The sequence below is a fragment of the Microtus oregoni genome, unplaced genomic scaffold, assembly GCF_018167655.1.
Source record: "Microtus oregoni isolate MIOR12 unplaced genomic scaffold, Mior012 000126F_ref0000101, whole genome shotgun sequence".
NCBI lineage: Eukaryota > Metazoa > Chordata > Mammalia > Rodentia > Cricetidae > Microtus > Microtus oregoni.
The window spans coordinates 167,218-239,306 of NW_024544769.1; the positions used below are offsets into that span (position 1 = coordinate 167,218).

At 38.7% G+C, this 72,089-nt stretch overlaps 2 pseudogenes; one reads left to right on the forward strand and one right to left on the reverse strand.

Moving 5' to 3' along the window:
- Positions 1-6,573: 6,573 nt before the first annotated feature.
- On the reverse strand, positions 6,574-6,957 carry LOC121444446 (annotated as a pseudogene).
- A 23,045-nt stretch (positions 6,958-30,002) lies between these two features.
- LOC121444449 lies at positions 30,003-54,476 on the forward strand (annotated as a pseudogene).
- Positions 54,477-72,089: the final 17,613 nt, after the last annotated feature.

Below are 72,089 nucleotides of genomic sequence, written 5' to 3' on the forward strand. Positions count from 1 at the left end.
TTTCAACCTCAGGGTCAGAGTCAATTCCTGTATTCTCAAAAGAGGACAGTGCAGAGAGGGCGCAGTCATAGCCAATAAATTCTGATACTGTAGAAAGAGACAGCAGTGCTTGCTTCTGTTTCTCAAAGCACACAGCTGTATGGTAAGTTGGAGGTTAGTTTGGGCTATGTTCAACCCCATCTCAAACCAAACCAGGCTAAACACAAAACAGCAATGAAGGGTCTAGGAATAGAAATACAAAAGTATAAAATTATAAACTTAAAAGAATTGGGAACAGACCTTCATTAGCTTTGTTAGCAGCAAAGGATTGACTTTTAACAATGGCTTTTTGGCTTACAGTTAGCACCTCTGTCAACAGCCAGGGGATATCTTTTGATGGCAACCCTCTTACCCCTTACATTTGACAGCTGTTGTGAACTGAAGTTAACTTTTAATAAAGGTTTGTGCAGAAACCCCTGTCCCATATACTTTAAACAAATGTTCCTATGTGACTTTTGACTTCACCTTATTCGTATCCTTCCCTGCTATGGGAAACCAGTTATGCCAGAAAAGTTGTAAAGTTCTTGCCGAATACTATTAGCTGGGAAGGAGATCTGCAGGCCTCTGTAAACATTTTAGCTAAAACCTTGTTATTGAAAATTGTTAATCTTAAACTGCAATATGTATCTAAGCTTTAACCTCGAAATTGTAAAAATTCTTTTGTCCATGTCTAATACTTACTTCTTGTTATAAAACGGGGCCAGAACCTGCTTCCATTGCCACAATTTCAGAAGTCCAAACTCTGGCTGTGATCTCAAGTAGCTGACAAGCATTTTGTGCCTCACATTGATTTTTTTTTATCCTAGAATAAAGCTTGATTCAGTTTTCATAGACTTTGGTGGTCTGTTCCCCATCATTGTATGACCCCAGACCCAACAAGCAACATCAAAAATCTCAAAAAAAGAAACAGCAAAAAATAAACAAAAAACAAAAACAGTGATAAATTCTGAAGTTGGCTTTCTGTGGCCCTGGATACAGGTCGGTCCTATGTCCAGTATGAAATTTCTTAGAGAAGCCTGAATTCTATAAGGTTCTTACTTCTTTATTGCGAGATGATCGGGGCCAATAAAAACAGTGAATCATTGTGTCGCGCTCTGTGCCTGCTCCTACTCTTCTGCTCTCAAATTCTGTGGAAAGGCCTCATTTTCACCACCAACGATTCACTGCTTATAAAATCTCAGACTCCAGGATTCAGTCTCTGATTATAACCTTCAGATTTTCAGCTTAAGCTTTCCTCAATTCTACTGTAGCCTTAGCATAGGTCGGTAATCATTGCTTTAACAGCTCTAATTTCTATGGTTCTTTGCCCACACTGGCCTCTCAAAAGTCACAGAACCTTTTTCTGAAGCCAGGCTCCTCCCATAAAACAGAGGCTCTCAGGTATTCAGAAGGTCCTTACTCCCCTGTTTCTCCACTCTCATTATTCTCCACCTTGCAGACCCAGCAGCCTTTTCAAATGCAAATCCTACCACTCTCCTGCTACCCCTCTTTTCCAGCGACTTGCTTAAGCTCTTAAATGGTTCCACATGGCTCTTAGGATAAAACCCCAACACTAAGGCGGCTTTCAGGATTAGCTGTAATTTGTGTCCAGGGTACATTTCTTCTCTCTCTCTCTTTGCAACCTATGCATCATCCACCCAGAGACACTCTTGTTGGCTTTTACGAGCACTCCTTTCTTTTTTATAAATGTGAGCTTTCCTACCTGGCCTGCTCTAAGCATCTTCTGCAAGCCTGCCTCCAACTCATCCCTTGGAGACTTGTCTCAGGAGGCACCTCTTCCATGATGACATTTCTAAAGTGATAGTTTCTAAACTCAAATTTTCTATGGATGCTATAACAAATGTGGTACCTAGACTCTAGATGATATTAAAAAAATTGAGCAATCAGATAGCAATACCTGATGGTTGTATACCAGCCCTGTTCAGCTTATAAAATACCTTAACATTTAAAAAGGTTTTCTCCTTTCCTGTCTCCTCTTCCCCTCATTAATTAGCTCCCCTTATCAGCAAAACTCTGAACAATTGACCAGGGCAGAATCAGTTGCTGATACCCAATAAATAGTCAATAGAAATCCATCCACAGGCTTTCTTCCTTGTGTTGGCATCGCAGTAAACAGGTTTCACCAGAGCACTTCCCCATTCCTACACAGTCCATTCTGGTCAGCAGTGCCCAATATACAAAGGTAATCCATGCTGTAGTATTCATTTCTTTTCAAGAACGATGACTGAGCAGAACAACTTAACGGGGACGTGTGTAAATAAATCAAAGCGCAAGGTCAACATGGCATACCATGATGAAAGTGGGGTTTGTGGGATTGAAATACAAATCTCAAGTGAGGAATGTGTTTTCTTTCTCTCTCTTTGGATATGACTGATTTCTTTCTATATATCCCTGTCATAACTAAAAGAACACATTTTTTTAGAGGGCTTATGGTATATTTTTCTCACTATCACAACCCTTACGATATTATCAGATACATAATGGATGTTTGATAAATGTTTGCTGAATGACTGTTGTGATGATTGGTAGCTCATTCTTTAACAGACAGAAACAATTCCTGTTTTGTGGAAGGAAAGAGAAAGTAAACAGCAACGTAGCTTCCTCTAAGCAAACTGCAGCAGTTGGGGAGAGCAATTTAAAGTTGAGCTGAAATTCTTTAGTATTGTTATCTCAAGTGTCACAATAAGGAATTCATTCTTTTGTACTGTGAAAACTCACTCATGTTATACCTAGCATGTAATCCTAAACCATTTGCATGCTGTTCAAAGAATTGTTCTGCATATAGATTGGTTTGTGTGCCCATATGTTTAAAAATTCAATTTAAAGGAACAGCTGAATTAGTCAATGAGATTGAAACTTTTCTTCACCATTCAGTTTAGGTGACAGAGAAGCAGCCCATATTCATTTGCACGTTTAAAGAGGGAAGCTGAGAGGGATATTCAAGGCTTGCCTGGCAGAGACTAAACTCAGTAAGACCATTTCCCCTTGTTTATCAGTTCTCTCCCTTGCTTGCCTTCTGTATTGCAGAGTCTGGGGCTATTTTTTTTAGTGGTTTTCAGGCTGCGGTTCATTAAGGTTACTGCAATTGGTGTCTCTGTCGATGGTTTCACTAGTATCTGCTGCTAGCAGGCAGGAAGAAGGTGCATATTCTTCTCAATCATATTTACTCTTGCTTCGAAATTATAACAGCTGGAGTAGCTGCCTCTGTACTGTCTCTCCTGCAAAATGAATAAATTAACTACCAAGCCTCTTGTGGTGCAAAGTCAAAAATCAGTGTTTCTGACTTTTTCAAGTAAAAATAGGATGACCTCCCCCAATGCCGCTGCCGCAAACCCTGGCTTTGTTTTCAGCAAAATGAAAATTTTGCATCTTATTAAAAAAAGGTGGATAAATATTTGACAGATTCAGCCATGAAACCCAGCCATTTTATGATTCCCCACAGTTGTCTTTTTCACATGCAAGGGAGGCCTCTCTTCATTGATCAGCCTTTTTTTATTACACAGTGTTCAGGGAGAAACAAAGCAATCTGCAACTCCACAAGGGTCAAAGAAACAGTGAACTTGTGGATTAAACTTGCAAAATTGGGGCATTGATGAGGACTGTTTGTCTTCCTTGGCTTCCAGCAAATCTCAATTTGCAAATTAAAACAGAACCTTTAAGGCCTTTCTGATATCAACTTGAATTCAAAATGGGTAACAATCTGCAGATTCCTTGATCTGACATTCGAACTCATAGCGGGGAGGCTCAAAGCTGCCAGAACATGTTTTTCTTTCTGTGTCAACGCAGCCCTTAATCCTCTTCAAATTGGTTAAATAAGTCAGTGTAGAAGTGGCGTCATGGGAACGAGTTTCATGGACTTGGAAGTAAGCAGATTTAGGGAGAATTAGTGAGTTTCTCCAGAGAAGGAAGGGCTGCTAGAGCTGGTCCCTCCTTTGGCATGACTGATAGAGGATGAGAAGCACACTGTCTCTGAACTTCTCAATCTAGATTTCTTTATGGAACTTAACTCTGAATTGGCTCATGCCCCTGCTCATCTCCATTACTAGAGCCAAAGAAGAATTTTCTATGTGTGTGTTTTCCTCCAGAATGAGACTTTGAAAGATAAGCCAATGAAGAGAGCTGTGCATTTACTTGAGGATAGCAGAGCAAAAGCGAAATAGAAATACAAGGCACACTTGGGCAAATTTGTCTTTCTTATTTTTAATATTGTTGTCAATATACATGTTTGGATTGTACTCATTGGCTTATATTGGACAAAGAAGAACAATATGGGTTCATGCATTGCAAAGAAGGCAAATCTATGTGAACTGGCTCAATCTTCATTCAGAAAAACTGAGAAGAGAAATCTTGGCTAACAGAAACTTCTACTTCATGGGTCACCAAATTATGATCTGCCTGTGTTGGTAAATAAAGTTTTATTGGAACACAGGAGCATCCCTTATGTCAACCATTTACATATTGTTCATGGCTGCTTCTAAGTGCTTGTGACAGTGCCTGCATGACCTGCAAAGCTGACATCTGTAGCTTTGACAGAAAAAGATTGGCAATCCTGTTTAACCCAGCAGAGATCAGAAAGTGTACAGCTTTCCTGAGAGGCACTCAATGGATTTGATAAGTTTCTAGCAACATTTATAGTTTATAACATAAAGTTTAAAGGGAAATTTTACTTGCATAATGCTATGGAGAAAGCACAGCAATATATCAGAAGTTCATTGATTAGAGATGATATCAAATACACTTTTAACAATGTAAATATTTTTTTTTACCGTAGATTTGTATTGCTATACAGCATGTATAGTCACTGGTGAGGTATAGAAACAAGACACTGTCTCAAATACTAACCATAATTGAAATCAGTCAATAGCATTGACTGGAATATCTATTTGAAACAAACTTCTATGGTAAGCCCAGTGAGAGAAGCAGACATCCAAAAACAGGAACTGGGCATGATAGCTCACACTTATATCCCAGCTCTTGGGAGGCTGAGTCAGGAGGAATTCTACAAGTTTAGGCCAGCCTTAGCTATGAATTGAGACTCTATCTAAAAAATAAATAAATTTTATAAAAGATCTCCAAAAAAGTAGACATTGTTCTAAGTAAGGATCTTACTAAGTAATCTATGTGGAAAGCTGGTGTCCATTCCTATAGTGATTTAAAAAAATCTCATGATAAGAAGTAAGCCCATGAGGGGCCAGAGTGGCAGGTCCGTGAGTTAGAACACCTGCTGCTCAGTCAGAGGACCTGATTTCCTTTTCCACCACCCATATGATGGCTCACAATCATCTGTAAGTCCAGTTCTAGGGGATGTGACACCTTCTTCTGATACAGGCACAGGGCATGCACATGGTGCCTAAAAATGGGAAAACACTCCTACACATTGAATAAATAATAGTAAGTCTACAACATCATATGCAAAGAGCTTAGAATATAGGACAGAAGAATGAAGAATGATTGGACTGTGTGCCACGCACATGGATGCTCTTGCTGGTTTTAGGTTGGTGTGCTTGCCTTGATTCTCTTGTAGGAGTTATCCAAATACAGAATTTCAACTTTGACTTTTGACTTGCATCTTGCTAATATTACCTATGACATATGTATGTGGAGATTATTTTGGAAAGTGTGACATATGCTTAAGGTAATCACATTTTATTGTGACATTTTATTTCCTGAAAAATATGGTATGAATGTTTTTGTCTTGGTTTACCCAAGTGACAGTAGCTTAGAATCTTAGAGGTAACTGTGACCCTGGTCATCACGAAGAGTGAGCAATTCTCAAATGTTAGTTTTTGTGTGAATATTGGGGGGGTCTCCTTTTCATTTTGAGGGTGGAGGATCTTCTAAGATGTAGATGCAGATTCAATAGCTCTGAATTCTGAGAAGTCTGTAGATGAGAGGTTGAAAAGTCAAATGCTCTAGGATCATGATGCTCTGTTCTTTGATATGTGGATTTTCATCTAGTTTCCATGTGAGCTCTCATAATTCACACAGAGTACTCACAGTCCCCCTGGCAACCTACTTCATCACTTAGAACTTTAATGTTGGGGACTAGAGAGATGGCTCAGTGGTTAAGAGCATTGCCTGCTCTTCCAAAGGTCCCGATTTCAATTCCCAGCAACCACATGGTGGCTCACAACCATCTGTAATAAGGTCTGGTGCCCTCTCCTGGCCTGCAGAAATACATGTAGACAAAATATTGTATACATAATAAATAAATAAATTAAAAAAGAGCTTTAATGTTTAGGAAATTTTTTAATATAGGTTTTAAAAAATAAAATGAAGTCTTTTTTATTGTAATGATCTGGCTTTATTTTACACTAGGTAGGAGGCACAAAGTAATCCTCTTTAATAAAGTTGACATTTGGCTTCACTCAGAACATTTTAATAATGCACATTTAAAAAAAAAAGTATTCGCCTTACAAGTTGTTCTGCAATCCAAACATACAACAGCTTGAAAACAACATTTAGAAAGCAAAAGCCAATGTAAAAAGACAGATTAAAACAACTACAACAGTACAGTTTGATATGGCTCAGATTTTATAGCTTTCTTACTGCATCTTCTATGTCAGAAATCTGTTGCTTCAGCTGGCTCCATTGCTCCATGATTAAAGGAATACCTTTTCTCCCTGGTTTCATTTCACCTTCTGAGTCCATCCAATATTCTCTAATATCAATTAGAATTTTTCCTTTAAAGTCCTGAACACTGGTGCATCTCATCTTCCCAATCTGAAACATGTTATCATCTCTGTTCCTGCTACTCTGTTTGGAAGATGCCAATGCTCTAGAAGTCTCACAAGGCTTTTGCTTCTTCATAGGCTTTACTGGAACCACTTGCTTTTTCCTCTTTCACTTTTTTCCAACCTCGCTGTCAGAATCATTTCCTGAAGAGCGTGAAGAAACAAGTTTCTTTGATTTAGGCATTGCTCTCTTCCTGCCGTCCAACAGCCTCTAACTCGCTCCCTTGCTCTCTCTGGACTGTAAAATGAAGTCTTTAAAGAGACAGTAAAAGTAATATAAAAGAATACAGACAGTCATAGATTAAAGGAGGGAGGAGGGAAAAATAAGCCACACAAAGATGGAATATATAAAGGGAGTAAAATATTCTGTGTTATTAGTCAGGTCTGGACAGCTGGGAAATGAATGAGCAATCTCAAAATACAAAATGGCCCCTACAATCTGGGGCATGAATCCACATAAGACCTACAAAAAAAGCTTAAGAAAAAAAGAGAGCTTCTAGATCCACAAAAACAGGAGCCAAGCCCAGCTTCTTGGTAGCTGCTTTTTTTGGGGGGTTGGGGGGGGGGGGTGGGGTGGGGTTCCCAGATAGGCTTTGTTTGCTGTCTGCAAGCAGAGAGAGGGCTCCTTTAAGAAGACTTCCTGGTTCATACTGGCAGCATGAACAACTCTGGCTCTTTTGGGAGGTCTGGTTATGGAACACTTAAATGGGGTTTGTGAGCAGAGTGCTACAAGTTGTTTAATGGAAACATAGACCAGCTGCGTCCCTGGAGCTGGGGCAGTGAGCATGGCTTGCAGAGGCGGTAAATGCACCTCCACCATATTAAAAGCTCAAGAGAGGCATCCAGGGATGCCGCAACCACACTACTTACCATTTTAAAAAGCCACTCGTCAAAAAAGTATTTCAGACACACAATAGACAGATTCAGACATATAAGACCTCTCAATGAGACATAGTGTGTTTTAAAAAATGTACATAGGCTTGAGAGAGAGAAGAAAAAAAGAGTACAGACAGTTAAAAAATAGTTTAAAAAAACAAAGTCTTTAAAGAGACAGTAAAATAATATAAAAGAGTACAGACAGTCATAGATTAAAGGAGAAAAGAGAAATAAGCCACATAAAGATGGAATATACACAGAGAGTCTGAATTATGTTTACAGTTTTTTAACTGCAGAGAGATATTTGATTCTGGGGGCTGCTAAGTTAAACCAACATAAAGATATTGTGACTTCAAAATTTGGGTCTAAGGATATGTTGCTTTGGAAAGAGGTTCTGCTTTTCTTTCCACAGAATATGAGAACCTGCAGATTCCTTGTAGGCTACTGTGATTTCATGGAACAAGACAACTTGAAAATTTTCCATGAGCCCTAAAAATACATTGCCCGACAAAAAACAGAAAAGCAGTTTGGAGAAAACACTGCCAAAATTCCAAAAATGATTGTTTGTAAATGTTTGTTTTCATTTAAAGAGGGTTCATTATAAGTGATTAATGATCACAGCCAACTTCTAAATAAAAATGAGCGAGATATAATATAGAGATGAATGTTTTGGTATGGATCTTGTTCTATTGACACAAATTTAAGGCCAATTTTGTTATATGTATTTCTGTTCTTGTGTAAGATACTATGATTAGACAGCTCATTTAAAAATGTAATGTATAATTAAAAATTGCAGATTAATTGTAGTCATTTATAATAGTCAAACTTGTCATGAGAGTTATGTTTTCTAGATGTACAGACATATATTTCAGATGGAAAGGTATTCTTCAAACCTTTAAAAGACTTACAGAACATGGCATTTAAAAGGTTTTAAGAAGTTAGTCTTTTCTCAACAGTGAGAAATGTCTGCTTCTGGTAGTACCAATTACTTCAAGAGAATGATAGGCATCGAAGAAGCTACTTATGGTGTTTGCTAGCCATTTGAACAAGAAACTGCTCTTCCCTGGACTGCTTGATAGTATGCTGTATAAGCTAGACATGCAGGACCCATAGAAAAAATGACTGCTGAACTTGCATTAAGAAGGTGAGACAGTCCTTCAGGGTTCCTGCTTCATGAAAGAGTCTGTCAAATGTTCTGGAGGACACAGAAAAAACCAACTTATGAACTTTGTCATTACAAGGCAGAACAGATCTTCAAATTTCCTGCTTCATGGGAAAGTCTGCCAGATACTATGGGCCTGTAGGCAGAAGATGAATGCTCCAACATTACAGAAGATCTTGGTGACTGTCCAGGCAGTGAGATGTCTCTGTCAATTCTAGAGCTTTGGAAGTTGCTTACAATTTACTTCTTGTTTACTTAGGTAATATTATACCCTTCTGGAGTCTTTGAAGAATTGAAGACAGATAGTTAGAGTTTTCTTAGTTATGATAAAGGATAAATTAGATATAAAGCTTTAGACTTGCAAATATAGGCTAGATGATAGAGTATTTTTCTTAATTTGCCAAATCCTAAATGGACTAAATATTGAACTATAATTCTTGCTTGATAACTGCTTTGTATATGTAATTTTACTATGTTAAATTAAAGCCTTTCTTTTTAATTAGACAGGAAGGGGAGAAGATGCGGCATGCCCTTCTGTATATGTGTTGCTTTATTGGTTGATGAATAAAGCTGTTTTGGACAATGGCTTAACAGAGTGAAGCCAGTTGGGAAATCTGAACAAAAATAAAGAGAGTAGGCAGAGTCAGAGAGACTCCATGTAGCTGCTGAAGGAGGTAGACCAGGAACCTTTCTGGTAAGCCACAATCTCATGGCAATGCACAGATTAATAGAAATGGGTTAATTAAAGATGTAAGAGCTAGCTAAAAATATGCCTCAGTCACTGGCCAAATAGTGTTGTAATTAATACAGTTTCTGTGTGATTTTTTAGGTCTGGGCAGCCAGGAAACAAACGAGCATTCTCCATCTACAGTGTCAATGTTATAGTGTGTGAAGTTTTTCTGATGAATTCAATTTTTTATAAATTCAATAGTAGTTGGTAATGAATTGTAGCTTTTGAGATCAATTTGAAGTATAATCTAGCCACCCTCCCCCAATATGGTCTCTTTTCTCTGTTAAAGTAAACACATATTATATATACACTTGATCATGCACATTTACACAATTAGAGGGATTTAAGTACTTTTAAGGTTTGACTCTTGACTGTATCTCATAGGCTCATGTGTTAAAGGCTAGGTTGCCAGATGGTACCATAAGTGAGGGGTGGTGAAACTGTCTCTAGCTTCTTCTGGTCTCTAACCCAGCAGTAGTTTTGGTTATCATGTTCCAGAAAGAAGAATTCAGATAGGACATGCTAGTAGATCAAACGGGGAAGTGTTTAATTGTAGCAAGTAAGAACCACGAATATACTCTTGAGAAAAAGAGTACACTGTGGACATGGTCTTAGAAGTGATAATTATGTAAGAAGGAAAAACTGGCTGCTGATGCCATGGCAACTGACCCAAATAAACTTGTTTATTCTCAAAAAAAACGTGGGCTGAGCAGTGCATGAATGGCCTGATTACAGCAAACATGGAGCTTATATTTCTTCTTTTAATGTTATCTCTCTTGAGTCTCCCCCATGGGGGCCACTTCTAAGAAAGGGGTGTTCTTTTCTTGGAAACTCATTTCATGCTACTCTGAATTCAACTGGTTAGTATATGTGTATGATGCAAAACATATGTAGAAGGGTTCAAATAACCATAAATTTGAAAAGTTTACTAGGACAAGGTTAGTCGCATTCTGTACATGCTCCCTAAAGTGGCAGTCTCTGAAACTCTGAGCTGAGCCAGCTTCAGTGGACTATAGCCCACTTATTTTTCTTTCTTTTTATTTTACATATTCAATCAACTGTTTGTTAAGTACACCATCAATACAGGGATACTGTTAATAAAGCGTTGTAAATCTTGACCAAGAGCCTTATATCAAAGGAAATGCTATAAATGAATAGTGATGGTGTGACTCTATACATGATTTGTGTAAAATACTAAGTAGAAACATAGCAATATGAAAAAAAAAAAACCTCTGTTCTGGGGCCAAGATTCCTCTGAAAACCTTTGTTCTTATCATTTCTCCAAGCTATCCTTCACTCTTTTTTTGTTTCTTGGTTTCTTATTGATTTTATTGAGCTCTAAATTTTTTTCTGCTCCCTTCCCTTCCTATCCCTTCTTCAATCCTCTCTCATGGTCTCCATGCTCCCAGTTTACTCAGGAGATCTTGTTTCTACTTCCCATGTATATTAGATCCATGTAAGTCTCTCTTGGGTTCCTCATTGTTGTCTAGGTTCTCTAGGATTTTGATTTGTATGATTTTTTTTTGCTTTATGTTTAAAAACCACTTATGAGTATGTACATATGATAATTCTCTTTCTGGGTCTGGGTTACCTCACTCAATATGATGTTTTCTAGCTCCATTCATTTACCTGAAATTTCAATATTTCTTTCTGCTTTGTAGTATTCCATCGTGTAAATGTACCACATTTTCCTTATCCATTCTTGGGTAGAGGGGCATTTAGGTAGTTTCCAGGTTCTGGCTATGACAAACATGCTGCTATAAACATAATTGAGCACATGTCCTGGTTGAATATATATATATATATATATATATATATATATATATATATATATATATATCCCCCAAAGTGGTATTGCTGTATCTTGAGAAAGGTTGTTTCCTAATTTTCTGAGAAATCACCACACTGACATCCAACTTGCACTCCCATCAGCAATGCAGTAGTGTTCCCTTTACCCCATAACCTCTCCAGCATAAATTGTCATCAATGTTTTTGATCTTGGCTATTCTTACAGGTGTAAGATGGAATCTCAGAGTAGTTTTGATTTGTAATTCTCTGATGACTAAGGATGTTGAGCATTTCCTTACATGTCTTTCATCCATTTTTTATTCCTCTGTTGAGAATTCTCCGTTTAGGTCTGTACTCCATTTTTTTTTATTGGATTGTTATTTTGATGTCCAATTTCTTGAGTTCTTTGTATATTTTGGAGATCAGATCTCTGTCTGATGTGGAGTTGGTGAAGATCTTTTCCCATTCTGTAGGCTGTCGTTTTGTCTTGTTGACTGTGTCCTTTGCTTTACAGAAGTATCTCAGTTTCAGGAGGTCCTGTTTATTAATTGTTTCTCTCAGTGTCTGTGCCACTGAGTTATATTTAGGAAGTGGTCTCTTGTGCCAGTGCATTCAAGTGTACATCCCACTATTTCTTCTATGAGGTTCAGTGTGACTGACTTTATGTTGAGGTCTTTGATCCATTTGGACTTGAGTTTTGTGCATAGTGATAGATATGGGTCTATTTTCATTCTTCTACATGTTGATATCCAGTTATGCCAGCATCATCTGTTAAATATGCTTTCTTTTTTCTATTTTATATTTTTTGCTTTTTTGTCAAAAATCAGGTGTTTGTAGGTGTGTGGATTAATATCCGGGTCTTTGATTCGGTTCCATTGGTCCTCCTGTCTATTTTTATTCCAATACCAGGCTGTTTTCAGTACTTTAGTTCTTTAGTAGAGTTTTGATTCAGGGATTGTTATGCCTCCAGAAGTTCTTTTATTGTACAGGATTGTTTTTGGCTATCCTGGGTTTTTTGCTTTTCCATATGAAGTTGAGTTACTCTGAGATATTTTATGTTATTTAACCATTGATTTTTCATTATGTTCTGTTTAGGACATGTGAGCTGGTCCATCTGGATAGAGCACTACTACTACTTATGGTCTAGTTGAACCACCTATACTAACTAGTCTTTACATCCTGCTTTTCAGGGCTTGTTGGTCAGTCCCTCCTTGAGGAAATATGTTCTCTAACAAAACAATTAAGAACTATTTGCTAGGGCCTAGTGTGAGGAAATTAAGAGAGTGTCACTTTTTGGTAGAGATATTGGGACCTCACCTTTCTCTTGTGTCTTTGCTTCCTGACTTTTGTAAAGTAAACAGAATTCTTTCATATGCTCTTCCCAAAGGGAAAAAGTCCAAGAGACTACAGAATAAAATATCTGTGTCTCTGAGGAAAAAAAAAAATCCTTCTTGCTTTAAAGAGATTTTTGTCCCAGCAATGAAAATCTGACTAACAGTAGCCCTAGGAAAGCATACTACCTGTGGGCTCTCAGCTATTTAATGATGGGCTCTAGGGTGTGGGTGCGAAACAATAATGTTTTCCAATTTTTCATGGTGCAAACACTCCAATCATGGCCTTGTGTTTAAACTACTAAAATTTATTTTGCTTTCAATGTTCCTAAACATGTAACAGCCAGTAGGAATCTGTAACATGATTCTACCAACCCCCATTATAATACACAGCACTTAACTGTTACAAGGAGAGTGGCCCCGCTGTTTGTCCCAGCTGCCCGGCTAGCTTACACGTGAAATAACCACACAGAAATTATATTAATTAAATTATTGCTGGGCCCATTATCTCTAGCCTGTTATTGGCTAACTCTCACATCTGGATTTAACCCATTTCTATTAATCTGTATCACCATGTGGCAGTGGCCTACCGGGAAAGAGTAGGCACGTCTGTCTCTGGTGGCTCCATGGTGTCTCTCTGACTCTGCTTCCTTACTCCCAGAATTCACTTCTGTCTTCTCTACCTACCTAAGTTCTGCCCTATCAGGCCAAGCAGTTTTTTTATTGATTAACCAATGAAAGCAACACATAAACAGAAGGACCTCCTTCACCACTTAACACTGACAGAACATTCACTATATAAAATTCAGTGGAACAGGGTTTACATATGGCTCCAAACAAAAATTAAAGGTGTTTGTGCATTCATTCAACAAGTTACCGAATTCCTTACATGGTAGGTGTCAGGGAAATAAAGATGAGGAGGAGACAATGTTTGCCCTCAAGTGGTCAGTGGAGTTTAGAGGAATGACATATATAAATAGATAAATTACAGTCCAGAGCAATAAATAACAGAACAGATGGTTGTGACAACTGATTCAGTATTCATTCTGGTCCCTGTTGGGGGTAAGGGTACCGAAAAGGTGACCCATTTTCTTGATTTCTTTGCATGAGCCCATACTTTTCATGTCTGAACAACTTTTATGGATGTATTATGTAGAGATTCCTTTTAGATTTTAGTAAAATGAAAGAGTATATCAGCTCCTTTGTGAAGGAAACTGGTGACATGTATGTTTCTTATTGTACCTAGAATTAGATTTTAATTATCTGCCATACTGATTCCTGAAACAAAAGAGTAGATGGGGTAGTGTCTTTTGAGAACTGAAGAGATATATACCTCAGGAATACTAGCCTTATGCAAATTATATCCCATTTTAGAAAACCTGAAGGCATCAGACAGTTGCAGGTATTTCTAAAAGAATAAAAAGGCCATTATTAATTGTTTGGGTTAGTGGTTAGTACTTCATTCAAGGTATTGAATCTAAGAAGTGTTTGCAAGACTCTGAATCTATTTTAAAACTAAAGATCAAGCAAAAAAGATTTTTTTAAAATGGGAGTAACCTAACGGGTTATTTCTCATCTGATTACTACTAAATGTAATTTATTCCAACCACTGATCATACATGTTATTACAAGTCCCTCATAGAGATAGGATGGATAGAAATAATGATTTTTTTTAAAAAAAATTCTTTAGTCTTCTTTGTTCTAGGACTCTGTTTGTCCATCACTTTTATATTGGCTCACACAAGCCAAAATTATATTTTAACATCATGGTCAGAGTGTGAAAAAAAGAGTTTGGGGTGCATCAAAAACCAATCTTGATGTGATAGAACAGTGTGCCAGAAAACAAAGTTGTTATGCTTCTTTCTCTTCTGCCTGCCCTATGTGGACCTATGAGTAAGGTGATGATTTAGTGCAGAATTCTTGATCGTTCACAAGGAGCCCTACTGAGCGAGCTTGCTTTGGTTTTTCATAGGATTATAGGAGACAGAATGAAGGATGACACTTTGAAAGGGGAACAGTCAGGGACCTAGCAACCAGCCACAACCTCCTAATTCCTTTCGAGGCCTAAGGGCACTCTGTTGGAATTTTCAGGCAGAGTGACAGGAAGGCTTTAAATTTTACACCCAGTCAGTACAAAATAGTAGAATCAGAAGAAAGTGAATAAAAAAGACTCAGTGATGATTTGGATTTATTCTTATGTTATTTAATGGTTTACTTTTCTGTTCATTTGTAGTTTTCCATTCTATTTTACTTTTCTATTGGCTTTCGAATACAAACAAATCTGAAATTTTTATTCCAAAATGGAGTTTATGAATATATTGACATGTCTTCTCTAGAAGAATATTCATGTGGAGATGTATCTGCTGGTTGGGGTAACCATCAAAATTGACTATCCATACTTACACTTTTGAGATGAGGAGGTGCTGCTATTTATATCCCATGGTCATGGATTTGGACACAAAGTCCCATCCCAAATCAGGAGCTACTGCGAATTTTAACTTCTGGGGGAGGAAGCATCAGCTCTATCTAAAAGTGTAGCTTCTAATGAGTTGACTGTATCCCACTTGAAAGTCACACACCCAAGAATACTTGGGCAGCACAAATTGGCCTTGGTGAAGGAAAAGAACACCGAAAGATACAAGGTTAGGTGGACAGGAAAGGAGGGTGGATCTGGAAAGAATTGGTGGTGGTGGGGGTGGGGGGGAGTATGGTGAATATGATAAAACCATTCATGAAATTCTGAAAGAACTAGTAAAAATATATAAAAAGTATCCTATAGTCATAATTATGCTCTGAGATCTGGAATCAATGACAACATAAAAGTAAAATGAGACATATGGCTATCCTAGATACGGGTCATTTAATCGGTTATCAGGTTGCCATTTGAATTTCATTGAAACCTCTGAAAAACATATGAAACTATGTCAGTATTTAAAAGATGGTGTGGGATTCATGTGTATTCATATCATGGAAATTTCAATAGGCCCCAAAAGTACTGATTCTCCCCCTTATGACTAAACCAAGAGAGTGCGAAGCCTTTCAAAGTTAAATGATCCTTTCCTAGGGTCATTACTTCCCCTCCAGCTCTCTTGAGCTTATGTACCTACACTCCACAGGCCTCAGAAACCTTCACCTACTCTATATTTCTGTGACAACTGTCTGAGCCTAAGCTTTCTGCATCTCATTTGGACGGTAGCAAAAATCTAACTGATCTCTCTGCCTTCACTCTTCCTACATGTCAAATCCTTTCTCAATTTCACAAGCAGAATGGCTTCTAGAAAATGTAAAGCTAGCCAGAGCAGTCTTCTTTTTCAAAATATATCAGTAGCTACCCCTCTCACCACCACCACGCAGAGCACAGAATAGGCCCCATAAATTCACCCATAGCTGAATCTTTAGCTTCCTGCTTAGCAGTCATAAATTGTTTCCATCTCTCCGCATAATCCATAGCATATTTTACTTTGCAATTATTTAACATTGAACTTATTATCATGTTTAGAAGGCTATGTAAATGGTCCTTTTCCAGGAAAAGTCTGATATTTGACTTCTGAATATCTGAGTCTATCATGTCTATCATTTAAAAAGCCATTCATAAACAGGAAAAACCACTCGTTTGGTGAATGTTTCATGACAAATATATTGCTATGTAACTACCACTGTGCTGGCTAGTATTGTGTCAATTTGACACATGCTATAGTCATTTGGGAAGAGAGAACCTCAGTAGACTCCCCTAGACTGGGCTGTAGTCAAGCCTGTAGGGCATTTTCTTAGTGATTGATAAGGGAGGGCCCAGCCCACCGTGTACTTTCCCTTGCTTGTGATCCTGGGCTCTCTGACAAAGTAGGTTGAGCAAACCATGAGCAGAAAGTCAGTAAGCAGCATCCCTCCAGGGCCTGTGCATCAGCTCTTGCTTCCAGATTCCTGTCCCGCTTGAGTTCCTGTCCTGACTTCCCTCTGTGATGAACTGTTACCTGAAAATGTAAGAGGAAAGTAACCCTTTCCAACCAAACCGCATTTGGTCATCTAGGGAAACCTTAAGACAATCAGCAATGTAATCAATATCCAGCTCTACCATAGTCTCCCCACTTCAAAAGTATTGTTTATCACCTGCACATTACACCATTATTTCCTGCCAATTGCCAATCTGTTTTGCATCCTTATAGTTTGTGATGTATAGTAGCCTTTGTGAAGGATACTATGTAAATGGAATCGTACAATGTATATGTTTCACATTGTGGAATGACTTAGAGACTCATTCATGTTCTTGCATGAATTGATAGGTTTTTTTTTTATTGTTGAATAGTGTTCCATTGTACGGCTGCATTATGTTTTACTTTTTCATTTCACTGTCACAGAGATTCTGGGTTCTTCTTGCAATTTGAATTGTTTCCAGTTGTGGATAATTACACATAAAGTTGCTATGAACATTCTTAAACAAGTTTTTGTGTTAACATGAATTTTCATTCCACTTGGATAGAAGCCCAGGAGTGGAATTTCTGGATGGTATGGCTGAATGTATGCTTGTAAGAAAACTGCCAAAGTGTTCTCCAAAACGGCTGTACTGTGTTGCACTGCCACAGGCAATGAGTGAGAGTTTCATTTCTTCCCGAGTCTCAGCAACACTTGGTATGGTCTGCACTGTTAATGTAAATCATTCTAAAATGTGTGGCGCTGGATGTCACTGTGATTTTACTTTCAGTTTCACAAAAACTGAACAGTGTCTTCCCCTAAGAAAAATGCTCATTTGACACCTATGAAGTATGTCATCTTGGGTGAAGTGACTTTTCAGATATGTTGTTCTATTTTAAGGACATGTGTTAGAGGTTATTGTTCAGTGCTAAGAGCTTTTATGTATTTTAGTGGCAAATCTTTTATTATATATGTACTGTAAAACTCTTCTAGCCTACAGCTGCAGTTTCACTTGTGTGTGTGTGTGCGTGTGTGTGTACGCGCGTGAACATGCGCGCGCATATGTGCATGTACTTGCACACACAAGTGGAGGCCAGAGAATGAGCTTGGTTCTCTTCTTCTAGCACTCTCTGTTCTGGGTTTTGATACAGAGTTGCTCACTGCACCCAGAGCTTACCAATTGCCTAAGTTGCCTGGCAGCAAGTTCCAGAGAGACGCCTGTCTTTGATCCCATGACTAGAGATACAGGCTTGCATTTTCACACCTGGCTTTTTACATGGGTCGTAGGGATCTAAAGCAAGGTCCTTATGCTTGTGTGGCAAGCACGTTATCCACCGCATCTTCATTTGCTATATATGTGCTTGTATCGCATTTGCATAGATTCTTTGGTGAACTATCTCTCGAAAACTTGGCCCATTTCTTTATTGGAGTTTTAGCTTTCTTATTGTTAGGTATAGAAACTCCTTTTCCTGGTCTTTCAAACTATTTTTTAGAGAGTTTAAATTTTATTCTATGTGCATGAATGTTCTGTCTGCATGTACATATGTGTATCACATATGTATGTGTCTGATGTTTCTGAAAGCCCGAAGTAGGTGCTGGATCCCCTGGAAAAATGGTTGTGAACCACCATATGGGTGTTGAGACTTGAACACAAGTCCTCTGCTAGACTAGCTAGTGCCCTTGATTGCTGAGCATCTCTGCAGTCAAGTTTTATATATTCTAAACATAATTCTTTTGTTAAAATGATAATTGAGACAGGTGGTGGGGCACATGCCTTTAATCTCAGCATTCAGGTGGCAGAGGCGTGCAGATCTCTGAGTTCAAGGGCAGCCTGGTCGACAGCTATACAGAGAAACCGTGTCTCGATAAAACAAACAAGAAGAAAAAATACAATTGCAAATATTTCTCTTCCATTCTGTGGTTTATTTTCCATTTCCTTAACTATTTTTTTTAACAGAGTGAAGGTTTATAATTTTGTTTTAGTTTAATTTCTTTCCTTTATGCATCATGATCTCAGTGTGATACCAACAGTTGTTGGCCAACATGATGCATCCTGATTAGCTTTTGTCGTTAACTTGACAAAACCTAAAGTAAACAGCTAAAAGGAGACCTCAGTTGAAGACTTACAGTGCTCATCCAGACCTGTGGCCGTCCTTGTGAAAGACTCTCTTGATTGATGGTTGATTTGGGCATGCCCAACCCACTTTGGGCAGCAAAATCCCTGTTCAAGTAGGAGGTGAGTCCCAGTTTCAGTTTCTGCGTTAGTTTCTGCCCTGGCTTCGACCGGTGACTGACTGTGACTTGGAAGTATAAGGTGAAATAAACCCCTTCCTCTCCCAAGTTAGTTTTGTTAGTGGTATTTATCACAGCAAGAGAAATCAACAAAAAGAACAGGGGTACTATAGGAAAATACTACAGTCCGAATGGCTGAAACAAGGAAAATCTGTTTTCTCACAGTTTTGGAGACTGAAATTTAAAATCAAAGTGTTGGTGTATCTGGTTTCTTCTCTCATGTCTTTTGCTTGCCTTCTCATCATACAACACATGTTCTTTCTTCTTTGTGTGTACACATGCTTATATCCTAGCGTTAATCATGTGTTATGGAGAAGCACAACAAATCAGAGATGGGCTCATGCAATTATGCAGGGTAAGAAGTACCATAACTTGCTGTCTACAAATAAAGACAGCAATGAAGTCAGTCAAGCACTGTGAAGTAGGGAATCTAATGTCCTCAGTCTAAGCACAGGAGAGGGTTGATGTCCTAGCTCAGCAGGCAGAGTGCATTCTTCTGCCATTTCTCCTATTCAGCCCTTTACCCATAAAAATGCCTGCCTAATGATGACCATCTGCTTCACTTAGTCCATCAGTTCAAATATCAGTCTTACTAGAAATATTTTTACAAACATACTCAGAAATCACATTTAGCTACATATTTGGGTCCCAGTAACACTGATACACAAATTAATCATTACAGTCTTAACTCCTCCTTTTTTACTCTTTTTGGTTTTCTTTATTCTTATCATTTAAATAATTAATTTACTTATTTTTATGTGTGTGAATGCTTTGCTTGCGTATATTTGTGTATACTATATGTATGCCTTAAGCCTACAGAATCCAGAAATGGTGTCAGATCCTCTGCAACTGGATAGAGATCAGTTGCTTGTGAGCTACCATATGAATGTTAGGAACAAACTGCTCATCTGCAAGAGGAAGTGCTCTTATCCATTGACCCCCTCTCTCCAGCCCTATCTTATATAAAAACAAAAGGCATTGGCCACATTGGATTTAGGTTCAAGTATATGAACTTATTTTTACCTTAATTTATAATTTAATGGTCTTTTCTCTAAATAAAGTTAAATTCTTCCATACTGGGGATTAAGATTTTTCTGTATATGGGTTTGGAGGAATGCATAATTTAAATAATGACATAAGACCACAAATACTTTCTGCTAAATGGATATGATTTTTCCCATTTTCTTCTTTCCTTCCTTCCTTCCTTCCTTCCTTCCTTCCTTCCTTCCTTCCTTCCTTCCTTCTTTTCTTTTCCTTTTTTTTTTTTGAGACAGGGTCTCCTGATGTTGTCTTCGCTGGCCTTGAACACATTGAAACCAAACTCCTATCTCTGCCTCTCAAGGAGTAGGATTAAAGGCATGTACCAGCATGTAAGGCAAAAATGAACTTGATTTTAATAGACAACATTGTAGAGTTACTTGTTGAGAACAGACTTATTTGTCCTAGGCTGCACTGCCTGTGCCTAGCAGCCATGCATGCTGCATGTAAGTAATCTCAGCTCTCAGGAGGCTGAGACAGAATGATCACTGTGAGTTTTAGATGAGGTTGGACTACATAGTAAGATTCAGACAAACCTTACTACATTGTGAAATACTGTTTCTTACACTTACCAACTAGCCAGCTGAGCAACCAAGCAACCAATGGAACAGACAGATTGTTAACAGCTTGTTAAGTGAATATGTGAGTAAATGGGAATCATACTCATTGTACTCTATTACTCTCTGATTCTGTGTTTGCATGTAGCTTGACTGCTGAAGGAACTTTAATTCAACTCATAATTCAAATAAAATTCTTAAAACTTGTCAATATCTGTTCAAAATAGTCTTAAATAGCAGTATTTGCTAAAATAAGCACCAGTGTACTCTAAGATCAATTTTATATCCAGGTGTACACCACAGATTTGTACATAAATTCATTTTCCGAAAGAGACGTGCCAGAATATTTTAAAGAACTGAAAAGCTGACTTAGCAGTTAGAGGGTCCGGGTTTGTTGAAATACGGAGCGGCGGGCTGTGTCCCGCCACCCGGCTAGCTTTACCCAAAATAATTACACGGAAACTGTATTCTTTTAAACACTGCCTGACCCATTAGTTTCAGTTTCTTATTGGCTAGCTTTTACATATTGATCTAACCCATTTCTATTAATCTGTGTAGCCCATGAGCTGGCTTACCAGGAATGATCTTAACCTGCGTCTGTCTGGAGTGGGAGAATCATGGCGACTCCCTGACTCAGCTTCTTTCTCCCAGCATTCCATTCTGTTTACTCCGCCTACCTAAGGGTTGGCCTATCAAATGGGTCTAGGCAGTTTCTTTATTAATAAGAAATCACTCCCACATCACGGGTTCAGTTCTCAGCAATACATGGTGACTCACAACCAATTGTAACTCCAGTTTAGGGGGATCTGAAACCTCTTCTAGCCTCTGAGGGCATTGCATGCACATAGTGCAAATATATACATGCAGGGCAGTCATAAATAAAAGTGAAATAAAACAAAAATATTAAGTTAAAAATATTAAGAATATTTTAGATGAACACTATTCATAAAAGATAAAACTAAATGCATCCAAAATTGTTTGTCCACAGAAATACAGTCTGACTTAGTGTCAAAATGGAATAGTATGTAACAATGGACTTTACTTAAATATGTGATGTGATGGCAGATATGTTTCACAACATCAAATTGTTGAGGAAGAAACAATAAACAAAAAGAACATGAACGTTACTACTTTTTTTTTTGAGCCAGGGTTTTGTTATGAGTTTCAGACTGACCTGAGGCTTGCTATGAGACCCAGTTGGCCTCGAATTTATGGTAATCTTGCTTTTAACACTTGTGTGCTGGTATTACAACCATGTCTCACTCATCCCAGCTTATTATTTCATTTTTATAAAAATCAAAACCATCCAAACATTAGCTATGCTGATAGAACTCATGATAGTTTTTACCTTTAGGGAAGAGGAAATTTGTAAGGAATATGAGAGAACTAATAAATATTAATGATTCTGGAATATTTTATTTACTCATCAAGGTGGTAGATCAGATCCACAGGCAAGTTCATTTTGTAAAGTGTCATTGAATCTTGATTTATTATTTTTATGCTTACCTAAAAATTAACACATGCAGAAATTGTCTTGTTATTTCTGAACAATTTGTGGGGAAACCAGGAAAAAAGTTCCATGGAGCTTTATTAAAAAATAGGTACTGAAGAGAATGCTCAGTGGTTAAGAGCACTGACTGTTCTTCTGGAGGACTAGGATTCAATTCCCAGCATCCATATGGCAGTTCATAACTGTCTGTAGTTCCAGTTCCAAGGTATCCAACACGCTCACACAGATATGAATGCAGGCAAAACACTAATGTACATAAAATAAAAATAAAGAAATCATTTTAAAACTTAAATAAAGAAAACTATTTAAAAATAAAGCAGAAGAAAATGCAGCTGTTTTTTCATATAAATTATTATCTTCCATTACTTTATTACTTTTCAATTGCTGTGATAAGATACCATAATTAAGGCAACTTATGAAAGAAAGCACTTAATTTGGAGCTCATAGTTGCAGAGGGTTAAAGTTCAGGACTACCATGGTAGGGAGCATGGGAACCCGCAGGCAGATACTGCATTGAAGCAGTAGTTGAGAGCTTACATCAATCCACAAGCATGAAGCAAAGAGAGCTTACCTGAAATGGCATGAACTTTTGAAACTTCAAAGCCTGAACCCTAGTGACATACCTCTTCCATCAAGGTCACACCTCCTAATCCTTCTCAAATGATTCTACCAATTGGGAACCAAACATTCAAATATATGAGTCTCTGGGAGCCATTCTCATTCAAAGCACTCGTCCCCTCCATCGCCTTCAATTCTTCCTTATATCATTTTGTTATTGGAATTCTTATAAAATCTGAACAAAGAAAGACATAGAGAAGGGAAAGCTATTTGGGACATTCTGAAAAAAGAAACAGGTCAAGCTTGAATGCTCTTACTTTATGACCCATAATTTAGTCATAGATGACAATTCAGGTCACCACGCAAAGTTCAAATTGTCACACCAACTGTTTTTCATACTAGTAGAAAAGCCATACAACTATGTGCTTTCCCACTGTTGGTCTATTCGTATTTTGCACTTAAATTTCACTAGTTTGGTGCTTTGTATTTTTTAAAGAGACACTCAATATTGTGTTTCTGAAATGCTGAAGAATGTTGTTCAAATTGCCACCCATCTTGAGAGGTGCGACATGCTTACTGGAGGTTGCTTATTGTCACAACACTATTTCCTGGTACATACAAGTGGAATCAATGACTTTTGAAAAACCAAGATTGCTGAACATTAGGAAATTCCCACTGTTATGTGTTTTTATACTTGGAAAGACATGGATGTTAAAATTGATAATTGTTCAAAGCATTTTTCACTTTGGTAGATACATCTGTAGGAGTTAAGAAACATATTTTTCTCCTAAATCAAAACATTTTCTATTAGCTTTCTAAATTTATTCAAATGTTTATAAGAAAGAATGCAAATTCAGAAAGCTGAACTCAATTTCTAAGTGAATATTTTATAACCTAGTTTTATAAAATAATAATGTTGCATTGGCGTGTAAGCCTCTCTATGTGGAGATCAAGAATTAATAGGATTTCTTGGTAATCTTTATCAAATAATCCAGACAAGTTAATAATTTCCAAAAGGGCAAATAAGCTACAATCATGTCATCATTTTTTTTTTGTTGGCTCATTGTGCTTTACCAAGTCATATTTTAATAGGGTTTGTATAATTAACTCTTTTTCACAAGATAAAGAATTTATACCTTTCTAATACATGAAATTGTTTCTGAGATAACCTAATCAGTGGTTTAGTAATTGATTCTTTCATGGATGTGGGGAAGATATTAGAGATGGACTTCATTTTCTGTCCATGTGATGCCAATAAATAAACATTAACAAAACCTCAAATGTCAATTTGCCATCAAACTTTCAAATGACCATTTGAACCCATAAGTTCCTTTTAGACTTTTCAAAATACAGATGGCCCTTGGCTTTTGATAGAGCTGTATCCCAGTAAAACCACTATTAAGTTGAAAATATTGTTTAAGGCAAAAGTGCATTTAATTTGCTACACCAATACTAATTAAGATCCTAGCTTAGAAATTGGTATAACAGAGTAATGTTTGTTTATCCACACGATCACCTGGCTAGCTGAAACTATAACTTGTTGCTGCTGCCAGCATCTCAAGTGAGTTTTGTAATGCATGATGCCAGCCTAGGGAAAGATAAAATCTTCAAGTTTCATGTATAGTTCCTACTGAACATGTATTGTTTTTGCACCAATGAAAAGAGAAAATTCTTATGTCAAAAAGTTAAGTGGGAGATTATACCTATTAAACTCCCACTAGTTATGTCAAAGTGGAGTATCTGGTTGAAACTTATTACAATGAAAAATTTTAAAAAATGAAGTGCATGTATACATATTTACATAAAGATAATATATTTTCAACATTGTAAAGCACAAGTATCTGGCTTCCCTTTCTGAGGTTTTTCTCTACCTTCGTGGATAAAATAGAAAAAAAAGACATCTCCATATAATGGTATTAGAGAAAAGTCTAAAGGTGAAAAAAATTTAGGAGGTGAATTTTGGAAGCAAGAGATCTATAAGAGAGCAAAACACAAATTGTGATCATGAACTCTTACCTAATTGTGTATGACTGCTAAACTGTACATGGTGATGGGAGGAGGGCAGCAATACCAAAGTTTCTGATGAGAACTGGCAGGGCAGATAAAAATGTGCCCATGAAAATCAGCTACATTAGATGAGATTTATGAATGTTTATTGAATTTGACAAAATGTGCGATTGTTGCTTAGCCTGTTCCTGTGGGGGGAAAATGATATGTCAAAGGACAGTAGATTAATTTAGGAGAAAATTCTGTAAACAAGAGTACAGTGATGGTGAACCTCCAATATCTGAGGATAAGCTGTACCCAAACCCTTGGCTGACCACCAACCTATTCAGGTGCAGGTGAAACTCCCAGAAAACAAAAGTGAAAATAGCAGCAGCAAGAAGCTGTAATAACTACACAAATATATCAGCCACTACACAGCACAGGGCACAAAGTTTAGAGTTTGAAACCATACAAGTGAACTGCCTACTAGGTCAATTTTTTTTCTCAGAATATAATGCAATTCAGAATCACTGGAATGGGTATTTATAATATGCAATTATAAAACAAAATTATGGATATGCACAGAAACAGGAATGCTTAAGTAACCCTTGGTGGGAGGCAGTCACTAGAAAATAAATCAGAACAGATATATATCTTGGGTATAGCTGACAAAATTTCAAGGGTGCAAGAAGGTTAAGCTGTTGCACAAATTAAAACAATTTAAATAATCAGAGAACAGAGAGTTTAACCTAATTTTCTAAAAGTGGACAAAATTTCAAAAGTACAATAGCAGAAATGAAAATCTATTACATAAAATGAAGAGCTAGTTAAAGGATAAAAAAAGTGAAATTAAGATGGGTATATAAACGCAATAAAACTGAATAAACACAGGGAAGAAGAAAAATAAACACAGATGTCTGAAATTAAATTCCGATGAAAAATATAAAGTTACTCCTTTGTGAGTTTGTTACTTTTGTTGCTGTGATAAAACACTATGACCAAAAGCAACTCATGGAAGAAGATGGCTTATAGTTCCAGAAAGAATCTGTCCTAGTGGGGAGACATAGCATCAAGGAGCAGGCATGGTGGCAGGAGCAAGAAGCAGAGGGCTCATGTCTTCAAACTACAAGTATAAACCAAAGATAGCCAACTGGAATCAGGAGGAAGCTATAGAATCTCAAAGACCAATTTCAGTGACACACTCTCTCCAAACAATGCCACCCATTGAGAACCAAGTGTTCAAAGCCCAAGCCCATGGGGGTATATTTCCTCTTAAAACTAAAACAGTAACTCTAGCATGACTAATAAAAACCCAGAGATAGATATTGGGATTTAACCTGAAGGTCATAAAAGCAAAACAGCTAGCCACTGGCTCTTACCTCTACCTCAGTCCAAAATGGTGGTCCTACTTCTAGGAATCCTTAGAATGGGATAAAAATAAAAAATAAAAATAAAAGAAATAGAATAGTCCAGTGTCATTGCACACTGATGTGGGATTCCTCTCTGTATGTTATAAATATGTTATATTATCATTGGTTAATAAAGAAGTTCCTTTGGCCCACAGAAGGGCAGAATATAGTCAGGCTGAACAAGATGTATAGAGAGTAAGCAGAGTCAAGGAGATGCCATGTAGCTGTCAAAGAGGACCAGTGCCAGATCCTTACCAGTAAGCCACAGCCTCGTGCTGATATATATTATATATTATATCTATATATATCATATATATGGGTTAATTCAAGATATAAGAGCTAACTAATTAATATAGTTTATGTGTGATTATTCAGGTCTGACCAGACAGTAAACAAATGAGTGGTCTCCAACTACAATGCATGCCTTTAATCCCAGCACTGGGGAGACCAAGGTAGACAGATCTCTGTGAGTTCAAGGCCAGCCTGGTCTACAGAGTGAGTTCCAGGATAGCTAAAGATACACAGAGAAATCCTGTCTCAAAAACCAAAAAAAAAAAAAAAATTAAAAGTCAAGTAAAGATGAAAAATACACAGAGAATATGGATAGTGTATGTTATTGTATTGTCTTTGAATTGTATGACTGTTAAGGAATAACAGCTGCTAAAAGACCTTTGATTATAAATGCTGCTGAATTAATCCAACCTATATATTTTGAAGTAAAGGCATTTTCAAAATATATAGGTTGGATTAATTTAAAAAAATGTTACTTTGGAGAAGAGGTTTTGTTTTTATTTCCACAGGAAATGAGAGGCCGTGGATTCATTCTGGATCAAGAAAAATCAGGTTTGATCAAGGAAGCCCCCCTGAAACATCTGATAGGAGCAGATGGCCCAGATGATCCAATGTCTCAGAGCACCTCAGTTGCAGTTTCTTGTGAGTTTTACATCCTGAACAGCCTAAAGACTGCTGCCTGAGATGATTCACCCTCACAGAATATTCCAGTCAGTATTTGAACTTTGAGTCCTCTTAAGATTATCAGTGCCCCCAATGGGCAAGAAGTAGCCTAGAAAACTAAGCCCACATTCCCAAAAAGTGGATTATGGGTGTTTGTCTTTGTTTAGTGTGTTGGTTACAAATTGCTGTGAATAATGGTCAGGAAAAAAGCTAAATAGAGGAGATTAGATTCAGAGTTCTTGTTTTGAAAAGAAAAAAGGGAAATGTGGGATAACGCTCTTATACACCTCAAAGATTTGTCACTTGTATTAGTTTAATAAAATGCTGATTGGCCAGTAGCCAGGCAGGAAGTATAGGAAGGGTGACCAGAGTAAGAGGTTTCTGGGAAGAGGAAAGGCAGAGTCAGTCAGCAGTCAGATGCAGAGGAAGTAAGATGAGAATGCCTTACTGAGAAAAGATATCAAGTCATATGGCTAAACATAGGTAAGAATTATGGGTTAATTTAAGTTGTAAGGGCTAGTTAATAATAAACTTGAGTTAATAAATAGGCTAAACAGCTTATTATTGCTGGGTCCTAATGTCTTCCTTGGGGGAGGGGTGAAAAGGTGCAACGTCAATGGACACAGACACCATTAGTCAAGTAGAAGGCTTATATTTATTTAACAGCAAGGAAAAACCTATACACCCTCTCAGCACCCAGACATTCTGATCTGTTGACAGTTGACATTTCATGTTCATCTCTCATTGGCTAGGCTTGATCAGGACCTCTGACAGCACCTGTTGCTAGGCACTCAGAAACACTGCTTGGTTGTTCCTTGTTGCCTAGGTACAGACAGGATCTTTGGCAGATCCAGGCAGACTCTAGGTTGGCTCCTTTTGGCCTTGTAGGACTTAACTTCCTCATATCCACCTGTTTTTTTTTTTTAATTACATAGGGCACTCAGTGGGTGCCAGAGTTTTTTGCTCAGACCTTGTTGACCCCCCCTCAGGAAGGCTCAGCAACTGGACTGTGTTTGTATTAGGTTGGCATGCCAAACAAACTCCTGTGGTCTTTGACTACCAACCCTGAAAGAACATTCATTTCTAGAGACCTGCCAAGGTGGGGAGTACTAGGTAATAATAGTTTTTTGAAACACAAATAACCAGGCATGAATAACCTCCTGTGAAGGACTGTGAGAAGGATGCCTAGGAGCCATTAACACATGAAGAGTCACCTTATTTGCGGTCTACTGGTGTCAGTTCTGCTGCATGAGACATTTAAGGAGAATAAGAGTTAACAAAACCACCCCATCAATTAATGCATATGTGAGCATTCAGGAGGGATCCAACAGCCTTTTTATATTATGCCAAACTGTTTTTTTTTAAATGAGTAGTCAAAGGCCATAACCTCTGCCTTTAATATATCAATTTGTTAGGGGGCAATGAGAGCAAGAATGGAGAATATATACTTTACCCTTCCTGGGTTATTCTATCCTTGGTGGAAGCAGGCTGATCCATGACTGGACATACATCTCTTACTGAGACCCATACTGGCGTTGTGGCAGTCTAAGGAAAAACACAAGCAAACCTTCTCCCACAGGTTAGCAGTGGCATTGGAGGCTGCTATTGGGAGGAGATAGGACCTCTTCATTTCACCAGGGGCAGGACTGTGTTTCTTGACAGGGATGCCCAGTGATTGTAAGCTGGGCTGAGCCCCTTGTAAGGCCAAATGAGGATCTCTTCTAGCCTCTGGTGAGATAGTCTTGGCCAACAGTTCCTTAAGAACTGTTGGTCCTCTCCACAATGGCTTGTCCCTGTGGATTTTCTGGGTTCCAAGAACCCAGAAAGTCATTGACTTGTTGAGAGGGATAGGTAGGACCATACATGAAGACACATAGACATAATACACTTACAGATAATTAAATATAAGAGAAATGTGTTAAAATGTAATAATATTTTACAGAGTATATATGTCACATCTATTATCTTCTATCTTCTATCTATCTATCTGTCTGTCTGTCTGTCTGTCTGTCTGCCTGTCTGTCTTCTATCATCTATGTATTTATTGATCTACCTATTTTTCTACCATCTATCTATTTATCTACCTATCTTCAATTTATCATCTATTTTTCTATTGATCTATTTATTTTACCTATCAGTCTGTCAATATATCATTCAGTTTCTTAGCCACAAAAAAAGGTACTAAAGAGTCACAAATAAGTAAAGGGAGAAATAGAATTTTGGGGAGATGACAGAGTTTTAACAACAGTAGTACCTAGAGTTTTGGTTTTCTTCTGTCCTACACCAGGTGGCTCTTCTGATATGAGACAGAAACTCTGAATTTTTCTTCTAACAATGTACTTGGGTTTAGAGAAGGAGAGAGAGTCACACTCCAACTCTAAAGTCAGCTTTGATTTTTAATTGAGTCGGGACTACAACTTTTCTGAGAAGTAAAGAGATAGATTCTTAGGTAGTGAGATCTTGTATGTGACAGGTACCAGCGCTCAGTTCTCTGAGATTGTACTGGAATCTGAAAAGGCCAGGGTGCCATGAGGGATGGGAGTGGAGAAGGGGACTGCATGGGGCTGTATTTTTATTAGAAGTGTAGGGAGCCCTGATAAGATCTTGGTGTTTGACAAATGATTGTCAATTAGTTCGATATTGTATCCAAAATGATAGTATCTGACAAACCATTAAGTCCAGGGATGTCCAGGATATTAGTCAGTCCTGTCCAGTTAATCCCCAAAAGTAGTTTCCTAAGGAGGAAGATGGACAGTGCTCCAGCTAAAGGCATGTCACCAGTCAAGGGCTCTAGGATCACCCACATTGTCCCATGAATCATACCAACTCTACAAAAATACTGTTTCATCTCCAAATCATCCTCACAATTTTCTATAAAACTAATCTGAAGGTTCAGAATACTTTTTCTTCTGTTTAGTTTTTCAGTATAAACCTTAACACCACTGACTCTAAGGAACTGCTGGCCCACATTCACTTTTGTGAAGCTAAAGGTGCTGAGGTGGGCATTTGCTGCCCACACAGTTGATTCTATGGTTTCTTGAAAGAGCTTCCCTAAAAATTGACAAATAAAGGGCCATATGCCTGCTCTACCATCTTATTTAGCCATTCTACTCTTTCATTGTCTGAAAAATGAACCCAGGCGGTCAGATTACAGGCCTGCACCCCCTTGTCCTGCAACAGCACCAGGACAGTGCACGGGCGGCTGTCCTTGAGGCTGCAGCTCCAGTGGCACCAGGCAAGAAGCCTAAGCGCCAGCGGCACCCAATTGAAGATCAACCCCAGGTAGCTGAGGGTGTCCTCTGACAGCAGCAGCATGAAGCTGTGGCCACTACTGCATCCACCCACCACCTGCCGAGAGTCAAAGGGAGCCAGGAGCTGTGTGGGTACTCTGGAGCAGCCAGCTTCAGCTTCTCTCTGCAGACCAGGCCCAAGCTCCCACAGCTCGGACCACCCACCGAAGTACCAGCAAGCCCGTAGCAGAAGCAGCAGGCATCCCGGAAGGCTCTGATGGGTTCAGACACCTGGGGCAGGCCAGGCTGAGGGACCTGGTACCCCAGCTTTACAAGTGACAGGCTATGGTTCCTGGCTGCACTCTGCCTACTACCGTGAAGCCTGTAGGATCAGCTGCACAGGGTCTATCAGGACCACCTGAAGGACAGAAGCACCAGAAGAAGCAGGAGGCTCAGATGACAGGTACACAGCCTAGCAGAGGTCCGAGAGGGTCCCAGAACCTTCACTGTGGCCTGTGATCTGCACCAGAGTGGATGCCGATGCTGATCACATGAGGGGAGCTAGGCACCAAAAGTTACACCCCAGGCTAGGGAAGCCTATTACCTCCCAGCCCATGCCTGAGAGTGTCACCTACACCTGAGGTTTGTACAGCACCCTGAGACCTCAGTCAAGCAGGAAGCTCACACCAGTCACAGCGCACACACCTCAGGCCTGGCCAGCACCAGCCTTCAGGTCCTCATCTCCCATACCTTCACTCAGCTTACTTCTCCCTGCTGAGGGGAACATGGCACTCCCACAGATGAGAGGTCACTCCACCCTGCCTGTCAGCATTTTTCTGAGAGGGACAATTGGTGATCAACACTCAACAGGGTTGGGAAACTGTATTGGACCCTTATGTCTAGTGATAAGTGGGGAACGTCTGTGGTTCTTTAGGCCACAGCTGTATGACCACACAGTGTCTCCAGACAAGGCATGGCATTGGGGAGCCGAGCTTTCGTTCTGCCTCCTGTGGGGGTCAGCCCATATTTGGAGATGCTGGGAAAACCGAAACAGAAAAAAAAAAAAATGTTTTACTAGCCGGATGGGCAGACAAACACAAAGGAAAGATGGTGGTCCCAATGCTTACTTGCCAAAGGAACCAAGAGACTTTTTAAAGGAAGGAAAGGATAGGTGTCCCAATGTTTACCTTCAGAAGGGACAGAGGGGTCTTTCAAAAGAAGGAAATTAATATAATTAATATAAGTCTCTGTGAATTTCATTGAGACTTAAGCGCTGAGGGACTAGGTGGGACAGAAACTTTTGTCTACAGTGAAAGTCAATCAAAGCAAGGAAAACACATACAAAAATTATTATTATGAGGGATTTCAATACTCAAATAACTCCAAGTCAAAGATGAGGTAAAAATCTTAGTAATAGAGTAAGTTGATACAAATGGAGAACAAAAATGTGGTTAAAATCTGATTTTTCCTCAGAAACCATTGAGGAAGAGGCATGAGAACATATTCAAAGTATGAGAAATATGATTATAAGCAAATACAACACACTAAATAAGAAAAAAAACTGTCAACCAGGAATTGTCTGTTAAGCAAAAATATCTTTCAGAGATGAAAGCAAAGTGAATACATCTCTGAGAACAGCAGAAATGAAGCCCACCTGCATGGAGAGAAATGCGGAATGAGGCTGTTTGGAGAGAAATGCCATGAAAAGAGTGTTTCCAACCTGGGATCTACATGCAAAACTATAATTTTTCATGTCTTTTCTTAACATATCATGAAGCTTAGGCCTACTTGAAATAAAAACTGTAAAATGTACTATTTGGTTCATTGAACACTAAGAGGGTAGAGTGATTATTGTAAATTTATTATAAAGTTCCTATGTTTTATTTGAAATAATTTTCACTCCAAGTAGGTTATGAGTCAGAATCTTCAGAATAACTAATGAAAACAGAGCAAAGAAATTTATCTTATAAGCCAATAGAAGAATTCAAATGAAACAGAAAAAAATTAGCACTGAAGAAAGCAAGAGAAGAACAAAAAGTAGAATTATTTGCAAACAAATATCAATGTGGCACACATTATTATTATTAATAAAGTTAAATATAAATGGATTAAATAGTTGTATTAAACCTTAGAAAATGTGATGTTCTATATAAGAACTATAGACTGTCCATAAAAGATACATACTAAATATAAAAATGTAAGTAGCATTAGTTCTAAGATGAAGATATCTTTGTTATGAAATGTTAATATGTCAAGAAAGTATATCAATTTTATGTATGTAAAAACTTTATACTATCAGCACTAAATATCGAAAATTACAATAGTAGAAATAAAGACAAATGTACAAACATATTTAGAAAATGTGACATATTTTTAAAGAAAATTTATCGTAAGTTTGCATATGTATGAGTATGTATGAGTATTGTAAGTTTACATATGTATGAGTATGTATGAGTATTGTAAGTTTACATATGTATGAGTATGTATGAGTATTGTAAGTTTACATATGTATGAGCATGGGTCTGCATGCCATAGTGCATGTATGAAAATCAGAGGATAACGTTGTGAGGTCAGATCTTTAATGTCAGCATTTGAGAGCCAGAGGCAGGCAGATCTCTATGAATTCAAGGTCATCCTGTGGTTTTGCTATGTAGCCCTGGTTGGCATGAAATTTGTTATATAGACTAGAATGTACTCAAATTAATATCCATCTGCATCTGGACAGACTTAGAGAATAAGCATTAAATTAATACATAAAATCTAGTTTCACAAAGAAAGCCTGGGACCAGATTGTTTCACTCATGAATTCTGTCAGTTAAGAAGAATTAAAGCCATACCCCACAATCTACTTAAAAATAGAAAAGGAAATAACATTTTCTAATTCTTTCTTTGTTGCTTGTATTGCCTTGGAATCAAAGCCAGACAAATCCATCAGAGTAAAATATTGCTTTAGAACAACAGTTGTTATGTATGTTGACACAAGACCTTTTAAAAATACCAGGAGTATTGAATGTTACATAAAAAGGATTATGCTCTTTGACCAAATGGCATTTATTATAGCTTACAAAAGTGGTTAAAAGTAGGAAAATCTACCAATGTAACACAGCGTATTAATAGACTACAAGGAAAAAGAAAATAAAACCCACATAAACAACTCAATAAGAGTAGAAATGCATCTGACTCAATACAGCAAAATCTCATAATTAAAACCACTCAACATGTAGAAATAGAAGTGAAGTTTTTTTTCACCTAATAATAGGTATCTAAGAAAAGCTCACAGTTTGTATCATACTCACCAATTAAAGACTGAGGTTTATCCCCTAAAATGAGGAATTCAGGAAAGATGTCCACTCCCACAGCGTTTACAGAGAATCATACTGGAAGTTTCAGCCTTGGAAATTCAGTTTTAAAATAAGAAAGAAATAAAAATATATTCAGGTTTAGGAAGATAGTTTAAGACTATTTGTATTTTGAGAAGACATTGTGGTGATATTTTGTTTATGATCTAAAAAATAAAGTTTGCCTCAGATCAGAGTGCAAAGCTAAGTCACTAGTTAGCTATAGAGGCCAGGCAGTGGTGGCATACACCTTTAATCACAGCAATTGAGAGACAGGGGCAGACAGATCTCTGTGAGTTCAAGGTCACCCTTGGGTACACGAGATTGAATCAGTCTAAAAGAGAAACGAAGCCCAGCAGTGGTGTGTAGCACAAATAATAAAAACCCAGAGACAGAAATTGGGGTTCAACCTGAAAACTAGAAAATCAAAGTAGTCAAGCCACTAGAGAAGTTTTACTTCTAACAAGCCTGGGTGACCGCAAACTAAGCAGACTAAGCCTCTATTTCCTTCCATTTTATATTCCTTCTAGTGTTGGGATTAAAGGCATGACTCCCTAGTACCAGGTACTGTGTGATTAAAGGCATAGGCCGCCATCACCTGGATTTGTTTCTGCATTGATCTTATGTAGCCCAGGTTGACCTTGAATTCACAGAGATCCAGCTGATTCTGTCTCCCAAATCCTAGGTTAAAAGATGTGTGTCACCATTGCCTGACCTCTAGTGGCTTTAGCTTTGCCTCTGGTCTTCAGGCAAGATTTATTTATTAAAATGCAAATGATATATCACTACAGTGGTGGCTCACACCTTTAATTCGAGCACTAGGGAGGTGGAGACAGGAAGAGAGATATGGCTGGGTGGAGAGTGCAATATAAGGAGGGAAGAAACAGGATCATTGGCATTCAGTCTGAGGATTCCTAGAGACAGCGTCGCTCATTTGGTCTGAGGATTCAGTAGAGGTTCAGCTCTACACTCTGATCTTCAGGCAAGTTTTATTGGTTAAACAAAATATCACCACAAGACATGATTTTGCATGGCAAAGAAACTTGGGAAAAATAAAAGTGAATAGATGAGTTCAGCTAGTGTATGAGTTATTTTCGGTTGCTTTGATAAAGTATCATGACCAAAATTGATTTGGCTAACAGTTCCAGAGGAAGAGAGTCCATCATAGTAGTAATGAAAGGCATGGTAGCAAGAGCAGAAAGCTGACCAATCACATTTTCATTTGTACTTGGGAAGGAGAGAGAGGGAGAGAGAGAGAGAGAGAGAGAGAGAGAGACAGACAGACAGACAGACAGACACACACACACACAGAGACAGAGAGAGACAGAGACAGACAGACAGACAGACACACACACACACACAGAGAGAGAGAGAGAGAGAGAGAGAGAGAGAGAGAGAGAGAGAGAGAGAGAGAGAGAGAGAGAGAGAGAGAGAACAGGATATCGTATGAAGCCACAAACCGGTACATCCTGTCCCAAATGATGTACTTCTCTGTCAGCAAAGTTCCACCTCCTAAAGGTTCCATAATCTCCCTAAACAGTGCCACTAACTGAACACCAAGTATTCAAATATGTGAGCTTATTGGGGACATTTCCAACACCAACAAAAAACCCAAACCCTAAAGAATACCTGTATGCTACAGAAACGAAGATAGAAATATAAATCAGGAAGAATGAATTAAGAGCTCAGAAGTAAACTGACACACTTGTGGGGAAGGGATTTTGAAAGTGTATGATAGGAAAAGTCTGAAACAACTAGAGTTTTCGGAAGAAATGGCACTGAGTCTTCAGATAGCCAGATATAAGTGAAACAGAATTTAGACCTCATATTATGTGCAAAAGCTGACTCAAAATAGAGCGGCAATCAAGTGCCACAGCCACAACTATGAAGCTTTTCGGAAGAAATTTTAAATGTAAGTCTTCATGGCCTTGGTTGAGACTGTGGTTTATTAAAACACATGCAAAAAAATTAAAAATAGACTAAGTGAACTTCATTAAAAACTGTGCTGCAAAAGCAAACCAGTAAGCCAGCAAGAAAGTGAAAACTATTCACAAATGGGTACATGTTTGCAACTCATATCAAATATATTTTCAACTCATCAAAAATACACACACACACACACACACACACACACACACACACACACACCTAGTATATTTGGTATGAGTTGCAAATATCCAGGATTTAGAAAGAATTCTTCCAAGTCACCAACAACCACAAACCCTAAGTGAATTCAAACAGTGACAAAGCTCCTGAATAAACCGTTCTCCAAAGGAAAAATACCAATGGCCAATTTAGCCACTAAGTAGATGCCCAGCTTAGTTATCATTAAGGAAAGTTTAATACAAGTGATGACATAGTTCATTTTGCTACCAACTGTTGTGAATTGTAATGAAAATGATAGTCATTGAGAAGTATGGTAAACTTAGAACTTTCAGCCATTGCCTATGACAGTGGTTCTCATCCTTTCTAATGTTTGTCACCCTTTAATACAGTTCCTCAAGTCACAGTGACCCCCAGCTATAAAATTTTTCTGTTGCTACTCAATAACTGTAATTTCGCTACTGCTATGAATCATAATGTAAATATCTTATAGGCAGGATATCGGATATGTGATCCCTTTGAAAGGGGTCATGACCCACAGGTTGAGAACCACTGACCTGGAGGAATACGAAATAGTGCACTTACTTTGGAAATGGGTTAGTAGTTCTCAACAATGGTAAATTGACTTACTCTGTGGTACAGAAACTGCACTACTAGCTAGATGTTCAAATGAAATGAGAAGATGTATTTTCCCACAAAATCGACACGTGAATGCTTACAGTAACAATTCCTCGTAGCCAAAAGTAAAAAAAAAAAAAAAACAGTAGTGCTTAATATCCATATACTTCTAATGGAGAAACAAAATTCAATAAAAATTATCTATTACACAAATAAATGAAAGACAGATTTATTGTTTGTTATATATAAATTGGACGTATTATGTGAAAGTCAGGTAAAAAGTCATATATTGTATGACTTCATTTGCAGAAAATTTGTAGAATAAGGGAATCCATAGAGACAAAGTAAATTAGTACTTGCTAGGTATTGGGAAATGAAGAGTAATTACTAGTATGCCTGTGATTTATTTTGAGATGATGATATGATAATATTATAGAATAAGAGAGTGGTTATATTTTCATGTTCTCATGGATACAGTATAAACTATTAAATTCAATATTTAAAAGGGCATATATTGTGGCAAATGACTAATATCTCAACTTTAAAAAAATTATTACTATGATTAAATATGTTTCTAGAATGAAGAATAAAATCAAAGTCATTTGGTAACTGCAGAAATATTATTAAAATGAATTCAAGAGTGTAGTATCAGTTCAATGTTATGAGGATAACCAACCATTTTCTGATTGGAATTAAGGCTATTTGAATGGAGAAAATGTATATTTAATATGGTACATCTGGCCAAGAACCTATGGATGAGGAACTTAAGAGCTCATGAGTAAAACTATTATTTTGCTAAGTGGGCTTAATAGCAAACTTCCCTCTAAATCAGTGTCTTGGGGCTGGAGATAGGATGCAACAGTTGACAACACTGGCTGCTCTTTCTGAGAACCTAGGTTCAATTCCTAGCAACCACACAATGGCTCACAACTATCTGTAACTCCAGATGTGATGCTCTCTCCTGGCCTCTGAGGGTATCAAGCATTCACAGAATGAACAGACATTCTTCCAGGCAAAACACTCATACACACAAAATAATAATAATAAATTTAAAATCATTTAAATCAGTATTATATCTATGCCACAGATTTGTGGTTGCTCCCAGACCACATAAAAGAAATATGTATTCTCAGAGAATGAATAAAAACATCATGCTAAAAAACAGAATTTAAGAATTCTAAGACAAAGAACAGAAGGAAACTTCCTCAATATGATAAAGGACTTATATACAAAACATGTTGATAATGCACATGAAAGACTGGCATTTGCCACATACATTTAAGAATATGTTCTTATATCCATTTATTTTTATACTGGCACTAGCCTGCAATAAAGTAAAAATAACAAACATTGGATTAGAAAAGGAAAACCTGTTTACATTCATAGACACTGATTTTATTTTAATTAAAAAGATAAACAAGATAACAAAAAGGCTCTAAAAAGGCCACTAGGACTGGCAAATTAATTCAGCAAATTTGTGTATTAGGAATGAGACAAATATTGCTGCTTTGTATGTTAAACAAACAAAAAAAAACCAATAAAATCACACTCCTGAACAGCAGGGTGGCTAAACTAGTAGAGGATCGTCTTAGTTACTTTTGTATTTCTGTGATAAAACACTATAACCAAGGCAACTTCTAGTTGAAGGGGTTTATGTGGGACTTACCCTTCTAGTGGAATGAGTCCATGATGACAGAGTGAAGGTAACAGAAAGCAGGTGGTTGGAGTATCAACAAGTATCATCTCCCACCTTGAACCACAAACTGAGAGAGCTAACTTGAAATGGCAAGTCCTTCAAAATCTCAAAGCTCATCCTCCAATGACAGACTTCCTTCAGTAAGGCCACACCTCTGATGCCTTTCCCCCAAAGAGTCACCAAATGGGGACCAAGTATTCAAATTCCTGAGACTTATGGGAGAAATGTCTCATTCAAATAGTGCAAGAAGCTTGTGTACTGGCCATATGACCTGATTTCATTTCCCAGATACCAGAAGGTCAAAGGAGAGAATCAACTTCTAAGACTTGTTCTTTGATCTTCACATACATGTATATATATATATATATATACACACACACAGACACACAAACACAAGCACAAATCAATCACTAGACGAAATCCAAATAGCCCAAATGGTGGCTAATTATTTGCTACCTAGCCGACTAGGCTCTGCATTCCCACTACTTCCTTTGAACAGCCCATTCAAGTATCCCCACTCAAAATTAATGTGAGCCACAATAGAGTCCCTTATATGTGTTTCTGTTTGCCATTCTCCCACCACCACCTCACCCTCAGCTTCACTGTTTATTTCTTCTTTAGTGTTCCAGCAATAGAAGACTTTCCTGCCGACTCATAGATTTCTTCTTGCTCAGAATCTTTAAGTGATATATTTTTGAACTTGTTGATGATTGTGCTTGTATATTAAATTTGTGCTTTTTATCTAAAGATTTGTGGGCTACTCCAGGCCAGATTTTGCCTGTGTGCCAAGAGAGCACAAAGATGTGCTCAGAGGCAGAAGAGCACAGGTCAGACAGAGACAAAGAGTGTATGCTAGTACAAACAAGTTTCCTGTATAAGGGACATACAGTCATGAGTTCAACAACCAGGTGTTAAGCCACTCTCTAGATTAACGTGCAATCCTGTGAAAGGCACACTGTAAACACCCATGCCTGGTTCCCCTTTACTCCTGTTAGTGCAGGAGCTTTGGGCTCTTGAGACAGCACTGTACAGAGTCAACATATGAAGATCAGCTGTATTTTTATATTTCTGCCAAAAAGATGCTTGGAAAGTAAAATAAAATATAATTCCTTAAATAAAAGCATCACACCCATATCAAACACATAAAAAATTTCTGGAACAAACTTAATGAGGTCATATGACTTCTCCACTGACAACTAAAAAATTATTTTGAAAGAAAACAAAATGTAGGAAATTTCTGTATTACTTAGATATGGATTTCCCCTAACTGATCTATGAATTCAATCCAGCCCTAGTCAAACTTTCAGCAAGATGTTGACACAGGCATATTGGGGTCTTTGAGAGCAGGTTCCAAATAAATACACAGAGACTTATTCTTACTTATGAATGCTTGGCCTTAGCTTGGCTTATTTCTAGCCAGCTTTTCTAACTTAAATTATCACATTTTTCTTTAACTACAGTTTGCCTCTGGGCTCTTTTACCTTTCTTTCTTTATATATCTTTCTTTCCCTCTTACTCTGTGACTGGCTGCACGGCTGGGTGGCTGGCCCTTAGTGTCCTCTACACCTTCTCCTTTTCTTTCTCCTCACCATCTCTAGATTTCTCATCCTTTTCATACTTTCTGTATGCCAGCCCCGCCTATCCTTTCTCCTGCCTAGCTATTGGCTGTTGGGCTCTTTATTAGACTAATCAGGTGTTTTAGGCAGGCATAGTAACACAGCTTTACAGAGTTAAACAAATGTAACAAAAAATAATGTAACACATTTTTGCAACATTAAACAAATATTCCACCCTGTAAATGAATGTAACACATCTTACACTACTCCACAACAGTTCCCCATAGTTCAGGAAATTGAGTATTTGACCCCTAGTTGGTGGAATTGTTTGGGAAAGTTTAGGAAGTATGGCCTTGTTGTAGGAAATATGCTACTGGAGGCAAGCTTTGAGAGTTTAAAACTTCAGGCTATTTTGAGTTAGCTCTCTGCTTCTTGCTTATAGTTTAAAATATGACCTCTAAGCTTGCTGCTCCAGTCACCATGCCTGCCTTCTGCTATACTTTCCCCATCATGATGGTTGTCCTGGCTTGTTTTATGTCAACTTGACACAGAATAGAGTCACTGTAGAGGAAAGAGCCTTACTTGAGAAAAAGCCTCTGTGAAACTGGGCTATAGGCAAACCTGTAGGGGCATTTTCTAAATCAGTGATTGATGTGGGAGGGCCCAGCCCATTTTGAGTGGAGTCAGTCCTGGGCTGGCGGCTATGGGTTCTATAAGAAAGTAGGTTTAGGAAGCCATGGACAACAAGCCAGTAAGAGGGACTCCTTCATGAGTTCGTGCCTCCAGGTCCTGCATTTAGTTTCTGCCCAAATTTTCTTGACGATGGGGGAGCAAACCAGTAAATAACCTTCCTGCATGGTTTCTGCCTCCAGATTCCTTCACCATTTCAGTTCTTGTCCTGCCTTCCTTCAATAATGGGTTCTGATGTGTAAGCCAAATAAACCCTTTTGTCCCCAGTTTGCTTTTGATCATGGTGTTTCATCACAGTAACAGTAGCCCTAAGACAATGGCGATGGAATTTTATTCCTCTAAAATTATAATTTCAAATTGATTCTTCATTCTATCAGTTCCCTTGATCGTGGTACTTTGTCACAGCAAGAGAAAAGTAATGAATACACAAACACAAAGTGGTCCTGAGTTGAGTCACAGAATTGGGCATAAGGAGGCACATGCTTATAATTCCAACACTTGGGATGGGCCCTTACATCAAGTTCAAAGTCATCTTGAGCTCCATAGTCTTAACATTCTGTCTCAAAAAAGTTAATTTTGAAATGTATATTAAGATACAAATGGTTTAGAAGAACCAAAATTTTGAAAAAGAACAAAGTTGGATGCTTATACTACCTTATCTCAGGATTTAAAAAACTATAGTAAATAATAGATGATAAATATAGTCTCAGTAGACTAGAAAGTACCCAGAAATAGAGCTAGCTATATAATGATTTGTAAAAAAGGTGAAAGGAAGTCTTGTCAGCATATTGTGCTAAAACAACTGCTCACCAGTAAAACTAATAAACCAAAAAAAAACTTTACTTTTACCTAATTTCATACAGAAAAATAAAAACAAAACATAGGTGTAACTATGAGTTAAAAGGGCACAGATTCTAGAAGAAAATATAGGTAAGACCTTGAAGTTGGCAAAACATTCATACAACAAAGAGAAACAGAAAACATTAAAAAAAGATAAATTGTACCAGGCTCAAACTTAAAAAGCTTTATTCTTTCAAAGCCATTATTTAGAAATGAAAAGGTAAGTCACAAAGTAAGAAAAATGCTCACAAAACTTATATCAGATAAATGACTACTTCCAGAATAATATATGCATAGATATATGCATATAATATATAATATTAAGTTATATATAATTATATGATATATTATATATGATAGACAAGTGTATAATACATATGTATGTGTTGTAGTAGCAGCGGCAGGGCTGTGTCCCCAGCACCCCGGCCGCCCACATGGCTAGCTTATGCCTCGAAATAATTACACGGAAACTGTATTCTTTTAAACACTGCCTGACCCATTAGTTTCAGTTTCTTATTGGCTAGCTCTTACATATCGATCTAACCCATTTCTATTAATCTGTGTAGCCCACAAGCTGGCTTACCAGGAATGATCTTAACCTGTGTCTGCCTGGGGTGGGAGAATCGTGGCGACTCACTGACTCAGCTTATTTCTCCCAGCATTTTGTTCTGTTTACTCCACCCACCTAAGGGTTGGCCTATCAAATGGACCTAGGCAGTTTCTTTATTAATTAACCAATGAAAGTAACAGATTAGAAAGAAATCACTCCCACATCATGTATGTGTTATAATATATGTGTGTAATGCATGTGTGCTAGAATATGCATATATATATATATATTCTAGGTTAATAAAAAGACATCTTAGTATAAAATGAGTAAAATATTTGAAAAGGAAACTTACAAAAGAATATATGATAGTGGCCAAAAGTACATGAAAATGTAGTCAGCATCCGGAGTTACTAGAAACACAGAAATTAAAATGACAATTAAAATGATTGTATATCCAATAAAAGACTAAAAATTAAAATTATAGTACTAAATATAGTAGAGAATGTAGAAGTACCTAGAATTTCTACTCACTGTTTGCGAGAATATAAAATTGCCCAGGTATTTGACAGTTTGCCAATCTCTTTAAAGTAAAAACATCATCTACCATATGTAATTTACCTAGAGAAAAAAAACCTAAAAACAAAAAAACAGGGTCATATTAAGACTTCTCTATAAATATGCATCGTAGCTTTATTAATTGTGGCTACGAACAGAAAACAACTTAAATACATCTCAACTTGGGAATTGATGAACAAATTTCAGCACATCTGCACAAAGTTTTACTGTTCAGTCATAAGAGAATTGACTACTGACATCTGTAATAATATGAGTGAATCTCCATAACAATCTGAATGAAAGAAACTGTCTTAGTTACTGTTTTCTGTTTTGTTTTGTTATTGTTATTTTGGCGGGGTGGAGCCTGTCCTAGAAATAGCTCTTGTAGACCAGGCTGGTCTCTAACTCACAGAGTTCAGCCTGCCTCTGCCTCCCAAGTGTTGGGATTAAAGGTCTGTGCCACCACCACCTGGCTAGTTACTATTCTATTTCTGTGAGGAGAAAATGATCAAGGAAATTTATGGAAAAAAAAGCATTTAATTAGGGGCTTGTTTACAATTTCAGAGGTTAGTCCATGATCATCGTGGCAGGGAGCATGGCAATAGGCAGGCAGGTATGGTGCTGGAGTGGTAGCTGAGAATTCGCTCTGAAAACTACAGAGAGAGAGAGAGAGAGAGAGAGAGAGAGAGAGAGAGAGAGAGAGAGAGAGAGAGAGAGAGAGAGAGAGAGAGAGAGACTGCACCTGGAGTGAGCTTTTGAAACCTCACAGCCCATAGCCAGGGACATACCTCCTCCAACAAGACCACACCCACTTCAACAATAATCCACATAATCGTTCCTAAACAGTTCCACGAACTGGGGGCCAAACATTCTAACACACGAACCTGTGAGTGCCATTCTCATTCAAACCACCACACCATTCTTAAAAGTATGTGGATGAAAGCTCCTAGGAAGAAGATTAAACCGATTAACTGCTTTGATTGTAGAGAAGTTGGGATGTTGCAGGTCCAGAACCTAATTTCAATGTGTCATATTAGCCATTCCTTACTCAATCCTGTGTTTTACCTTTACACCCTCATGACTATCTGCTGAAACTTTTTGGAATGGATTAACTTACCAAACCTCTAGTTTCTAACAACCAAAAATCTAAGGATATTTTCAGGCAGCATATAAGGCCTACAGCAGAGATTTCCCTCCTTTTTAGTAACTCTACTGCTTGATGTACCCACTGGTGTTTTTCAAAAGAATCATGATTTCTAATTTTCTTTGTTCTGTTACCATAAAAGAAAATGAACCTATTATCATGCAGTAACATGGTGAAATTCTGAATCCATGTTCCTGGGCCATGTTTACTCATATTTGCCTCCTGAATGAACTTCTATTCTGTTTGAGGCAAAAGTTGTGTTTTGGTATTGACAGATTTTCTCCCAGAATTTCTTTGACTAGCCAATCTAAAATTGTTTCATTCTATAGATCTTACTGTGACTTCTAATTATATATAAACATTTTCCTTATTACCTTTCTTGTCCTCTTGACTAGAAGCATCTTTCAGGCAGGTGCATTGTCTGTCTTATTCCCACATCAGCACTAATAATTTAGTGTTGATAAAAAATAAGACAAATGCCTTGATTAATGTTTTTCTTTGTTCCATTACTACAGACGCTTCATGAAAGTGTTGTCTTGTTGGAACATGGACATTGGGGTAACCTGAATTCATCTTTCTGAGACACGTTCACTCATATTTGGTTCCAGAATAAATAATGTTGTGTCTGTTTGAAAGATAGATCTGTTCCTTTCCTTTCCTTGTTTTGTTTTTCTCTGTGTAATAGTCCTGTTTGTCCTGGAACTTGCTTTGTAGACCAGGCTGGCCTAGAACTCACAGAGATCTACCTCTGCCTCCTGAGTGCTGGCATTAAAGGTGTACACCACCACTGCCTGGCCTAAATCTGTGTTTCTTGAATCAACAAAAATATATATTTATTTTTCCACTTATTTGAAAATCTAGAAAATACAAACCAATCTATATTTGCAGAAAACATGTCAAATGTTGTCTAGTTTGGGGGTGGAAGTGCTAATGGCCTATAAGAGGGAACTTTTGCTATAATGAAAATATTTTATATAGTGACTATATTAGTGGTTTCACAGAAGCATATACATAAATATTCATAAAGTTGTATACTTAAAATGACTTCATCATATTATATGTACATTATAGCCAAGAAAATTGGCTAAAGTATGAGAATAAATTTATACTAAAACACTATGTTTAGATGACCATCTGATAATGGCGTTGCTAATCGGGTATTTTTGTGTTGGTGCCCAGAATTCCTTCATGTTTTTTTAGTTTTAAAATTAAATTAAATTAAATGTTTATAATGGCCAGTCTTGGTTGTCAACTTGACTCCATGTGGAAACCCAAGTAGCAGGCCACTCCTCCGAGGGATTTTCTTAGATTATTCAAAGCAGAAAGATTCATCTTACATCTAAGGTCACTTACACTTTCTGGTGTGTGTGTGTGTGTATTTCTGTTCCCTCAGAGCAGTGGTTCTTAGCCTTCCTAATGCTGTGACCCTTTAACACAGTTCCTCATATTGTGGTGATGCCCAATGACACAATTATTTCATTGTTACTTCGAAACTGTAATTGTGCTACTGTTATAAACTGTAATGTAAACATGTGTATTTTCTAATGGTCTTAGGCAACCCCAGTGAAAGGGCCATTTGATCCCCAAGTCGATTGCGACCTACAGGTTGAGAATTACTGCTTTAGAGGAACCCTGGCTAATATAAAGTATAGTAGTTTTTGGCCAGAATGTGTGTGTATGTGTACATGTACATACGTGTTACCCACAGAGTTCAAAAGAGGGTGTCAGATTCTCTCAAGCTGGACTTACAGGTGGATAGTGGGGAGCTATTATATGTATGCTGAGAATCACACCCTGTCTTCTGTGTAAAAGCAGCAAATGCTCTGAACTGCTGAGTCATTTCTCTAGCCTCTTTTATCCTTTTAATACAAAAAAATCCTCATTTTCCTTTGAGTAACTACCATTTAACACCACTTTCAGTTTTTGTCATTTTCAGATTTTTTTTAGACTGGGGAATCTTCTTCTCAGTGGGCAAGATAGATGAAAGTCAAGGTGGTTAGGTCAGACACTGCATGAAACTTAAGGATGTGATCACCATCAAAGTTTTGCTGGGGCTATTAGCATCAGATATTTTCTTTTATAGCCTGCTAAATTGTGAGACTGTCAACTAATAAAGCTTCAGATGACCATCTGTGTCTCTTTCTTTCCCCAGAGAGAAGCACATTCTAGTAATTTGGAGAAACTGAGTCCTGATCATATTTTCTGACCATCTTAATCCTGGAATGTTATTAAAGTACACTTGGCAAGATCTAGTTACACAGTGAAACAATTCATTTCTTTGTGTAAATTTATTTTTAATGTGTTGCTGTCATTTGTAGTAGTTAATATAAAAATAAATGCAATTCAGCCAGTTTTGACATTTGTCACAGTTATAAATTGTCACTGTTTGTAAAGATGGCCTAAATTGTATTGACAAAATAATCTCCACTCCTCCAACCTGGCAACTACGATAAAAATGAAGAATTTATAAGCCTACAAGAAAAACAGAGTTGGACAACCGTGGTGACCTAAAAAAATACATGAATAATTTTGCTATAAAGCAAAATCAAAGGTATAGTAACAAATGTAGAATATATTAGTTATTCATATTCATCCACATCCGCACATATTTGTTTGTGCATGTGCACGTGCACACACACACTCACACACAATTCTTAGACAGGATTTTTTTTATTTGGTTACTTTTGAGCAAAGGTCTCACAAAGCAGATGTGATTGGCCTTGAACTGTCAAACAAGCCCTTTCCTCCCCAAGTTACTTTGGTCATGGTGTTTCATCACAGCCATAGTAAACCTAACCAAGACATCCTAGAAACTGTTTATTGCTTTTATAAGTTCAATGAGAGCCTCGTTATTCACAAACATTTCCAGAGATTTCTATACCTTGTGAGCCTCCTAGCTACCTTTCAGGAAGAAATGTTTCAATTAAGAAATAGTTACACAACAGGAGTGACTGTTTTTCATGGTGGATCTCTGGATTTCATTAAAACTAATAAAATACCACCCCTCCATGGACATATTAGAATATGTATCAACCTAATCTCTAGGAAGAGAGGGATATTTCTAGAAATTTAGTTCATCTACAATGGGAATGAATCAATAGGTTATATGTACAAAATGAACTTCCCATCAAAGCTCCGGATCCTTAACAAAAGGTAACTTTCCTTGGTTGGCTATACCCTGGGCATATTATCATAATCTGTTTTTGGAGGGTCCTATGTCTTGAGATACGAGCTGTGTGCTTGGAATACTTCCATAATAGAGCCTGCATGTCCCTTTAGATCTGTACAATTCTCTCTTGATGAACTGTATGTATGACTCTAATAGCTGTTACTGAGCTCCATGTGCCCTTATTGTAGCTCATCCACAGTGATGATGGTTTGATGAACCTCTTGAAATTGTAGTTAGTATCAGAAGTGGAGATAGTCATAGGAATATGCCCTCTATGTAGTCACAATTCAGGAGGCACTTGAAGTAATAGAATTTGGCTAAAGGAATACTGCTCCCAATATGACTAACCAGATTTGTTAGAAACTGCGAGAAAAAAAATTCTGAGCCACAATTGAAATTTAAGATTGTTGAAAAAGTTTCTTCTAATGTTTATTTACTATGATTGATCTCCAATAGGACTCCACTACTATAATAAAAAGAGACAATCCTGGCTTATAAGCTAGCTGTTAGGCCCATCCCATGTCAAAGAATATGTCTCTAAGGGAACTCTTAAAGAGGAAGTATAGGGTCATACACACCATTAAGTATTGGTTTGCCATTAAGTCCTCTATGCTCTTATTAGAAGTATAATTTTGCTAAGTGGATAAAATGAACTCATATAAGAACTACTCAAAAATAACAACACTGGTGACTTAAATAATTCTGTCAATATTTTTGCTGTGTAAATCTGTAATCTGTCAAAGTGGCAAGAGTTGTAGTCTCCTGTCTGTTTAAATTGTTCAAAGTGTAGCCAGGGGCTGGAACATGAAAGAAAATGAAGGAAGACATCGTATGTGGAATACATAAAGCTAAGGGTGTATTAAGTTAATAAAATTTTCTATTCGAGGCCAGGTCCTCCTGGAGCATTAGCCAGAGTCAGATAAGTGCTACTAAAGAGCTTTCCCTTTGTTCATCTTTGAGTGTGTTGAGCAGTTTCTCACTGGGAACATGTATTGTTTCTTTAAGAGTCATACTCTAAACCCTTTGAGATAGTATAGTAGTCTTACTTAGAGCTGTCTGGAGGAACAAGTCCTCAAAAACTCAGTTTTTAACCCTGCACAAACATAAATAATAGAAACAATTGTAGGTAGTTAATGTATATTTATTATTCCTTGCATCATAGATACAAATGATAGTTCTGTTCAGCGGGACATCTACCACAGAGATAATGAAGCTTATGCTTTAACTACCCTCATGTGAAGAATGGCTGGAGGAGAACCTCTGAGGTTCTTGGTCTCATTAATCAAATAATTTAAGAAAGGAGTCAAATGGAAGCTCAAGGAGCATTTATTAGAGTTTAAAAGAAAAAATATAGAACAAGCAAGCTGTAAAACCTCAGTACTTCCTCCGAGGAGGAGAGTGGAGGAGGGGGAGAAAAGTATTGTCCCTTTAAGTTGTCATCAATGTCAAACATGTGTCTAACATGAAGACACATGGAGGGGAAGTGATTCAGTTAAGGCTTCTATTTCTGTATAAATTCCATGGCCAAAGGCAACTTGGGGATAAAAGGGTTTATTTCAGCTTATAGTTCTACATCACAGTACATTACTGAAGGAAGGCAGGACAAGGGCTTAAAGAGGGTAGGAACCTGGAGGCAGGTGCTGATACAGAATCCATGGAGGAATGTAATTTACTGTCTTGTTCCCCACCATCAAGGAAGTCGGGCAGAAACTAAAGGCAGAAGCCTGCAAGCAAGGACTGAAGTGGAGGCCATGAAGGAGTCATTACTGGCTGGCACCTCATAATGAGCTCATCGTGATTTCTTATAGCACCCAGAGTTACCTGTCCAAAGTTGGCACCAACGACAATAACATCATCAATGCTAGGTTGGCTTGAAATTTCATCAACAAATGATATTATTCTAAAGGCCCTCAATTTAGCCTCTGACAGTTACTTTTTTTTCTTATTTAGACAAGTGCAAAAAGCAGCCACATTCTTTGGAAAATATTACAAGAATGACACCTAACACGCTTCCCCTCTGAAACCTTTTGGGCTAGATATCCGCAGATCACATTGATTTTAATACTACTGTCTCCTATGTTCCAGCTAAGATGGCCCATTAATCCCCATTTACAAGGTTCATATATTTTTCTAGTCCAAAGTCCCAAAGTCCACATTCCTTCAAACAAAAGCATGATCAGGCCTGTCACAACAATACTCAAGATCCTGGCACTAACTTCTGTCTCAGTTAGGTTTTCTATTACTGCAAAGAGACACGATGACCAAGACATCTCTTATGAAGGAAACATTTAATTTGGAGCTTGCTTACAGTTTCAGAAGGTTAGTCAGTGATCAACATGGTAGGGAGCATGGTGGAAGGCAGGGACAGTGCTGAGAACTCTCATAACTGAGAGCTTATGTCCTGATTCATAGGTACATGTAGCGAGAGGCTGGCTCTGGCTTAGGTTTCTGAAATACTAAAGTTTACTACCCTTAGTGACACAGTCCCACTCAGAAGTCCATAAATCCTAATCTTCTGAAATGGTCCACCAACAAGGGAACGAACATTCTGATATATGAGCCTATGGAGACCATTCTTATTCAAGCTACCACAGTCTTATTTCTCAGGTAATTCTAGATCTCATAAAGCTAAAGATTGAAACTAACAATTACAGTAGGTATTCTAGTCTAGCTATGGAGATTAGAATAGAATGCCCCCATAGACTCATGTGTTGGAATCCTTGGTCATAGTACCACTATTAGGAGGTGTGGCCTTGTTAGGTTATGTGTGGTCTTGCTGGAGGAAGTATCACACTGGGGGGCAGGCTTTGAGATCTCAGATGCTCAAGCCAGGTCTTGTGTTTCAGTTTTCTTCCTGCTGCCTGTGGATCCAGATGTAGCTACTTCTCCAGTATCACATCTGCCTGCGTGCCACCATGCTTCCTGCTGTGATGACAATGGAATAAACCTCTGAAACTATAAGTTAGTCCAAATTAAATGTTTTCCGTTATAAGAGATGTCATGGGCATAGTGTTGCCTTACAGCAATAGAAACCCTAAGGCACTAGTTTTTAAAGAGAATTTGGAAATCCAAATTTTTGCATCAAATTTCATAATTTTGTATGTAATTTCAGAATGTACGTACATATAACTTGTGCCCTAAAGAGCAGAAGAGCTTCTGCTCTAGGCCGCTTCCTCTATGCCTTCACTCTGCCATCATATACTAACCCTCTGAAACCACAATCCCGACCAAGTACTTTTTTAATGCATTGCCTTGGTCATGGTATTTTGTCACAGCAATAGAAAAGTAATTAAGACAGGGAGGAAATGGTTGATTTGGCTTACTTGTCCAGATCACAGTCCATCATTAAAGGAACAGAGGCAAGGGCTGTTGAAGAAAGCTGCTTGCAGGCTTGCTTCCCATGCTCATATTCAGTCAGCTTTCTTACACTGCCCAGAACCACCAGCCTAGCGGTGGCACTGCCTATAGCACTCCTCCATCAGTCATCAATCAAGATAATGCCTCACAAATTTGCCCATGGGCCAATCTGCAAGAAGCAATTCCTTAATCCTTCTTCCCAGGTGACTCTAGTTTGTGTCAAGTTGACAAAAACTAACTAACACAGCATTTGTCCTGCTATGTTTGGCTCTTTCTGGAATTCAAGGTGACCCAAGAAGAAAGGTTAATGACATTGATTTATCTCTGGCCCTTTAGCTAAAGCACAGACAGAATGAAGATAGAAATTCTGCAATTTCATCCTCTTTTAAGTTACCTTGTTAGCCAAAACGAGGAGTTAATTTTTATTTTATTTTCTATCATTTTTTTAAATTAAAAGTATCTTTTATAATGCATGTTTTTTAACCCAGATTTGTATATAGCAACTTCAGAAGTCCTATGGCTATCAGTAGTTGGATAACGTGGAATATTGGTATCACCAAAATAAGAATCATGAGGCAGAAGAATGAGTCAGAGAGTGAATTTAGAGGTGAGGCAGGGCAGTAGCACAAGCATAAGCAAGCACATGCAAACTCACAACGATTAAGCAAAACTGGCCAAAACAGCCTGTCAGTAGACCAAAAGTATGGTAACTAATGACACGCACTCCTGGCCAATCACAACATGCAAACAATGACTGCCAGTTTCAAAAGGACCAACCCCAAATGTTCTTGTGGCAGCTTAATTTCCCTAACCCCATACAAACCTCTGACCTCACAATAAAGAGCTTCTGTACTGGAATCTCTCCGAGTCTGTCATTGCCTTCACACCTTCTCACCCCCTGCCCCCCTGAAAATGGGAATCACACAACAGGCAGCAGCAACAAGCTAGCAACAACTAAAACTCGTGCCCGACATGAATGGACCTTCTTTTGCTCGCTTTTTGGGTCCTCCATGCCTTCTTTTGTGTAGAAGGAGCAGCCGGCTGCGTTCCTGCCCAGCTCCCGCATGGCTAGCTTTACACCCAAATAACAACACACAAACTGTATTCTTTTAAACACTGCTTGGCCCATTAGCTCTAGCCTCTTACTGGCTAATTCTCACATCTTGATTAACCCATTTCTAATAATCTGTGTAACACCACGAGGGGGTGGCTTACTGGAAGGATCTTAACCTGCGTCCATCTTGGAGAGGAGAGCTATAGCGTCTGTCTCACTTCCCTTCTTCCCAGCATTCTGTTCTGTTTACTCTGCCTACCTAATTTTCTATCTTATCAAAGGCCAAGACAGTTTCTTTATTAACCAATGAAAGTAACACATAGACTCTCCTCCATCACTTTTGGGCATTTTTCTTTCTTTATTGCTGTCCTGGCTGCTGTCCCCATCTAGACTTTCCACTGTTATCTTGATTTTGTCCCCTTCAGCTGTTTTCATGTGTTGACACTTACTTTAGTTTTCTAAGCCCTTGGTGAGTTGGGGCTTTCCTTCCTATCCCTACCTTTTCTTTTCTTTCCCCTGTTTGTCTTCCTGGTTAGGAACTCTCCACTGTGACTCAGTTCATCCTGGTACCTCCACATAAGGGCTGACCACCCAGTTGGTGGAACCAACAAAGGACCCTCTAACAGGTCCTTTTCACCCAGAGACACCGTGTGAGCATAACAAACCACAGAAGTCCCTCACTATAAGCAGCACACTTGGAATGTAAGGCCTGAGAGCAACTGGCAACTTTTGCCCAGGGCCACTCTCCAGGATTTTCTGAAGGTTCTCTTGCCTTACAGGGAGTCCCGACAGCTCTTCGGAGTGTGGACTGTGGGACTTCCTCTCCTAGTTTCTCCTCTCAACTAATCAGGTTAAGCCAACACCAGTTAAGAGCAATCTGGGCAGTGGCCAGTCTCTTAATTCAAAGAAAGGTTTTGGCTATTCTACTGTAGTTGAATCCCCTTTCCCTTCCAAGATTGGAACATTCTTCTCAGATGGCGACTACATTTACTAGCTTGACCCCGGAGCTGAGTGTGGGGACCGGGATGCAGTTATTGCCACTCACCCCGTGTCTTCTGCTTGCTTTCGTCATTGCTGTCCCTCCTCACAGACTCCTCCTGGGGCCTATCATGAATGGTGCCCCGTCTCCTGATGCACTTCATGTGAAGGCCTGGTTATCTGACATCCGGGAGAACCTAAGCCCAGGACTATGCCCTGCTATCAGTCCCTGTCCCATGACCCTTCCCCTGAACCTCCTTCGTCACAAAGGCTGTCAGCGGCAGCCTGGAGTTGCCCTGCTTGAATCATTAAGAGAGTCTGCCCACTGGGACCTAGCTTGAGTAAGGATGGCCTTTCACAAGGGGCTTACGAGGGCCTTTCTGATGGGCAGTCAGCATTCTTTTCCCCTAGTTCTGCCTCCATTATTGCCTTCCACTTTGAGTCAATGGAACTGTTTCCTCTGGAATTGCCCCCTCATATTCCCAATGAAGAGAGCATCCAACAGGGACAGTTCATCCTCTCTCAAGGCCCTACCCTCCCAGGGATACTCTGGAAGCAGCCACAGGGTCATTCCTGGTCCAGGGAAAATCAGAGGACGCTGAGAGGGATCAGCCCCTCTCAGAATATCCTTGATTCTATGGCATGTTCTCTCAACTCAAGGCTGCCCAGTTAGTGCTGGAAGGAGGCACCAGCTCCCATGGTGTCTTCCTGGTATGTCACAGTGAGACAAGATGCGGTGAATATGTCCTCACTTACAACTTCCAGGGCAAGGCCAGGCACCTGTGTTTGTCACTGAATGAGGAGGGTCAGTGCTGGGTCCAACATCTGTGGTTCCAGTCCATTTTCGATATGCTTGAGCACTTCCAGGTGCATCCCATCCCTGTGGACTTGAGGCTCCAGTGATGTTGTCCTTGTCAGCTATGTGCCCTCACAGTGGCAGCAGGGTCAATATCAGGCTGGGAGCCATGCAGGGGTGTGTGAGGGCAACCGATGTCACCCCAATTCTCCTTATTTTCTGCCAGTACTCAGACAATGGGCCATACAGCTTCAAACCAATTACAATTGGTACTCCATGTTGAAGGCAGTCCCTAACCCCTCAGTTTTTCCCCAATGGCGCTCTGCTTATGATGATGCAGCAGAAACCCAAGCCCATGCACATTTCCAATGTGGACTTAATATTACCATTAATATGCTTACTGACTATGGGCAATACACTGATCCTGTCTCACAATCCACAACTGGCATACATGCCAATTCCCAACAAGTGACAGGACCTTTAAGGCACTCAAACTTTGTATACCCCAAGCTAGTGTAGGCTATTTCTGCAATCTTGTCTAGCAGGCTGTGGAACCATTTCCTGAAATTTTGACCCATATCACCAATGCTGTTGAAAAGTGTGTCATTAATAAGGATATCCTTATTAAACAGCTAACCTGGGAGGTGCTCAACATCATCACCTGTAATGTCATCATTGCACCTGTTAGAAATGAAAATATTCATAAGTGGGTCTTGGCTGTCTGTGGTGTTGACACACAGAATGAGCTCATTTCCACCCTTACAGCTTCGATCAATGCCTTGGTCAATGGCAAACTTGACAAGGATGATAATTCCACTTTGCCAGACCATACATGTTGGGGATGTGGACAGTCTGACCACTCATGTAGGGATTGTCCCAGAGCTCATCCAAAGACCAAATGCCCTAATGCCAAGAGGGCTATCATTGGGCATGAGACTGTAGAAGCTCTCACCTGATACTGATACAAATAATAGACTGGACAATGGCTTCACACTCCTGGTACATGAAGGTAAGTGGTATGCCTTGGTTTGTAATGGCTAAGGTGAACTGGTTCTCATCCACTAGGCAGATCTCTTCAATTTCAGTAACAGTAGATGTCACTTTAAAAGACAGATTGGCCCAATACTTTTGTTCTCTCTGTTCAGGTTACTTGAACAGCAGTAGAACCAACCTTAATAAAGATTTTGGTGTCTTTGTGAGTTAGCTTGAGAACACTGTGGAACACCCTTAAGTCCTTTTCCAGTACCATGGTGGAAACAGGAGTTTCTGTTGCTCATGCTCTATGTGCTCAGTCAGGTTCCCAGAACAGTTTATGAAAATTAACCATTTGCTGCCCTTCATGCCAGTCAGCACCCACTCATGGTACTTGGTGTACTCCCTGACCCAGGAGTTACAGTTATAGATATAGACTGCAGAGACATTGTCATAAGCAAAGCCAGGAAAAGCAACAAACCACTTAGAGAGGAAGTCTGTTTTAAAGCGATTGCTAGGTCTAGTATGGGCATGCTGGATAATCATTTCCCTCAGGACAGAAGACTTTATCCCCCCCTTTTAAAATTAAAGATAAAAAGTTATGCCACACCATCAAAATATGCCATCCCCCAGGTTGCTATCAGATTTACAGATGCCAAGAAAACTAATTTTGGGTGATGGCAATGTTCTTGCTTTTGCTAGAACAGGCTAGGATCCTTCATCAGCTATTTGGTTTGTCCCCTAAAAATTCACACAAGCTTTTACCCGGGTTACCCTTGCCCAGCTGTAAATATGTAATCAGAACCTATAGAACTTAACACAGGTCCATCCATTGAACCTATCTATTACATTCTTTGGCCAAGTATGGGATCACATAGAATCCTTGCTAGACCCCTCTGAACTTGTTGTATAGTACCTTTTGGGAGGGGTGGTGGTGGCTCTAATATTTCTGCTTAAGTGTCTCCTACAGCTAAGATCCTGAAAATAGCAGGTGAACAAGGCATTAGTCCAATTGTTAATGGCTAGGGAACACACTGGACCAAAAGCTCTAAGGTATGTGGTCCATGCTTGGCTAATGCAAATACAGGAGGCCAATTATAAGTCCTACTTCTCCTAAAAGTCTCACCTTGCTTCTGACTTCTTGGGACCTTCCAGAGATCCAACCCTTCAAGGACTAGTAGTCAACGATGGGTACGATACTGTCAGGCAATCCAACCTAAGACAGGCACAGCCCAAAATGCTGGGTGGGTGGAGTCCTCAAGGTGGGTTTATAAAAATGTACAACTCCCACTAGTTCACCCAATAAAAATAAGATAAAAAGGGTGAGATGAGGCAGGGCAATAGCACAAGCATAAGCAAGCACATGTAAATTCACAATGAGTAAGCAAAATTGGCCAGAACAACCTGTCATTGAACCAAAAACATGGTAACTAATGATGTGCACTCCTAGCCAATCACACAACATGCAAATAGTGACTTCCAGTTTCAAAAGGACCAACCCAAAACGTTCCTATGGCAGGTTAATTTCCTTAACCCCATATAAACCCTCAACCCTGTCAAAATAAAGAGCTTCTCTATTGGAATCTTCTAGAGTCTGAGTTGTTGCTTCTCCATCTTCTCACCCCCTAACCCTCTGGAAATGGGGATCACATAACAGGCAGCAGCAACAAGCCTGCAACAACTACATAGAGGCTTTACACAATGGCTGAAAATTTATCATATGGTGAGAAAAAAAAACCTGTTGGCAAGGAGAAATGTTGAAAACCCTAGCTAAGGTCAACTAGAACTGTCTGGAGCCACTGACAGCAGGCACAGAGACACTCCTATCTTTAAATTGTGACTTATGTGAAGTGAAGGTGACTCATGGTTCATTATAATACAAAAACACACACTACAGGATGAAGATTTTAGATGCCAATGAGATATTATACATATGAAATTGTATGTAGAACTACATGATTTTGAAAGATCATGTTATGCCCTACACTGAGTTACTTCAAAGCATGTAAAACTGTGTTTTTGCAGGCTCCATTTTACAAGCAGCCTTTGAACCTATTTTGAAGAAGGAATGACTAAGTACTTGGATAGACCCAGAACCATCTATCAGGTTCCTCTCATGCAGCGTAGATTGATAAATGACTTATTCCTGGGAGTATAAAGGGAACAACTCCATAAATTTATTGAATCAACATGAGTTTATTGAAATCAACCATAGAAACCAGGTCTAAGAACTTCTCAGGCATTCCAGAACAAGAAAACAGTGTAAGTCCCTCACTTGAATCCTATAAGGTAATGGACACCTATCACTGTGATTGCATGGCACAACACAAAGCTATCATCCAACTCCTGGTGTATATGTGTGTGTGTGTTTGTATGTTAGTATAAATAAGCAAAGAACTACTCAGTTGCCCATGTTTGGCTTAGTTAAGTCCCTTTACAGCTTACTAGAATGCTTGACTGTCTATGAGTTTGTCTACTTGGAGTCAACACATAATTTACTTCTCCTTACTTGTTCGTTTCTAGGAACAAGAAAAAGAAGGAAGGAAAACACTCACCTGTACCTTTTATAAAGAGAAGAATTTTCAACAAAAGCCAATATGAAGCCAGGTCGGAGATCGTCTTTGTTAAGGTACATACTATAGTTGTAATAAAACAATATGACCAAAAGCAACTTTAGAAAGAAAGGGTTTATCTGGTTTACACTTCCAGATTATAGTCCATCTCTGGAGGAAGTCAGAACAGGAATTCAAACAAGGAAGGATCCTGGAGGCAGGGATTAATGGGAAGAGAGGTACTCGGGGGAATAATAGGCCATATCCAAGTACAGATGTGAGCTTTCCAAGGGAAAGTCCCAGTAAAAGTCTTGGTAAAGGGCTAGTATAGAATTTTGGTGGCTATTAAGCTACATTTCTAAGGGCTGCTAACCCCTTCCCTTTTAAACACTGGTAGACTTCTATAAACAAAGTTGCTAGTTACATTTATGAAGAACAATGCTTAGACATAGAAGTGACAGAAGAGTGCTAAAAATGCAAGATTATATATCATTTTGACCTTAAGTAAACACACTTTATCTACTGACATGATGTCTTTTGGATATCATATATTTTTGGAGTGGACAATTTGGCCTTTATCAGTTTCTTCCCTTAATCAGCTGAAAGGTAGACCAGACCTCAGGAAATCGGGCTCCCTTCCTTTCTGAATTTGTCCATGTTTTCCTGTATTTATATTTTGCCTTAATCACCTCTGGGGGGGGTATGACTGAGTAGGTCAGTGTTAGAGTGTTTGTGTAGCATGCTTGAGGCAAACAATCTACAGCACTGTCAAAACCAACTGTGTCTTTTCATAGAAATAGATGACTAAGACATCCATGACTTTCTCACATTCGATTTGCAAGACAAGAATACAAAAACCACAGACTCAGGGATGCTTTGGTGGATCTCTGAGAAATGCTATCACTCTCATATTTCTGTGTCATGGGTAGCACTAATCGGACTTGGTAGGTTAAAATAAATGATGACATGAAGTTGGGAGAGGAACATGGTTGGGGAGTTCCAAAAAGAGTTGGTGGCCGAAGAATATGATCAAAATACATTGTATACATATGTCAAATTCTCCAAAAATAAATAAAAATATATAAATAAATAAAAAAGGAACAATAAGTCCTTCTGTGTCAGGGGATCACCCATATAACCAGGGACAGAGTTGAAATGACATAATCTATGTTTTCTTATCAGAAGGAAGGGTTTCATTCCTAAGGGAAGAGGGTGGCTGTCATTGACAAAGAGAAACAGTATAGGTCCACCATAGTAATTTCCAGACTTAATTAATCTTTTGCTTTAACTACCTCAGAAGCACTCTTGTACAAAGAAGGCATTCAAATAAGTCTACATTAAGCCCAATTAAAACACAATAAAGAGATCTTTTTTTGGTAATGGGAAATTCCTTAGATGGCACAGTGCTACTTTATAAAACAGTGGTGGGAGAAACCCAGCAATGATTTAGGCCGATGATTCAGGCCATTCATCAAGTGGTGTATTTCAGGCCCCTATTCTGCATTTCTTCTCTATTGAATCTAGCTGCAGTCTCAAAAAGAAAAAAAGAAAAGAAAGAAAAGGCCACTTACACCACATTTCATGACTTAATTCTCTCACTCAGCAAAGGTTTGGTTAATTAAACAGGGTTCAACAGTCACACATGTCCATGGTGGCTGGGTAAGCCACTGAAAACCATATGACAGTTCAGAAAAAAATTCAAGTGGTCCATTTTGAGTTGTATGGAAATCTTCATATAATTGTGAAGATTTGAAGTTGCAGATTGCATGATGTGATGCAAAACTTTCAAAAGTGTGTTCTGAAAGGCATTTGGAGACTTGGTGTCTGTTACGTTAGGAAATAGAAGAGGGTAGTTTCAGCTATCACTACAACATCTCTTAGACACTCTCAAAAGGTCCCGTTTGAGATTTGGAGGTGGCAGCTTAGCATCAAATTGAGAGCTATTGATAGAGTTCTTTTACTGCTAATGATGGTAGTAGTGTGTTGGGGGTACCCTCTGGCTACATACAATTTTATCTTTACCATTGATTTACTTAGTGAAGCACCTTTCTTCATAGTGCTTTTGAAAAGGGATTAGTGTCCCACTCCCAGAAGCAATACAGTAAGATGTCCATTCATTTCTTATTTCCTAATGCAGAAGCATTTTGACTTGTATATTCAGTGATCTCTTGAAATCTGGAGCAGGGGGAGATTGCAAAAGATAAAATTTAAGGGGATGGTTCAATTGATAAACTGTTTGCCATGTATACATGAGAATCTGAGTTTGATTCCCCAGCCCCTGTATATTAAAAAGCCATTATGTGGTGCTGGCCTGTAACGCTGGTGCTGAGGAGGCCCAGACAGGAGGATCACTGCGACTTACTGTTCAGCTGCTCGAGAAGGGTTGAGCTCCAGTTTCAGTGAGAGACCGTGACTCAAGAAATCAGATAGAGAAGTGATCAAGTCCTGGTCTCTGTTTTGTTGCTGTGATACAATTCCCTGACGAAAAGCAACTTGGTGGAAAAAAAAAACAAACAAACAAAAAAAAAAAACAAAAAAAAAAAACCTTAGCCTACAGCTCCAGTTTCTTTCATGGTAAGAGATTTAAAACTGTTAGCCATGTCATACCCACAGTGAAGAGCATAGAGATGAATTCATGCATGCTTACACTCAGCTCACTTTCTCCTCTAAGTAAAGGTGAGGATCCAAATACAGAAGACTGTGCTGCTGCCCACGTTTAGACTGGAGTTTCCCACAGCAATTAATGCAATGCAAACCCCTACCCCCTAGACATATTAATCCAGACAATTCTTTACTGAGATTCCCTTCCAAGTGATTCTAGATTGTGTGAAGTTGAAAATTAAAATTAGTCATTGCAAGGAATAACAGTATCCACAAGTGCTCGTTCTCTCTCTCTCTCTCTCTCTCTCTCTCTCTCTCTCTCTCTCTCTCTCTCTCTCTTTCTCTCTCTCTCTCACACACACACATAAATACTCACATACACAGAGTAAGGATGGGGAGGTAGAAGAGGGGTGGAAAGGGTTAGGGAGGAGAGAGAGAGATAGACTAAAGAAGGGAGGGACAGAGAAGAGGGAGGGAGGGAGGGAGGGAGGGAGGGAGGAAAGGAAGGAGGAGAGGGAAAGGGAGACTGAGGGGGAGTGAGGAAGCAAGCAAGAATGAGAGCGAGGGAGAGAGGGAGAGAGAGAAAGAGAGATTTCAAAATTCATCAGCTTTGTTAGCTACTGGACCAGCTGCCACCAAATTTTCAGCTCTCTAGTTGGAGAAGGTCTCTTAAGTTCAAGTATAGACCCTTCTAAGGTGCTCCTTCATCTGCAGCCTCTGCACTGTGGGAGTGAAGGGACCCACAATGGATGGAAGGGGAGTAGAAGAGGGAGAACCACATCTAGGGGTCAAGATGTGTGTGGTAAAGTCAGGAGAGAAATATTAGAGCCCTATGTTCCTTTCCTTTAGGGGGAAGCTTATTAGAGCATATCCTTTTGGGCAGAAGTTATAAGCCAGATACACTGCAGAGCAGGAATGCTTAGGCTGAATTCTGTGGGATGAGAATTTGATCAATTAAATCTGCTTAATGTTTAATTATCTCTTCTTGTTTCCACTCAACGAATGCCTCCTCCTCTTTTTTAGTATAGGACTAAAACATTTGTAAACTGTCATCACACCCCTGCTTAGCGATTAGTTAACAAAGTCACATTTTAAATTCTTTTCATCTTTTCCTGTAAATCAATCCCCTTCTTCCTTGAACTTTCCAGTTTTTGCTGGAAGCTTCTCCTCCTCATTCCCAACCCATCCCCTTTCCTCTTCATTTCATTATGGATGGAAATGATGCAGCTAGATGCAATGATGTATCCCATGCTTTTGGCCTAGAGTATGTTACTTCTTTTAGTGGAATTTTTCTCCCACTCTTTCAACTTTTCTGTATGTACAGAGCTGTTACAAAATGGATGCCATTTTCTTCAGCACTGGCTGATAATTTTTTTCTACATCAAAATCAACTGGTGTTGTTTGCAAAAAAGGAAGTAAAAAATGAAGGAATAAAGAAAGAAAAAAGAAAGGAAGGAAGATAAATAGTTTTCTGGGTTTGTATCCTTATATTAAGTAGTGACTTTTTGTCAATTATCTCTCCCATTTTCTTTTTAAGACTAGAACTTACTGTGTAGCCCAGACTGGATTTGATCTCACAAGAAATCCTCTTGATTCAATCTTTTGAATGTTAAGATTACAGACATTAGTCACTGTTAGGCAAAGGGTTGTCTCCAGGGGGAGTTGACCAATAGATCTCGAAAATAGGACATGAAACATTAGGTGGGCCTGTTCAGAACCCTGGAACAGGCTATAAAGATAACAAAGAACTTGAGTTCAGATCTCTTGAACCCACTGGATTTGGCAGCTTGTGTCTGTAACCTCAGTGTTTCCTTGGCAAGATGAGAAGTAGAGAATTTCTAGAAGCTTGCTGGTAAGCTTGCCTGCTGAACACAGCTGCACGCAAGAGACCTCTCCTCAGATCAGACAGAGATTAAAAACAAATGCTCCAAGTTCTTTGCTGACTTCTACACAAAAACCAGGCCATGTGTTCTCTCTCTCTCTCTGTCTCTCACAGACACACACACACCCTGAAGAAAAACATCTACAAAAGTGGTGATGGTGCTTCATTCCAAACCGGTTAGTGAAGAAGAAAGAGAGAGAAAAGGAAGGTAGGATCTCAGAAATATAGCCCTGGGCAGCCTTTATTTGATATATAGATCATACTGGCTTTGAACTCACAGAGATCTGTTTACCTCTGCCTCTGAAGTGATGAAACTAAAGACATGAGCCACTGTGCCTGACTCTATCTTTATATTATATAAGTTACTTTTTCATTATGTGTATGATTGTGTGTGTGTGTGTGTGTGTGTGTGTGTGTGTGTGTGTGTGTGTGTGTGTGCTTGCGTGCGTGTGAAGGCCTGCAGAATGTACTGGAGCTGGAGCTACAATCAGTTAAGAACCACTCAATGTGTTGAGAGCTCAAGTGGGTGAGAGGAACCAGATTGGGGCCTTCTGCAAGAATGGTAAATGTTTCTAATCACTGGACCATGTCTTCATGCTAAACCTAGTTTTTATTGCTTAACTATGCCTGAGCTTTGCTGTGGGTGTTGGTGGCACACAAGATGATTTTGGATTATCCACAGATGATGTAGACTTACACAGAATCACATACTGAACACTCTTTCAGTTCTTTGCTGCAAGTTTATCATGATCATTTCATAAACACTTCCTACGAAAACTTTTTAAGACAGAAAAAGCAGGCCTCATGGCCACAGGCTGTTTAACTTGATTTTGAGAGCATTGCTTTGCTTTCTTTACACTTTTGTTCATTTTTACACTTGTCTTCTATTTATGGCAAATGCTACTGGTTTCCAGTTACTGTAATGAGATAAACTCTCTTATTCAAATAAACAAGTAAAAACAATTTAAGTGAACTTAAAAATAAAAGATATAAAAATAGCAAAGTTTGCATGATACAAAGCAAAAATTGTGCAGAAGTTTTGGGTGGCATAGACATTTAAAGGAGCTTAACACTAATCTCGTTGGTGAGGAGAAGTTGCTTTAAGTTGCGCCTATAACACTTAAATTTACTATTTTTGACTTTCTTTGTAAACATCTATTATCTCTGAGCTTTTCTAGTTATTCTATCATGGAATTATTGTCTCTTTATCAGTAACACTGTTTATTTGTATTATAGTTAACAGAGAAAAATAGAGCCTGCCTCTAGGAGAAGACATGCCATTGTCTCTTCCCTTAAGAGTTTGGCAGTTTAGTGGCCAGTTTAAGGGACAAACTCCTAGGAAGGCAGAGGTAGACAGCATCATTATCTTTTTGATGAGATAATGGACTTTTCGTCCTCAGATTTCCCACTCCCAGTCCAGTCTCTTATGGAGTCTCAGCCATGCGTCTTGAGTCTACAAAATGTAACTTTCCTTCTCTTATTTCTTTCTGTGTCCTAAGCATTTTTTCTAACACTTTGTCTGCCATGTGGTTGCCTGCCACCACATCCACACGGCTGACTTTCCCATCAGCTTAACTCAGGCAGTTGCTGAGATTAACAGCCTTGATTTGGGATGAGAAAAGGACCACTTTCCCCCCATAATTAGGACACCCACCTCATAAATACTCTCACTTTGCTACAAACAGCATGCCCCAGATCTCCTACTGATTCCTCCCCTTTCATCAACCTGCCACAGGCTTTCTGGGGTGGACTATTTCCTTGCTTAACTTTGCTAAATCATTCTTTGCTCAAACCATCTTTTATCTGAATTCTTTCTTTTGAGAAGATAAAAAGCAAGAAGAAGCATTCATTCGGAAATAAAGTAATTGAGTTCCAATGAATATAGTAAGTATTCTCTGACTATTCCTTACCTACCTAAAAGCAGGACATAACCTCTTTGTGAATATGTTTCTCTCTTATTCCAAGAAGCAAAAAGCCACTCATCTCTGAAGATGGAAAATTGTTGAGATGAGTTTGTATAAACAAACCTTACAGGCATTACGAAAATTACTCTTATCATCCATTAGGTTCCCATTTATTTCCTAGCCACTTCTTCAGAATTTATTATCCCTTAAAACCCAAACCAAAGCCTCCTTTTTTATTGTTATTGTTAAAATGATATATAAGTGCCCCCAAATAAACATTTCTTCCAGTTCCGTTTCTTTGAACATTTCTATTTCTATGAAATAGCACACAAATAAATATTGATTAAAATGTGCTATTTTCACTTGTTAATGTGTCTGTTGCTAGTTTAATTCATATGTCCCCATATATAGGAAGCAAAACAGGAAATATTTTTTTCTCCCTACCAGCATTTTTAAGCTCTTATTAGCCAGCAATTATGTATGGAGCTCACATATTACCACTCATGATCACATTTCATCTTTATAACAACCTCTGAGATACTTGTTGATGATGAGGTCATTGGAACTTAACCACTTGCAGCACGTGTGTTCTATGATTTCCATTCTGATTCTATGAAGTCACAACAACTATTACCTCTATTTAATTGAACCTCAGGCAAGTTAGGAAATTTCTGTTACTAGAGTTGTTAGGATCAGAACCTGTGTCCTGACAGTTCTAACAAGTAAAGCTTGGTTACCCATTCTGAATTAAACAGGCAAATAATACTGGAAAGGAGATTTCCTCAATGTGGTGCCACTGGGAAGAGAAATTAATGACTACATGATGCTTAGTGATCTCCCTCAGCTACATCTTATGCCTCATAATATAAGGTAAGTTTTACATGGAAGCCAAGAAGTATGCATAACAAAGCAGTCCTTGTTGAAGTGTGGTTCTACCCACCACTGACCCATCACAGTCTCTACTTTAGTCTGTCCTGCAAAGTGTTGAAGAAAGTTGCCAGAACACTGTGAAATCTCTTCCCGGAAGATAAAGTTCTCCTCTGACTGGTGCCAAGCTTCAGCCTTTTCCCTCTCCTATCATGAGATTACTGAGGGAATTCTAAATTCTAGAAGATGATTGTTCAATAGTCTGATGGCCAAAGGAGGAAACACACATGTCTGCCTTTAAAATATTTTTATTCCTGCCAGAATGGTTTCATTTGCTCAAGGTCACACTACTGATGTGTGATAGAACAGAGGATTTGAATCCAGAATATTGGGCTCTAAATCCTGTCCTATAGCCATCTTACTGTCATTACAGTTTTGGAAATGACAAGCCTGTGTCTTAGACGGGAAAAAGTAACCTGGTCCAGACTACATGACTCATCAGTGACAGAAATAGGATTTAGTTTGACTCTAAGGCACATGCTTTTAGCCTTTAAGCTATACTGTCTCATAAAACAATGGGCTAATAATTTAAAAGAACAATATAGTTATGTCACTTGGAATGTCATGGCAATGGCAGGTTTAGTAGAAGAGTTTCCAGCCTTTGTCTTTTTGTCTTAGAAGGAAAATTCTGAAATTTGTATTGCTTCTGAATTCTCAGTATTTGGCTTTATACTTTAATGACTTTTCTCTCCTTTTTTTTTTTAAGAAAAAAGAAAAAACAAGGGCAAATAGTTCAACACCCAGTCTCCTCAGTGCTCTGGGCAAGTTGTCTTGCTGCCCTGATGTTATGGATATACTCAATTTTCTTGTGTTCCATTTGCTGTTTTATTGACAGAGTTATTGATAAAAGAAAGCCCTTTGCCCAGATGCATTCTTTGGCTTTAAATTGGCTTGACCAGTGGACATTACCTTTGGACAGTTAACTCGTTCAGTTGTAAACCTTTCTAGAGCAATGTTCAAAGTCTATTGATGTTACAATCTCCAATACCTCAAAAGTAATCATTTCTCTAGCTTTTAAATTGTATTTTTTGGATTTAATTTTGCTTGAAAGGGTTGTTAATATCATAGCTCTTTTCACTTAATTTTACCGCTATTTCTTGTGTCTCCTCTGGTAAGGGCTGAGGGCTGTTGTCTTTGGCAGATTCTGTATTGTGAAGCAGTTTATTGCATGGTGAAAGGACATATTCAAGAGAGAATGTATGCTTCTCAAGAGGTCCAGTCATGTGATTGTGACTTTGGATAGTGTGGGCCTCTGGGCCTATTGGTCATCAGATCAAGAGGGGAAAGAAACAGAAGGGGGTGACAGAAAGCTTTGGTGGCCCATGAGCATGAATGGAAACAGTTTGCTGGGAGACAGATTTCAGTGAATCAGCTTAAGTTTATTCCAGAGTATAAGGATTATATAGGATCAGAGCACCTGGAGACAAGGAGTAATTTGCATTCAGTAGCTGCTCCTATCACAAGGCTAAGTATTTGGTAGTAGAGTCCTGTAGCATAGCCCTAGCACAGGTCTTCTCAGCAGTGATCTGTGCCAAGGGTCAAGCTAAAGAAGAATCAGGCATCTGGTTTAGACACAGATTTTAAATAAGGTCAGTCCTCCTGGCCCAGGGACACTTTCCAGATAGGACTCGGTAGAGAGCAGGAAGCTTTGCTGGAGAAGGGAGTTCATGTTGCTGAGCTAATGAGATATGCTGCTGTGCCATGGGGAGGCTGCAACCTCTGACCTGCCAACAATGTCTTCCAACAGATATCTGTCTGTCTTAGTTAGAGTGTCTATCACTGTTAAGAGACACCATGACTATGCAGCTCTTACAAAGGGAAACATTTAGTTTGAGTTGGCTTGCAGTTTCAGGTTATTAGTCCATTACCATCATGGCAGGGCATGGTAGTGTGAAGGCAGACATGGTGCTAGAAAAGGAGCTGAGAGTTCTTGATCCGCAGACAGCCAAAGCAACTGTGACAACGGATGTGGCTTGAGCATATAGGAGACATCAAAGCACACCTCCACACTGGCACCCTACTTCAGCAAGCTCACACCTCCTAATAGTGCCACTCCCTATGGGCCAGGCATTCAGACACATTAGTCTATGGGGCCCATACCTATTCGAACCACCACATTGCCTTATGGGAAAACTTTTAATGGAGGGGAGGCTTTCCATGAGTAAAGGGCAGGGATTACAGGAATGGGTGGGTGTTTACTTGGAAAAGAATTACTCGCCATTTCTTTCCTTAAAAAAGGTTTTCATATGTGTTGTTGTGTCAGATGCATAATGAGAGCAGTGAATTTTATAGAGATAATGATACAGAAATACCACTACAATAAAGCAAAGGAGAATTAGCAGTTGGCCATATGGGTTGCAGCTGATCATGAGTGCCTGTGTTTTCTTGCCAGCTATGTAGTCACGTGATGTCCTACTGCGATCCAGCTCTGCAGTTACATCAGTACTGGGCCACCATTCTGTTGGTCTCTTTCCCCCACATAAACTACCCCACCCTATACCTAGCAATTTTTTTTTTGTTAAGGGAGACCCCAAAGAAGTCCATGAAAGGCAAGAGCATTTTGACCTCCAGGAATGATGAATACATGGTGGTAGTGGTGGTGGTAGCAGCTGGTGGGCATACAAATCAGCTTGAGAAGTGGAAATAAGAAAAACTAAGTTATGGCATGGGAAACAAAGACAGAAGCTTTGGTTGTAGTTAAGCATTTTAGTTCAGTTTTCTTTGTACATAAACAACATCCAATCTACACCCTTACTCAGAGATGGACATTGTCTGTCTGACTCACCCCCTTCAGCAGCGCTGTGGGAGGAAAAGTATTCGATGAGTGGTCTTCTAATTGAACATCAAACCAAGTCAGTTCCTGGCTTCCAACCCTGAAGAGCTTTTAGGTTCCTGCTCTTCTTGGAAATAAAGTGCGTATTTGCCATTTATGTAATAGGTTACGTAAATCTTCTTAATGAAAATAAAAAAAAAATACCAGCTAAATACCGTGTGACAGTATTTCTTTAAAAATGTTTTTCCGGAATCACAAAGGACAGAATAATTAAAACTCCGTGCAGAGCTTAGTTTTTTGACCTCTCATTAGTTTTGGCATTATAAATTGCCATTTGTTAGAAGCCTAATTTGATTATTAGCCCCTCTGAGCTTCCAGCATGCATTCTGAAGAGTGGACTCTGCATGACTCAGAATGCATGCTGCTACCACGGACTAAAGAACAAAAATGGAGGAGCAAATTGCCTTGTTCCTGTGTGTTCATGAGTTAGTCATACTAAAGTGCTTAGCCCAAGGGAAAGAGACCTTTTCAATAACCACAGATGTGAGCTTGAGCAAAGAAACTCAATGGATACCATGGCCAGTTCTTTTTAGTAGAAGCTGTAGTGCATGTTATAGAGGGAGGAAGAAAAGGGGGGGGGGAACTTTAGTCTCTATAGTTTTGTCATGAAAATCAGTACTATGCCACATCATCTTATATCACCCTCATTCAATGACTACAAGCTCACTTCTTTGTCACTCTTGGTAGGCTCTTCTCTCAGCATTTTAATGACTTCCTTGATACTGTTACAAGGAAGCTTAGTGAGTGTTATCAGGCTTCTTGCCAAAGTCAATGTCTCTAAAACAGACTGCTATTCTACTTTGATTTTTTTTTATGAAGAACATACTGAATGAGAAAATTACCATAAGAAGAATATGGAAAGTACTATTCTGCCCCATACTACCAAGTAGAAATAACTGAAAAACAGGTGGTTTCATGGTTTCCAGTACACTCCAGAAGATGATTTGAGACAGCATAATTGTGTTTAATATTTCCAAGTTGGAAACTGTGAAAGAGGCTTCACAATTGGAGTCCATTCAAGACTGAAAAGTAGGGGGAAATGTATAAAATTCCCACCAGAGTGCACAATAGAGTCTTGGTAAACTCCCACTTAGCTTACTGAGTTGACAAGAAGACCCAGTGACCAATGGACATGACCTACTTACTATTTATCATTAATAATGTGGTTAAAAGCAATGTGATAAGAAGTTTCTCTTTTCCCCAATACTTTAGTTAGATGCTTACCAAAAATTAGTTTGTGCCAAATCTATTCTCACATTTATATAAATTTGATTGTAAGATTGAATTGAGTATTTTGTAAACCATTGAAATGTCAATGCAAAGAGAGCAGTTGCTTATATGAAGATTCCATAAAAGCAAAATGCTGAAAATATGTCAAACTTGATGTTAGTGAATGATTAAGAAAAGATGAGTCAAAATATAAAAATGTAGATTTTTATATTAAGTTTACATTTTTGTTTTTGTTAGGAAAATTGAAACATAACTAAAATTAGAAAGTCTACTAGCATGAACATCATAGTCTCAATACCCAATTTCAACGTTCGCTATGTTTACAATGTTGTTTCATTCAGGCCTTACTGTATCTTCTGCCACAATCTTTTAAAAACCAATCTCAGACACCATATTACTTCTTTAATGTATCATCATCATCATCATCATATTTTTGTTCTTCTTCTACTTCAAGAAAACCCAAGCTGGAAATTAATATGAAGCTATCTTATACAAGAAAGATATTCAAAACTGAAAAAGAAAACACATTCTTAAGAAAAATGCTGAAAGGTCGAAAAAATTTTTGGAAAAATTGTTTTCTATGATATATCTGCTTGAACATTAAAGGAGAGAAGTGAACCACTGAGTATTCTATCTGGGAAACATTTGTGAAAGTACCCTATTTAATATTTTAATGATCTTTTCTTTCAATTTCTTTGTTTGCCTAGGCAGTGTACTACAACTCTTTCTTGTAGATTAAAGTATGCTTAGCATAACAATGTTATTGATAATGGTGGAATATAATCAGTATGTGGGAGATTATTTACTTACATACAATGTTGCCATAGACCAATAACCATTTGAAGTGTATTTCACTTAAGATAAGAAAACCTCAATAGCCTTGAGATTAGTTTCATTTACAATATCCTGGCTTAGAAATCAGTAAAGACTGCATGTTAAATTGAGTTTCTTTGATCTCTAGTACATGTCTATTAGACTAACAAATGCTGCTCACAATGTTGCAATGGAAACTGTACCACTTTTCTATATACCCAGTTGAATTAAAGATGGTTACTTCAAGATGCCGATCTTTTGGATAAAAAAAAAAGTTGATTAACTTTTTTTCTCAAGAATATTAAATACAATACAGAGATTTAGTGATGGACTTGCATGGCAGTTTTGTCAAATTGGGAAATATGCAAGAAGAGAGAGTAAGCTGATAGCTGAAGCAAGGCTGAAATGTCAGAGATGCTTTTATATATATGTATATATATATATATATATTGAGAAAAGGAAAAAAAAACAAGTTTCCGCCTCCTCCCAGCCTCCCATTTCCCTCCTTCTCCTCCCACCCTTCTACCCCTCCTCCCACCCTTCTCCCCCTCCCCCCACTCCTCTCCCCCTCCCTCTCCAGTCCAAAGAGCAGTCAGGGTTCCCTGCCCTATGGTAAGTCCTAGGTCCTCCCCTCTCCGTCCATATCTAGGAAGGTGAACATCCAAACTGGCTAGGCTCCCACAAAGCCAGCACATTAAGTAGGATCAAAACCCAGTGTCATTGTCCTTGGCTTCTCATCAGCCCTCATTGTTCGCCATGTTCAGAGAGTCCGGTTTTATCCCATGCTTTTTCAGTCACAGTCCAGCTGGCCTTGGTGAGCTCCCAATAGATCAACTCCACTGTCTCAGTGGGTGGGTGCACCCTTCGTGGTCCCAACTTCTTTGCTCATGTTCTCCCTCCTTCTGCTCCTCATTGGGACCTTGGGAGCTCTGTCCAGTGCTCCAGTGTGGGTCTCTGTCTCTATCTCCATCCATCACCAGATGAAGGTTCTATGGTGATATGCAAGATATTTGTCAGTATTGCTATAGGATAGGGTCATTTCAGATTCCCTATCCTCAGCTGCCCAAGGAACTAACTGGGGACATCGCCTTCGGCTCCTGGGAGCCACTCTAGGTTCAAGTCTCTTGCCAACCCTAAGGTGGCTCCCTTAACTAAGATATGTGCTTCCCTGCTCCCCTATACAACCTTCCTTTATCCCAATCATCCTTTTCCCCCAAGTTTCCCCCATCCTCCCCTTCTCCCTTTTCTCTCCCCATCTCCCCTTACCCCCATCCCACCCCACCCCCAAGATCCCAATTTTCTCTCCGGCAATTTTGTCTACTTCCCATAGCCAAGATGATCACTATATGTTTTTCCTTGGGTTGACCTTCTTACTTAGCTTCTTTAGGTTCACCAATTGTAGACTCCGTGACCCTTATTTATGGCTAGAAACCAATTATGAGTGAGTACATCCCATGTTCATCTTTTTGGGTCTGGGTTACCTCACTCAGTATAGTGTTTTCTATTTCCATAAATTTGCATGCAAAATTTGAGAAGTCATTGCTTTTACCGCCGTGTAGTACTCTAATGTGTATATATTCCACACTTTCTTTATCCATTCTTCCACTGAAGGGCATCTATGTTGTTTCCAGATTCTGGCTATTACAAATAATACTGCTATGAACATAGTTGAACAAATGCTCTTGTCATATGATAGGGCATCTCTGGGTATATTCCCAAGAGTGGTATTGCTGGGTCCAGGGGTAGGTTGATCCGGAATTTCCTGAGAAACTGAAACACTGATTTCCAATGTGGTTGCACAAGATTGCATTCCCACCAGCAATTGATGAGGGTACCCCTTCCTCCACAGCCTCTCCAGCAAAGGTTATCATTGGTGTTTTTGATTTTAGCCATTCTGACAGGTGTAAGATGATATCTTAAAGTTGTTTTGATTTGCAATTCCCTGATCGCTAAGGAGGTTGAGCATGACCTTAAGTGTCTTTTGGCCATTTGAAGTTCTTCTGTTGAGAATTCTCTGTTCAGTTCAGTGCCCCATTTTTTAATTGGGTTAATTAGCATTTTAAAGTCTAGTTTCCTGAGTTCTCTATATATTTTGGAGATCGGACCTTTGTCTGTTGCTGCGTTGGTGAAGATCTTCTCCCAGTCAGTAGGTTGCCTTTTTGTCTTAGTGACAGTGTCCTTTGCTTTACAGAAGCTACTCAGTTTTAGTAGGTCCCATTTATTCAATGTTGCCCTTAATGTCTGTGCTGCTGGGGTTACACATAGGAAGCGATCTCCTGTTCCCATCTGTTGTAGGGTACTTCCCACTTTCTCGTCTATAAGGTTTAATGTGTTCTGACTGATATTGAGATCTTTAATCCATTTGGACTTGAGTTTTGTGCATGGTGATAGATATGGGTCTATTTTCATTCTTCTACAGGTTGACATCCAGTTGTGCCAGCACCATTTGTTGAAGATGCTTTCTTTCTTCCATTGTATACTTTTAGCTCTTTTATCAAAAATGAGGTGTTCATAGGTTTGTGGGTTAAAATTCGGGTCTTCTATACGATTCCTTTGGTTGACTTCTCTGTTTTTATGCCAGTACCACACTGTTTTCATCACTGTAGCTCTGTAATAGAGTTTGAAGTCAGGGATGGTAATGCCTCCAGAAGATCCTTTATTATATAGGATTGTTTTGGCTATCCTGGGTTTTTTGTTTTTCCATATAAAGTTGATTATTGTCCTCTCAAGGTCTGTGAAGAATTTTGATGGAATCTTGATGGGGATTGCATTGAATCTATAAATTGCCTTTGGTAGAATTGCCATTTTTACTATGTTGATCCTCCCAATCCAAGAGCAAGGGAGGTCCTTCCATTTTCTGGTGTCCTCTTCAATTTCTTTCTTCAATGCCTTAAAGTTCTTGTCAAATAGATCTTTCACTTCCTTGGTTAGAGTTACCCCAAGATATTTTATGCTGTTTGTGGCTATCGTGAAAGATGAAGCTTCTCTGATTTCCCTCTCTGCTTCCATATCCTTTGTGTATAAGAGGGCGACTGATTTTTTGGAGTTGATCTTGTATCCTGCCACATTACTAAAGGTATTTATCAGCTGTAAAAGTTTTTTGGTGAGTTTTGGGGGTCGCTTATGTACACTATCATATCATCTGCAAATAACGAAAGTTTCACTTCTTCCTTTCCATTTCGAATCCCCTTGATCCCCGTATGTTGTCTTATTGCTATTGCTAGAACTTCAAGCACTATATTGAAGAGGTATGGCAAGAGTGGACAGCCTTGTCATGTTCCTGAGTTTAGTGTGATGGCTTTGAGTTTCTCTCCGTTTAATTTGATGTTAGCTGTCGGCTTGCTGTATATAGCTTTTATTATATTTAGGTATGACCCTTGTATCCCTAATCTCTCCAATACTTTTATCATAAAGGGATGTTGAATTTTGTCAAATGCTTTTTCAGCATCTAATGAAATGATAATATGTTTTTTTTCTTTCAATTTATTTATATGAGGGATTACATTGATAGATTTTCGTATGTTGAACCAGCCCTGCATTTCTGGGATGAAGCCTACTTGATCATAATGGATTTTTTTTCTAATGTGTTCTTGGATTCTGTTTGCCAGTATTTTGACTTGGCCTTTTTCCCTTGCAGCTCTTAAAATTCTTTCCTTATTCTGTATGCTTTGTACTTTATTATATGGCGAGGGGATTTTTTTTGATCCAGCATATTTGGTGTTCTTTATGCTTCTTGAACCTTCATAGGTATATCTTTCTTTAGGTTGGGAAAGTTTTCTTCTATAATTTTATTAAATATGTTTTCTGGACCATTGACCTGCACTTCTT